This window comes from Canis aureus, chromosome 7 (assembly GCF_053574225.1).
Source record: "Canis aureus isolate CA01 chromosome 7, VMU_Caureus_v.1.0, whole genome shotgun sequence".
Taxonomy (NCBI): domain Eukaryota; kingdom Metazoa; phylum Chordata; class Mammalia; order Carnivora; family Canidae; genus Canis; species Canis aureus.
The window spans coordinates 8442912-8515000 of record NC_135617.1 but is presented as its reverse complement, the minus strand read 5'-3'; the positions used below and the strand labels follow the sequence as shown (position 1 = coordinate 8515000).

The window sequence follows — 72089 nt, the reverse complement described above, 5'->3', positions numbered from 1 at the left end:
GGTCAACACGAATAATTTCCTTCCTGGCAGGTTATGGAATTTAACGTACATGGTATTTTCCATCTTTGAAGTTAACATGTAATTATGTTTGCTTTATGCCAACTCTTCTGCCCTCAAATGTTTCAAGCTGAAAAAGAGAAAAACAAAGTCTGCCTCTGGCTGCCTCTGGCTGCCTCTTCATACACTTACCAGGGCAGAAGGCACAATTGCTGGGGCATAGGCCCCCACTGGACTCTTGAGTGTGTGTTTTGCAGAAAGCCCTTCCCCCAGTAAAATAAGGGCAAAGATTAACGTCTTTCTGTGCTTTCCAGTCATCTACATCAGTAAAAATATACAATCCTTCTGTGCAGTCATCACTTTGCTTTGTCCCATAACCAATAGCACCCTCCTGATCTTTCCTAAAGGGTTATTACTTATCTTCTGGGAAACACCCCTCATCACCCCAAACCATTTGTGTAGAATAATGCCTCAGCCACTCTAGTCAGGGGGTATTTTGGCCAGGAGGAACATTTTCTGTATGATGCTGTTGTTTGAAAATTCATCTCATTATCTCCCTTCTGCAGCCCCATCCTGGCCTCAGGTACCATCGGCCTCTATGCCAAAACTTCCATTTGAATATAATATTTTGATTCTTTGCCTTGGACTCCCCAGGCCTGACTTTCACTTACCTTTGAAAGAATCCTTCTTCATTCAGTAACAGTTATCACCTTGGAAAACTCAAGTAAGTCCTACCATTTTGTGCCCACCGTATTCCCAGATGAGGGAAATAAAAGGCACCAATAAGTCTGAAAGTCAGAATCCTTAAGTAGATCAATGGACAAGTCTGAGGAAACATCTTACCTCTTGTCATCCTCCATTAGCCACTAAGACCTTTTTATCTTCATCAAGAACAATTGTAAAATATAGCTGAAGATGTGGGCTGCAAATTGACCTCAGCCAATTTTAACTATTCAGTAATTATTCATTTCCTGTGGTAAATACTGGTAAATACCTGGGGTGAGAAGAGGGGTTGAGCCTCTACATCCTTTTCTTCCACCACCTTACCCCCAGGCAGTTTGTCATGATGAAAGCTAGTCTTAGGCCAATTTCTGCCGCACATGCAAACCTTCATTGGCAAGCAGACAAACCCATCATCGAACACTTCCTTTAATCTTGGTCGAGTCTACACACTCAGATACTGACAGGCATTTTACAAAAGAAGGAGGCAGACAGCTCAATATTCTGACAACAGCTAAGTTGGGCTTCCTACTGGATCAAGCACCAGAGCCTGACCACCCCACCCCCCTCCGCCACCCCATGCAGTGGAAGGAGGCAGCACAAGATGGATTTCTGGACCTGGAGCACTACTCCAATGTGTAAGCCTCATGGGCTTGCTGGAAAGGTACACTATTGCCGTGCAAGGATAAAGAGACCCAATATAGTTTTCTATCTAAGCTCATAGCTGGAAGACTATTCATTCATCACGAACAAAGTCTTTCTTACATCACCTATGCTCACTGGCACACCCTGTGGATTAGATTTCTCTAACAATATTTGTAATGCTTATACAACCACTTGTAGATGGTGGCTTCCTAGTTTCTTTCCTTCACGTGCTATCCATGACTCCCAGAGTAAATATTAAAGTTAATTTACACATATGTGCATTGTGTTTATAATAAATTACTTTAAATTAGCAAAGAGACAACTTTCTGACGTATCCTACCTACAAATTTGACATCTAAAACCCCTCCACCACTCCTATATTGCTGGAGAAATTATGGAAATATGCAAATGAAATAATACCATTCTTTTTGAGTTTGCATCCCAGCTCCATGTCCAGCCATTACAGAAAAGATATTTGAATAGAGCACTGAGAAAGGAAGGCATGTGGGAAAAGCCAAGAGAAGAAATGACCAGGGGACCTAGGAAGTTGTTTTAGCTGAATTTAGTTGTTTCAGCAACAATGTTTACTCCCAAAATGGAGACAGATGGGGACAGGGGGTGGGGTGAGAGAGAGATGAGGGAGGGGTGCTCTTCTCCACATGGATCTTCTCTGCAAAAAAATCCCGAAATATATCCTAGAAAAGGGATTCTTTTTCTGAACTTTGTAAGGTAGACACTGAGCTTGTTAATTATGGCTCGTGGAGCTGCCTCTCAGGTACAGGACGGAGTGAAAGGGGACGTTGTGTGGATTGTCCCGTTGCCTATTTATCAAAGGAGCAAACTGAGTTCTTTACTAGAGTCATTTATCTTTGCAGACAACTTAGACCATTGTTCCCTGGGCAGGACAATGACTCACTTGATCAGTAAGTAGAACTATAAGTACAAAGAAGTTATAATATGCCTCATCCCCTTCTACTCACCACTGACATTTGCTTTGGACTCTAAGTTAATAGATTAAAAGAACAGCATAGTTTTATTTGGAACATGTTAAGTACTACTCCCTATTATTTTACTTAATTATCAGTTATCAGTATTGAGCTTCCATCAATGTGGAGAAGTAGTGGAATGGGAAAACAACAAACCAGAAAAAAAGAGACCTGGATTCTTGCCCCAGCTCTACCCCTCACTAAATGTGTGGCAGCCTGGTTTCTTCTCTGAGTTGAGACCAGACCTCTATGGTCTCTTCTGGAATACAGCATTCATTCCTTTAACAGTTATTTATTGAGCGTCTCCCACATGTGAAGCATTGTTCTAAGCTATATCCAGAAGACACAATAGAGAATTAAAAAGACACAGTTCTTAACCCATGGGACCTACATTTTAGTGGGGTACAAGAAATAATAAATAAGAAAGCATGACACAATATGTCACTCTATGTGAAAACTGCTATGGAAGGAAATGAAATGGAGTGAGGACATGGTGTTGTTTTATGTCAAGTGGTAAGGAAAAGCCTCACTAATAAGAGGGCCATTTAAGTAGAGCTGAAGGAGTAAAGGAGCTGAAGGAGTAAGTTATGTTTTTGAGGGTGAGGTGTATTCTAGTAGAGAGAACGGTAAGTGCAAAGCTCCTGAGGAAGGAATGTGCTCAACACAATCAAAGAACAGCAAGACAGCCAGCGTTGCTGGAGCAGATTGAAGAGAACAGAATGGCTGGGGGATGGGCTGGGGGGTTTGGGTTAGGGGCCATATGGGGCTTATAAGCAAGCTGGGTCTTTGGCCTATACTCTGGGGAACTTGGTCAATCGCTGGGAGACCTTTGGCTTGAGAACTATCATGTTCTAACTTATATTAAAATAGGATCTCTCTAGCTGCTAAGGTGAATGTCTAGAAGGTGATGGTGGCTTGGACCAGGTTGATAGCTGTAGAAATGGTAACAAGTGGTCAGGTTCAGCATATAACTTAAGAACAGAACCAACAGAGTTATTAAGAGGAATAATAATAATAAAAAAAAGCAAAAACAGCTCCAGGATTTTTGCAGTTGGAAGAATGCAGGATTTTTCCTGCATTTGTTTACTCGTGGTGTAGAAGAGTAGAATTAAGTTTAACCTGGGACATGTTAAGGATAAGATGCTTATTAGCCATGCAAGAGGAAGTATTAAATAGCCCATTGTATACATAAGTCTGAAATTCAAGAGAGATTTAGGATAGGCTGTGGCAGTGTCTTGCCCATTATCTATTTGACACACTTTGGAGGTCACCTTCAGCTTGGTAGTTAGGTCTCGAACCTGCTGTGGCAGACAGACTCCTAAAGCAGTCCCCACGATTCCTACTTGGTGTTCTCACTCTTGTGGAATGCCTTTCCTATAAATGTGGGACCTGTGACTTGAATAGAATAGGGGAAAGGTGGCCTGATAAATATGATTATGTGTACACGATTATGCAGTTTCATAAAACTACAGTGCCCATCTTTCTAAAGCCTTTTTTCCCTATGAAAAAGTAGGTGGTCATGTTGGGCAACCCCAAGTAGTAAATAACTGTAGTCATTTTCTAGGAACTGAGGATGGCCTCTGACCAGCAGCCAACCCAAAACTGAAGCTCTCAGTTCCACAACCACAAGGAAGTATGTGAGTAGGGAAGTAGACTGTGAGACTTTTCCTAGTTGTAGAACTGTTCTTGGCTTATGCATGAAGCAGGGCAGAAGTACTAGGGAGTTAATGTCTCCAGGAACAACCTTGAACCAGTGAGTGATGGGAGTTGGTGAACAAATACCCCAGATTCCTCATCCCTTTGTGGGACAAATCTGGAATGTGTAGTCAAAGTCCAAGAACAAACAGACCAAAGGAACAAAAGGGAGAGAGTCCAGAAACAAATGCACACTCGAATGACACTTGATTGTGACAAGGATGGCAATGAAGATAGGGAAAGAATGGTCATTTCAATAATGCTGCTGGTCAGTAAGATATTCATATGGAGATGTGCCTGGGTCTGTTAGCATCTGCCTTCAGCTCAGGTCATGATTCCAGTGTCCTGCGATCAAGCCCCACAACGGGGTCCCTGCTTACCGGGGAGTCTGCTTCTCCCTCTCCCACTCCCCCTGCTTGTGCTCTCTATGGCTGTCAAATAAATAAATAAAATTCTTTTTTTTTAAATAAAGCTATTCATATAGAAAAATGCAAAACCTGACCCCTGTGTCACACCATACTCAAAAATCAATCCCAAGTGGATTGTACACCTAATTTTGAAAGGTAAAACAATAAAGCTTTTATATGCTAATATAAGAGAATAATTTTATATCCTTGGGGGTAGGCAAAGATGTCTGAAAGCACTACCTACAAAAACTTTTTAAAAAAAGATTGACAAATGGACAACCTAAAATAAGGAATGTCTGTTCATCCAGACACCATTAAGAAAATAACCACAGAAAATAACCACAGAGAGGGAAAAATTATTTGTAGTACATATAACAAAAAGCTTGTATCCAAGCTATATAAAGACCTACAAATCAGTAAGTAAAAACTGACAACACAATAGAAAAATGGGCAAAACACTTGAGCAAGCACTTCACAAAAGGGGAAATAACCTGAAAATACGTGGAAAGGAGGATGACCTCACCAGTCATCAGGGAAGCACAAATGAGATGTTACTATACCCACCAAAAGGCTAAAGTTTAAAAAGGTGCAAAACAGTGAATATTAGGGATAATATGGAGCAATGGTTACAACTACTTAGAGAATTATTTGACAAGATCTATGAAAGCCAAACAGACACATACCCCGTAAAACAGCAATTTCACTCCAAGGTATATATGCAAGAGACATTAGTGTACTTGGTCACCAAGAAGGTGCACAAGCATGTTCATAGTAGGATTATTTGCGATAGCCAAAAAGTGAAAATAACTCACATGGCCACCAATAGTAGAATGAATAGAGTTGTTCCATTCACACAATAGAACGTTGCTCAGCACTGAAAATGAACAAATAGCATGAGCCATCGGTGAACCCACAAAAGCAGTGCTCAACAAAAGAAGCCTTTAGGGGAGAGGATGAGAAGTTGAACAAAGAAAGTCAACTCTAAGGAATTTTCTTCATTTTATATAAAACTATGAAATAGGGACAACTGGGTGGCTCAGTCACTTAAACGTTTCACTCTTGGGTTCAGCTTAGGTGGTGCCCTCAGGGTCCTGTGATAGAGCCCTGTGTTGGGCTCTGCGTGGAGTCTGCTTAAAAAACGCACTGTCCCTCTGCCCTTTGCCCTTCATGCTCATGCTCTCTCTCTAATAAATAAATAAATCTTAAAAAAAAAAACTGTATCTGAAACAAAAGTGAGAAGTTCCAGCATTTTTTATTCTCTGAAATGGGAACACAGGTGCTTATTATTCTTTGTACTTTCCAGAATTTAAAAAATATTTGCCCTCCTCAAAAAACAAAAGTAACCAACCTGTGGTACATGAGTAGAGACGGTAAGGATGTCCATACTAAGGCCTATTTCTCCTCTCTGCTAAAGCCTTTATTTATTTTTTAGACCACATGGTTTAATAACTAATTATTTATTATTTTGCCTCCTTGGCTAGTTGCTTCACACATACTATTTTTGCAACCAAACTAGATCGCAAATTCAGATCAAAGACTCAGTTACATTTCTTTCATATTCCTCCACGGTTCTTTGAATCAAGAAAGGTACATCTTGAAATAATCAATAAACCCCTGAGTGACTTATGGGTTGATTGGCAGGAGTGAATTTGGTGATCTCAGGCAGGACATTTACTTAACTTTCCATTTAATTTCCATTTTCCCCATTCGTACAAATTCTTTCCTGCATACCTGTATATTCATCCCTATTTCCCTAAGGCTTTACTGTACTAGGCATCACTAAATATTTATTGAACAAATAAATTAATTTTAGGGAGACTCCACATGCAAACTTGCATATTTTCCCCATCCGGCAGATGCAAGAAAATCTGTTTTATTTTTGTTTCCTTTCCTAGAATCTGAGTATAGGCAAAAAATCACCTACAGTCATAAGTCCACATTATAAAATCACCACATCAAGTCCTCAGTGAATATCTTTATCTTCGACGGGAGATACAGCTGCTCAAAGAGCAAGATCACTTTTACCGAGAACACATGGGCAAAGTATCTTGTGATTCTGCGAAATTTGCTTAGAAGCTGGCTCAATACATTCATCCTCTAATAAGTCTTGGGCTCTCCAGCCTTTCAAGATGACCACTCCTCCTTCCGTCTCAGGCCTCCAAGACCTGTCCTGCACCGAATCTGACACCTTTCCACACTTTGGAAGCCACCACACCCTATCCCTACCAGATTTTCAGTCTCCTACAAGTTCTAGCAGAATTTTATTAAAAAATACATACGTACACACACATCCATGGGCTGACAAAACCAAGGCTTGGGGTTCTCCTCAACTGTCAGGACCTACTGCATCTTCATAAACCTCAGATTCCCAAGAACCTGCTTCTTTTGTTTGGAAGGTCTGGCTCCTGCGCTGACCCTTCAGCTTCTGTGACCCCAGCTGGCATGGGTTCCTGTGGTCCTTACTGGTCTCTGGCTTCAGGCTCATGGCAGCAGCTCACACTCAATGTATTTCCCCATCTGTAGATTCCTTGGAGGTTGGGAGAGGGCCTAGAAGACTCCCCAAGTGACTTTTGGTAAAATGGACTGGATCCAGCGTCCCCCTCAACTCTCACCTTTCATGGTGCATGCCCCAAGCTCATTGTCTTCATCTAGGCTCCACGACCATGTTGACCACCCTCAGAGCTGTGCACAGAGGCCCAGGCTCACCCAGGCCCTCCCAGCCACCCCCCCACGCCACCCCAGCTTGCAGGCTTTCCCTGCAGTTCTGCTTCTGCTCCTCTGACTCTTCTACCTTAACCAGCTTCACCTGCCCACGCTCAGGCCCTCCACAGCCCTGGCTCATAGGCTCATCAGACACAGGAAGCTTGAAGCTGCATCTCTTCCACTCGTCGTTCAGCCCAGCAAAATGCCAACGCCATCATAGAAATAACACTTTAGTGTGTTATTAGTCAATTACACTTTAGCATGAACAAAAAAATGAAGTTCTGATAGGAGTATCTGAGCCCTTGGAGTCTGAGAGAGGACAACTGTGAGGGACCAGAAAGAGGAGACTTGAAGACATCAAAAAATAAAAATAGCTCCTCTGCAATTTTGCCTAAAACTTCAGAATGTTGGTGAGCAAAATAATAGAGTTTGAACAACTGAATTTACTCCTGTTGTTTGTATTGGCTCACAGTAGTGATCTGAGAAACAGCTAATCAATCATCACTGAAGTTCTTTCCCATCCACAGGTTTTTGGTTGTTTCTACGTACTTCGTCTTGACTTTCTTGGAATGTTTGTTTGGCACCTACCAGACGGCTATAATGGTACCCAGCCCAATTCCCTTCCCTAGTCGGCCTTTTATGGCTGGAGCTGGGAACCACCAGGCAGAAAGAAGACAAAGGCAGAGAGCCCTTGAGGATGTAAGCCGAACCTCCGCCGAATCTCTGGAGAAACTTGCAAGGGAGGTGGTGGCAACAGTGGGGCATTTGTCAGCCCCTTGCTGCTTTCACCTGCTCTATCCTCTGGCAGCCAGTTTCAGGCATTGTCTGGATGAGGCAAGGATGGTCAAGGGCCTGGAGAAGGAAGGCTTGTCTTGACACAAGGAGCTTCATTAATTTGGAGGAGAAACTCAAAGATCACAATGTCTTTGAAACTGGTATGTAATTGGGAAACCCCCAGAGTGGCTCAGTGGTGGAGCATCTGCCTTTGGCTCAGGTCATGACCCCGGGGTCCTGGGATCGACTCCCGCATTGGTCTTCCCATAGGGAGCCTCCTTCTCCCTCTGCCTGTGTCTTTGCCTCTCTCCGCATGTCTCTCATGAATAAATAAATACATAAAATCTTTTTTAAAAATTTAAAAATAAACAAGATGCCTCCAAGAACATGGATTCTGTGGCTCCCCCACACTTTCAAGTATCCAAGGACAATAAATACCAGTTAGTCAAGATCATATTATCCATATTCCTGCCAAAAAATGTGTAATTTGAATCTAATCACAAGGAAACAGGCAAATCCAAATCGAAGGATGTTCCACAAAACTGGCTCGGAATCCTCAAAAAATGTCATTGTCATGAAAGACAACGATAATAACAATAATAAGTCTGGGTAACTGTTCTAGATTAAAAAAGAGAGATATGACAACTAAATGCCACGTATGATCATTGACTGGATCCTGGCTCAAGAAAAATAAAAGATGCGGGACGCCTGGGTGGCTCAGTGGTTGAGCATCTGCCTTCAGCCCAGGGTGTGATCCCAGAGTCCCGGGATCGAGTCCCACGTCAGGCTCCCTGCATGGAGCCTGCTTCTCCCTCTGCCTGTGTCTCTGCCTCTTTCTGTGTCTCTCGTGAATAAATTAATAAAATCTTAAAAAAAAAAAAAAAGAAAAGAAAAAGAAAAGATGCAAAGGGCATTATTAAGAATTGGGGAGATTAGAACTTGAACCAAATATTAAATAATAGCACTTCATCAATGCTAACCTTTCTGAGTTAACCTGAGTGTACCATCATTACGTAGAAGCGTATAGAGCACGGATCTCCTAGGAGACACACACTGAAGAAAACTGGAGTTTAGTTTTAGGAGGTCTGTAGCTTTCAACCTCTCTGGCCCATTTCCATCATCTGCAAAATAGGGACAATGATACGTGCTTCGCAGGGTGGTGGCGGGATTAAAGGTGAGGAGAGCGTGTGCAAGTCAGAGATGTGAGCCCTCTTCCTGGGACCCTCGCTGTTGATAAATGGAGGACGAGCAGAGAGAAATTCCTTTTCAGCCTCCTATTTTGTGCTTAGCCTCCTCTTTCAGGATTTCAAGAGTTCCCTGCTCTACTTTTCTAGCTGGAAGCTGGCCTTTAAAAGCATGTAGAGCTGGACTCTGGACTTGGCCTGGAGGCCCTAAATCCCCATCCACGCCTGTATGACAAGGGGATATTGGTTTAAGCTCTCAGGAGGACCTCTTTCTCCTTGCCTCCCTGAAATGAGATCTCTCCCTTTTTCTTCACACCCTCCTGTTTCTACATCTATAATACTAAACACTGGACTTTTGTTCAATTGTAACTCATTGTGCTCTGGGGACGTTTCTAAGGGCTTTGAGCCTGCAGCTCAGATTAAGGAAAACTAGCATGTTTGTGCACTTTGCTGATTGATATTATAAAAGACAACCATACCCTTCTGCACCACTTCTCTCAGGTGGCTCTTAGGGGCAACGGCAAGTCAGCGGGCATTGACTGAGCATCTGCTGGATAACTAGGGCTGTGCCAGTACTACCCAGTACAAAGAAATGGTGGCAAATTGTCTGCCCTCGAAGATCTTACAGGAGGAGGAGACCTAATTTACAGAAACAATGGAACAGGAAGCATCATTCACGGGGAGAGTAAATACTTTAAAATCCTGTATCGAATAGAATTATTTCCTAAAATGAGTGGCACTGCTATAGGAGTCTTGATGGAAAAAAGCCAAAGCCACCTTGAGACATGGGGAATGTTATCATAGTCACTCTTTACCCTTCAGCAGTCTGGTTGAGACTGTGGACCCCTTCCAGAATAGGTTTTTGTTTTTTTGTTTTTTTTTTTTTTGTTTGTTTTTTTTTGTTTTTTTTTTTTCAGAATAATACTTTAAAATACAGAATATAATCGTAAATATATAGGATTATGTATTATATATCAATTTGTTAAAACTATCAAAGTAGTTTCAAAAACTGGGGTGCCTACATGGCTCAGTTGGTTAAGTGTCTGCCCTCAGCTCAAGTCATGATCCCCAGATCCCAGGATCCCAGATCTCAATCCCAGGATTGAGCCCTAAAGTAGGCTCCCTGCTCAGCAGGGAGTCTGCTTGTCTCTCTCCCTCTGTCCCTCTCCACTGCTTGTGCACTCACTCTCTCTCTCTCTCTCAAGTAAATAAATAAATAAATAGTTAAAAAATAGGGTTTTTTAAAATTTTTATTTATTTATGATAGTCACAGAGAGAGAGAGGCAGAGACACAGGCAGAGGGAGAAGCAGGCTCCACGCACCAGGAGCCTGACGTGGGACTCGATCCTGGGCCTCCAGGATCGCACCCTGGGCCAAAGGCAGGCGCTAAACCGCTGCACCACCCAGGGATCCCTAAAAAATAGTTTTAAAAACAAATGTGTAACGTAATCAATATATGTTAATGAATTCAAGCTCTAGCAGTGGGTCTCACATCTACCAAAATTTTGAAGTAGTGATGAACATTAATGATGTTCAAGATCAGACCTAACTTGTTCATTAGTCACTGTAGGCACAGTGCCTAAGGGCCCACTGGGGCCTTAAAAAGTTTTCATTTTTTAAAGTCCAAAGAAAATATAAATTTTGGGTTGAAGAAAATGTTTTAATATATATTTATACATTTGTCCTTATAGTGATGCAGTAGCCAAGTCAATTTTCATGGAGCAAGGTACCCACAAAGGTAAAGGTACCTAGAGAAAGGTCTAAGAAAACCGTTAGGTAGCCTGGTTCAAGGTAATTCCAACAACCAAAATGTAATATGAAAGTATCCGTGCTCTCTGTTAGGACCAAGTCACGGTTTCTACTAACATTGCTGGGGCTGGTTGCCTACGTTCCTAATTGAAGGAAATACTAAATTGCAGTTAAATATGCAGTTTTCATGAACCCTGAATTCTATCCCAGGCCCCCTGGGGATCTGTGTCCCTCAGGTTAACAGTGCCTGAGTCACTTAGGAAGCTGTTGCCTGTCACTGCCTGAAAACTCTAACTCAGAGAGGCTTAAACAGTAAGGAAATGCATCACCTCACCCAGTGATAAGTGCAGAGATACGGCAGGGGTTAGAATCTCAACACAGGGGCACCTGGGTGATTCAGTGGTTGAGCATCTGCCTTTGGCTCAGGTCATGATCCCGGGGTCCTGGGATCGAGTCCCACATCAGGCTCCCCACTGGGAGCCTGCTTCTCCCTCTACCTGTTTCTCTGCCTCTTTCTGTGTGTCTCTCATGACCAAAAAAAAAATAAAATCTTCTAATTTTTTAAATATTTTTTAATAAAATCTTTTTTAAAAAAGAATCTCAACACAGGAGTTTTTCCACTCAGTCATCCTCAGTGTGATTGGTAGTTTCCCACCTGAGCGCATGATGGTGACCAGTTGAAGCATCCAAACATGGCAATGCCCATTAGTGAAAGAAAGGGAACAGCTTCTCAAGAGTGAGAAAAACTTTTCAGAGGTATCTGGGCAGACTTCTTCCCCTACAATTCATTGTCCACCCCAACTAGTTGTGTTCAAGGGGAAGAGACCATAATGACTGACTTAGCCAGGTAGGACTTACCTTAAGCTGGAGGCAGGTCACCATCCTCTGAGTGGGGGGACAGCTGAACCCCTGAACCGGTCTGAGGTCTTATTTGCCAGGGAGAAGGGAAACACGGATACGGGGAGGCCACAAGATTGGCCAGCTGTGGAAGGGCTGAATCTGAATCTTGACATATTTGGGCAGGTGGAGAAAGAGGGAGGTGGTTAGGGAAAGCTGTATAAACAAGAATGCAAAATAGAATGCAAAAACAAGCTTGGGGTCTGGTGTCCTGGGGGATCAGTAAGATTACAAACTGGCCTAGAATATACGACAGGAGTTCACAGCAGTGGGAGACAAAATTGAAGAGCCTGCTCCTTACGGAGAGTCTTGAAAACCAAAGAGAGTTCTAACCAAATCCAAAGGCTGAAGACAGCGACAGTAGGGTCCTCAGCAGGGAAACGGTGGGTAGAGAGCAATGTTTTAAGAAAAGCCCATCTGAGTTGAGTCAGGAGCTTTAATGTTTTTAAAAGTTCAAATTCTATTTTATTCTTTTTTTGCAAGCCTGGGACACGGAACCTGGAGACGAAGCCATTTCTCTTTAAATGCGGTGTTGCCAAGCGAAGCTGGCCTGCCAGAGAATGCAACCTGTAATACAGAAGAAACTAGTACATGCGTTCCAGATTGTTCCCGTGGAATGTAGAGGCCACTTGAAATTTGCTAAATCCATGCCAAGTTCTTTTTTTTTTTTTTTTGGCGCCCCCCTCCCCTTCAGGAAATTTGAGTTTCCCATTGGCTAGAAAAATTGTTGACTCCTAAGTCTAACAGCATCTCTGCAGGATGAGCTGGAAAGGAGCCTCTTTCTGTTCTTCCTCTCTCTTGCCTGCTTCCCCATTTGCCCCCAGCAGACGCCTTTGGCCTTTGGGCAGCCCAGAGAGAGTGGAGACCCAATTTGGAGCAGCACCGCCTGTACCACCTGCCAGAAGGCTCCGCCTCAGCCTTGGCTCTGTGGTCCACCTGGGACTTTGTCCATGGTCGAATTCAGCAGATCCTGAGACCCTCTGCGGGTGGGGACTGCCAGGGGACTGCAGGTATCTCTGCCCAAGCAATTGACTCCACAGAACAGATTCATTTCATACTGGAAAAATCCATATGCTTCGTAATTATCGAGACTGGGGGGAAAATACTAGTTAAATCGATTGCCACATAAAATAGAATTTAAGAGCCGAGCACAGAGAAAAGGAATCTTGGGAGTTTGACTTCAGCTATTCTAAACCAGTGTTTGCGTAAATCGATCTTCCAACCCGTGCCATCTGCCCGATCCTGGCTGGGCCGCTCCAGACCCGTGTTTCAACCTTGACCTTCAATGGCTCCTACTTGCCTTCCATAAGCCTACAATGTCAGGGTACAAGGTCTTTGCAAGCGAGCCTCACTGAAATTCCCTATTCATACCCCACATGCCAGCCACACACAGCAGATGCCTTGCTGTCCCCCAAAGGCCCCGTGGTCCTCTTGGGCCTCTGCCTTCACACATGCTGTTCCTCCTGCCTGGAACACCTTCAGCTCAGCTTTCCTGCCTGGTCCACTCTGGATCGTCCTCTAGAACACGGTGCACACTCCATCCCTTTATGATATTCCTGGCTACCCTGCACGGTGAGGCTTGTCTGTGCCTTGCCATAGTCCTCACAGGCTGTGTCTGATGTTGTACTGATCTGTTTTCTCATCTTTCCAACACCAGGATTAGTGGGGATCTGGGATCTTCAGATCCCCCTGTGCTCCTGGCTCAGGTCCTTGTAATCTCTTCCAGGGACATGGGCAGATACCTTCATAGCAGGTCTAGGTGCTTCAAAACTCCTCCCATCGCCCACCCCTCTCTTCCCTGCCTCCAAAGTTGTATCTCTAAGACATTTACTTCCCCCTCTCTTCTTTTTAAAAACCTTCTGTTGCTCCTCATTGTCTAAATTCTGTGGCCACAAATGCTCAAGGCTCTTGCCAGTCTGACCCCAAATTTCTCTTCCATGGTCTTCTTCCACCATTTCAAGCCATACAGTCCATGCCACAGTCAAGGGTTCCCCAAAAGGCTCACAAATGTTTCTTCTCTACCGAGGCTCATGGCGTTTCCTCCTCCATACCCGGTAGGTAAATGACCAGTTAATTCCCTCAACTCCTAGGCCAGAATTGATCCCTCCTCTAGGACCTGGTAACTCGATCCCATTCTGCTCAGTTGCTCTATCATGGCAGGCTGAGCTCCTGACTAGAAGCCTCAGCTGCACCAGCAGGTGGCAGCTGGAATTTGCTGAGTTGTCTTTGACCTTGTGCTCTGAGCCAGAGGTGAGTCTAGGGAGCTGAAGCAGCAATGGCTACCCCCCTACACATCTCCTTCTCCTTCTCTCTCTCTCTTTCACACACACGCACGCCCACGCACCCGTGCATGCACACACATCCCCACACCCCCACACTCACCATTGACTCACAACACACCATGATGGCCCTTTAGAAGGGGTGAGTAATCTATCCTAAGCATTGGCCAACCACTCTATTCCTCCATGTCACTGGGCCTCTGTCCTGAACCCCATCTAGTATGTCCAGCTGTGCCTCCTTGGTGCTCTATCACAAACCCTATCAGCCCCAGGGCATGGATCCACGGCAGCAGCCTTCCCAAATGCTCCTTTCTACACTGCTGTCTTAGTCCGTTGGCACTGCTATAACAAAGCATCATAGACTGAGTGGCTTATAAACAGCAGAAATTTTTTACTCCCAGTTCTAGAGGCTGGAAGTCCAAGATCATGGTGCCCACGTGATCAGATTCTGCTGAGAGCCCTCTTCTGGGTTGCAGATGGCTGTCTTCTCATTGTATCCTCACGTGACAGACAGAAGGGCCAGTGGAGCTTTCTCACGCTTCTTTTAAAGGCACTAATCCCATTCATGAGAGCCTCATCCTTATGACCTAATCACCTCCGAGAGGCCTCAAGTAGCGATCTCTAGATCTCGCTCCGCAGGGGAGAAGCTCATGTTCCTCTAGCTTCTTCCTTTTCTCTGGGTACCTTGCTTCACAGAAGAGCCCAGTGTTTCCAGCTTCCCCTGCCCTTTCAAAAATGCTGGCTGGAGCAGATGAACCCAGCACATTGCCCAGGGCCGTATCCTGGACCCTCAGCCTGCAGAGTGAAACAAGCCCCAGCCTACCCCAGGGACTCTCATGAAGCCTCTTCTAAGCACTCTCTTTAGTGGAAAGGCATTTCCCAAAATAAAATAAGCTGGGAAGTGTTGCAAAATATTATCTCTCTGTAAGTACAGCGGGCTGGTCCTACCATGCCAGAGGCATGGAGACTTCCTGACTCTATCCTCTGGGGTCATTTGCATATTTATACCCAGTGGCCCTCAACCATACAGATAGGAGATTATTGGAGCTAGTTTAGGGATCTGGATCTCCATCACTGGAAGATTACTTTTTTTTTTTCCAGTTTAGGTGAATGTCTCACTATGAGAAAGAATGCTGAGCTAGTATTACCCCTTATTTACCTCAAGGAGCCCAATAGGTGTGGTAACCAAATTGGCTTAGGAGCTGTCAACTTCCCGCTCTGCAACGTTGCAGTGAGCTTCCTCATATGCAGAGACAAGTTCACAGAGAGGCTGATGAAGCCTAAGCTTTGAGGGTCTCACTTGCCAAAGGCCTTTCCAAAGCCCTGTACCTAATTTTATATTCATAATTTCTACTCTTTTTTCCTATCTAGATTTCCCCGAATTATATAAACTTCGAGTCCCACAAATCTTAGTTTGACCCCTGCTCCCACACCACCCTTTACTGGGCATGTGTGAGGATTTCTGAAGACCCATGCCAGAGTGGAATTGCTGAGTCATTAGGTATCCATACTTAATTTGATTGGCTGGTGCCAGATAATTCTCGAACTTGTACTCCTACCAACAGCGAGACGAATCTCTATCCCTTGCCAGCACTTGGCATTACCCAGCTTTCTAACTTTGCCAAGCTAATAGCTGTAAACCTTACAACTTAATACACGCTAAAAATGTAAGGTGATCTCGACCATTACTTTAATGTGCGTTTCTCTGATTACTAATAAGCAGTTTCTTTCCTACCCTTTAAAAGCTTTGGGGTTTCGTCTTTTGTTAAGTTGTCTGTTTACATATTTAACCCATTTTTCTTTTGGCCTACTCTCTCTTCTTGTTGACTCACAGGAGTTCTTTGTATATTTTAGATGCCTTTCCTCTGTCACTTTTAGACATCGTACATCTCTTCTCCCTGTCTGTCATCCGTCTCTTAAATTCAGCTCAGCTGTGGTGTCACTTGTTGAGAGAAACCCTTAATTTTGATGTAATCAGAGCTATCGTTTTGCTTTGTGGTTTGCACTTTTAAAGTCGGGTTTGAGAAACTTTTACCCATTTCAGATTACAACACTTTTTTCCTGTTACCTTTATAGTTCTACATTTTGTATTCAGATCTCTAATCTATTGGAAATCTCCTTTGTATGTGGGGTTAGATGGGGATCCAACTTTATTTTTCTCCATTCTCCCTTTGCCTATTTACCCCCCACCATCTACTGAACAATCCTTCTTCCCCCTGTTAATCTGTGGCACCAGCTCTGTGGCAGGTGAAATTCACAGGTAAACATAGGGCCACCTGTGAGCTCTCTCCATTCCACCCCACTGGCACATTAAAAACAACTTCGTAAGCGTCTCAGAATCTGTTAGGCAATTTCCCCCCTTTTTATTCTTCTGTTTCAAGACTGATTCAGCTATCTGTGGAACTTATTTTTTTCCTATACATTTTAGAATAAGTAGATCAGGTTTCAGGGCTGCCAGGTGGCTCAGTTGGTCGACCATCCACCTTTGGCTCAGGTCATGATCCCAGGGTCCTGGAATGGAGCCAGCATGGGGCTCCCGGCTCAGCGGGGAGTCTGCTTCCCCCTCTGCTCTCTGCCCCTCCCCAACTCATTCTCTCTCTCTCTCAAATAAATAAAATCTTTAAAAAAGAGCATGTGTGATTTATTTAAAAAATATGTATCAAGTTTCAGGAAAAAAAGAATTTTGATTGGGATTCCATTGAATTTATAAGTTAATCTGAAGACATTTGACATCTTTACATTTTAAGTCATGTAGTCCCACACCTAATATGTTGGGGGTGAAAAAATTGTGCGGAGGGACACCTGGGTGGCTCATTGGTTGAGTGTTTGCCTTTGGCTCAGGGCGTGATCCCCAGGGTCCTGGAATCGAGTCCTCCCCCGCAGGGAGCCTGCCTCTCTGCCTCTGTCTCTGCCTCTCTCTCTGTGTTTCTCATTAATAAATAAATAAAATCTTTTTTAAAATTGTGAGGAGAAATTAAAATAGATATGAATAAACATCTTTGAGAGGGCCCCTAACTCTGTCCCCACCATGCCTCCTTACTTGCACCTGGGGGTTTTATTGCCCCACCTCCCCAGACTTTAAAATATTGGTCAAGGATGGAGCAGGAACAGAGGGAGCTCCTGCATGCGGGCCGGGAGCTCTGTGCGCATAGAAGAGCTGCCCCTGTCTGGCATGGCACCAGCAATGACTGAGCAAGGGGCCAAGGGAGTGTCTCCAAGACGCCTACTCTCTGGCGAGGGAAACAGAAAGCAGCCAGGTGTGCCCAACTGACCAAGCATTACAAGCATGCAGAGCCAAAGGAAATTGAGACTGGCATCAAGAGAATACAAATATGTGGGCCTGCTGGCTGGAGACCATGGTGGGACTTGGGGCACGAATGGTGGATGCCAGCCCATGACTGTGAGGACAAGATGTGACAGCTTCTGGCTAAGTAGATGCCAGTGGAGGGGGGAGGATAGCAGAGAGCCAGAAGCTGCTCTCTGTAATGACTAGGTGCTACAGCACCCTCTCCCCCTCTGCATGGGAACTGAGATGGCCTCCAGGGAGAAGGGGGACAGGGGACGGGGGAGTCCAGAAATGGACTACTTAGAGGAATCTGAATTTTTATTTTATTTTATTTATTTATTTGTGTGAGAGAGTATAAGCCAGGGAAGAGGCAGAGGGAGAGGGAGAAGCAGACTCCCCGCTGAGCAGGGAGCCAGACACGGGGCTCGATCCCAGGACCCCAGGATCAGGACCTGACCCGACGGCAGATGCTTACCTGACTGAGCCAGCCAGTGTCCCAAGGAACCTGAATTTTCAAGCAAAGTTATCTTGAATCTATAAGTTCAGTTCTATGGAAATAAATACTTTCTTTTAAAAAAAATTTTAACCCCTGAGATGTCGAACTATGGTGGTTCTATAAAGTCCACATCCACTCTATCACTTTTAGTTTCTGCAGACTGAATTTCAGCAGTAGAAAAAAAAATCTAGGAAGGATGGGCTGGGAGAACTAAACAAATAAATATGACATAACAACAGGAAGGCAGGTAAGAAAAATCGAGGCGTATAGAAATCCAAGCTTTGTCCCTCATCTGAGTGCATTAACAGCCAACAACCAGGGCACTTCCAGGGTTCACTCCAGCTCTGAATGTCAGTGAGTACCTCGAGGGGATTCCAGAACAACCCCCCTGAGACCACGGCCCTGCTCACAAGAGCTCTTCGGTCCAGGAGACTGAACTGCAGGGTGGGGAGCTGGGCTCTGAGGCCTCCTGTCTCCAGGGTGACGTCGCTGTCCCATCGGAAGCCAGCACACTAGGGCTGGCTGGGTTCCTGCTGCCCCCGATCTCAGAGAGAATGGGCAAGCCCTGGGGTGGTCAGGTAACCTGCAGCTAGTCGGGGAGCCCTCCTTGTCCTGGCAAGAAATGGCTGTGGCTTTTAAATACCCTTCCCCATTTCTGACTAGCAATGGTCTCTAAGGAAAGGCAGATGCTGGGAAACATCTGGGGAGATACTCCTTTTTTCAGCTGTCGTGCAGCTGCAATCCTCAGGGACCTGCACCCCAAGTGCTCCAAGAGCCCTTCTCTCCTTCCCCTCACTGGCTCTAGGAAACCTGGATGGGTGGTGAAGGCTGCGTCTCCCCTGGAGAGAGCCTCGTCACATGAGAGCCTCTGTCTCTGCTGTCCTTACTGAGGGGACCCTGTCCTGCCATGGCCCCTGGTTGTAGGCCCAGACAGCTATCTCTCTCAGCCGGGAGAACCTGCTGGACACCAATCAGCCTCCCTTATCCCCTTCAAATAGGGTGTCAGGAATTTTGACTACTTTTCCCCCATGACCCTGGGTGCCTGTGGCAGGGCCAGCTCCAGGCCTTTCTCTCCAGGTCTCTCCCTTAACCACTCTTGCTCTGAAGCTCCTGTATCATGAGAGGCATGAAATTTCTATAGGAAGCTCACGTCTTCCCAGGACTCACCCTAGGTGGGAGGCCCAACTCTTTCCACCCTGGCCCCCACCCCTGCCACATTTATCTGAGGCATCCGCTCTATACCCTGAACCCCCAGCACTCAAGTGGGGCAGGAAGCAGGGACCTCCGACCTGTATCCCTGTTCTTGTCCTGTTTGGGTACAACCCTCTAGGTAAAGATAGCTCTTACATTTCTCAAGGGCTGAAAAGAAATCAAAAGAAGATTAACATTTTGTGACACACAAAATTATATAAAATTCAAATTTCAGTGACCGTAAATAAAGTTTTATCGGAAGACAGCTGTACTCACTAGTTTACATATTGTCTGTGGCTGCTTTTGTGCTCTCACAGCAGATCCGAATAGTTGAGATAGAGACTGTAAGGCCTGTTTTACAAAATGTAAAATATTGACCTGGCCCTTTATAGTAAACGTTTGCTGACATTGGGCCTAGACCCTCTCTCTCCCTCCCTCTCTGGATGCCCAGCCAGGGCCAGCTGTGCGTGGGGAAAGCTACCACTGCTCTCAGAATGGCGGGGACAAGCAGATGGATCAACAGCCACCACTAGACAGACAGCCGCCAGAGAGGGCCGTGGCTGTGATCATTGTTAGGGGATCAATACATGTTCCTCCTATGGTTAATAGTTTTCAATAGCTCCAAGTTAAAAATTTCCCTTCATAACCAAACTGATGCCTTTGGAAGAAAAAGTTACTGCTTTCTTATAATAAATTAACTTTCCTTCAAAGTTACAGAAGAGTGAATTGATTAATAACTTCCAAACAGGAAGATGATCTCAAGCCAGTGCTGGTTAATTTTTAGATGAAGAGAACCACAAACTTGGGTACTAAAAATATTAAGGACTGTCCAAAATCAAAAGGATTAATTCCTGTGTGTCTGTTGATCTGTTCAAGGAACTGGGTTGAGAACAAGAGTAGGAGAATTTACCGTCTTCAGGGAGATTTTGAATCTGATTAAGAATTCATATTTTTTTTAAAATAAACATTTTTAAATAAATGTTTTTAAATTAGCATTTTAAAATGTCTAGACTCTCATGGAATAGGAGAGGCTGAAGGGGTGGGACGCTAGGAATTGTGGCCATCCTTTGTTCAACTTTGAGGGCCAGACTGAAGTCATTGCAACAGAAGACAGTAATTTCATGAACCTGACTGTTCATTTGGGCTTTCAAAAATCCTTTCATTCAGTCTTCACTCACTGAGAACCTATTGCTTGCCATGTGTCATGTTGGGGTGACAAGCTACAAAGGTGCATCCCACCATCTTTGCACACACTGAGAATACAAAGCTGGACAGTATTCTTGGCAGCAAGGAGCAGATTCAGGCGGGCTAGCTCAGGAGGGGGATTTTTTTTTTTTTTTTTTTGTAAAACTAAATGTGGAGCATTCATGGAGTCGGTGTTCCACAGCCAGCCAGAACCAGGCATTGAAGGGGGCAGGCTCACAGCTTCACAACACTGGGGAGCTACTCCAGCTTCTGGATACTCTGGGGCTCCATGGCAGGAGTTGGCAGGTCAGACCCACTGACCTAGCTCGATCCTCTGAGCTGCTTCTTTCCCTTGGCTTGAAACTCCTCTCTCCACCACCACCTTTGCTTGCCCATAGTTCCAATATTTTGTACTCTGGGCTCATTGTGATCCCATTGTGGCTTCACTCTTGTCGTTTCTAAGCATCCTACCGATTTTCTTCCTTGACATTTTTCTATGTGAATGCCCGAGGAAGAAACGGGGATGACCCCAGTTTTTCTGTGTGTGTGCCAGGTTATGAAATGAGTGGCTGACCAGCCTTTTGATTGGCCTACGGTTGGTGAGGTGTCCCCACCCCACCCCCTGGACCAATCAGCTCCAGGAGCGGGGTCATGTGGGGCAAAGCACAATGACTTAAAACCACTCCTTTGGGTTCCCTCCACCCCCAAGCAGGCTTACAGGGAATGACAGATAATGTGAATAACTTGTTTCCCGTGGAGAGAGACACATATAAAATTAACCCTATGCTGTGATCACACTAGGAGCCAAATACACTGGACAAGCTTGGGAAAACAAAAGAACCTATAACCAGGTTGAATTAGAGCTAGGGGAACCTCTTGCCAGCAGCGTTCATTCTCCCAGGGGGAGCCAGAAGGATAAAGTATCCAGCAGCTTCGCGCTGTGCATGGTATCCGAAGGGGTTCATGACGGCCAGGGAGGCGAGGTGGCCTGGTTCTGGGCCTTGGGTCTGCTGGGAGCCAGTGATCTCTTGTACCACGCCTGGGGTAGATTCTAATTCTACAGGGAGGGGGAACAAGAGCTGGGCAGGCTCTCCATGCTGTCCCAAGTTCAGAGCAGACACCCTAGACAGAGTTGCCCTTAATGTCATGTGTGTGCGCGTGTGTGCTTGTAGGGGAGAACACTGGTACACATTGGGGACACATTATTAGCCACAACAACACAAAGGGTCGGTGTGGCATGAATAATTTTGGACCTGCCCCTGTGACATGTCCCTGACCATTACGGAGGGGGTCAGCAGGGCTGAGAGGCTGGAGAAGGTGGGAGCCAGAGGTGTTTGTGGGGGATCAGGGCAGCCATGGTGACTTTTCAAGAACGGGAGGAAGGTGAGGAAACCTTCCTTGGTCAGTAGAACCAAAAGGTTCTGGGGCCTTCCCCTTGATCTGATAACTTCCCCTTGGACCCACAGTTACCTATAGAGCTAAGGAAGTTGTGAGAGAACCTGGATGGCAAAGTATCCCCTGTTATAACCCACAGGTGGAGGTCCACCTGGAGAGACCGGCTAGTAGACCAAATCCCCCTGAGGCTTAGTGAGAGCACGGAGGAGGGAAGGCCTGTGGGGCTAAGCTACCCTTCATTTTCCAAGAACATGGCCTCATGGGCCTTTTTAATTGCTTTTTAAATGTCTGAGTGGCTCCTATTGCTCCCATTAGTTCATCTTGACAAAACGATTCAGGTGGTTGCCCCAAGCGCTTTAGCCATCTTTACCTGCAGCCAACAGCAGAAGTTTGGCTAATTAGCACAATGAATGATAGCCGTGACTTCTGTTGGCAAAATTAGCAATCTGTTAATTAATATAAATGAGGTTAGGGCCAGGCTTTTCCTGGTGAGCCTAATGGTACTCAAGGCAGGTGGATTGGCTAAAATCTGAGGGGCACACTCTCCTCTCACGGACGCTGAGTGTCACATTCTAGCCAGCTCTTCACGGGTCACCTTTCTGAAGTCGGAGGCGTGATTCAGACCTTGTCCTCTGTTCAGCCATGAATCCAGGCAATTCTAGATGCTTAATGTTAACTGAATCTGGTCTTTAGGATATTATCCTGTCACTGTCAAGAGAATCTTTCATGTGAAGTGTGGACGGAGCACCTAAAAGAGGCCTGGGTCTTTGCTGAGCTTACAGAACTAGCTGCTGCTAGTTCTTGCTTTTGGATCTTCTAATAAATAATGTACATGTGACAGCATTTGGTCTCAGACCTTTCATTATCAGACCCCAGAGGGGCTGTGGAGAGATTGGGGATAATCTGATCCCACCATGTTCTTGGCCAGGAGGAGGTGGCCTCAGTGATACAGAAACGGGATGTTATTGAGGCCAGATGGCACCCATTCATTCATTCATCCATTTAGCAAATACTTTTGGTACAACTTCTGTTTGCCAGGCACATGCTCCACAGTGAGGGTACAGTGTTGCATGAGGGAGACATGATCCTCTCCCTCAAGAAGCTTCCAGTCAGGAGGCAAGTAGTCAGACGAGTAATAATAGTCAGTGGTGAGACTCATGGCAGGAGAAACACAATGGCATAGGGGTATGTTGTGGACAGAAAATACAAGTCCAGGTGGTTAATGCAGTACCTTCTTTTTTCTGGAAAAATTCAACTGCCAGAACTGACCCCACATGCAACTGGACAAATGCCCGAGGGGGTGTGGCCTGACACTGTTACAGAGTTTGCAGCTCAAGGACATTTTTGAGGTCCCGTGGTCCTCCTCCTCCCATCAGTTTGGGGCCACATGGACACCTGGCCCCCTCCTATTTTTATCCCGGAGGGCATGAAAGTTCAAATTCACACGATGCATTTGGCAGATTTCATCCCCAGGGACCACAGCACGAAAAGGCTCAATGACTTGCCCAAGGACATTTATTGAGTCAACAGTAGAAATGGGAACAAAACTCAGTCACCTGACGCTGGGGCCAGCTCCCCTTCCCTCGGCACATCACCTCACAGGGAAAATAATCTTCTGAAGTATCAAATAGCATTGGCCTTCTGATGAGCTAGCAAGCTGAGGAGAGAATCATGAGAAAAGTGGGTGTTGAATTTCCTTTGACATAACCCCTTCAGAAAATCCAGCAGCGGAGGCAAGAAGCATGGGACTTAGGTTATAAATGAAAGCAGAAATCTTTCTAAACAGCCTTGAACAGCTGATAAACAGCCATGAGGCCTGGCTGTGAGCGTCAGCCCAAAATGAAAGCAGAGGGAAAAAAAGAATCAAATGTAGAAGATGCCAGAGTTCTCAGGCAGGCAAGAGGAGTGCTCGTGATTCATAGTTTTATGCGGGCGATGGAGTGGTCCTTTTCATCCCCCGGTTATGGGGATGGCGTGAGGTCCTTGGAAAGCACAGCTCACTGAAGGGTAGTCCCACGTGAGGCTTTGATAAGCTGACTAATGACATCTGCCCGATGACATCAAGGTTGCCTTGTTGGGACGAGAGGAAACAGTATCTGCATTTGGGAGTAGTGGATCTAGGATTCATTTCCCTCTGTGGCGAGGAAAGGAAGGCAGGACGAGCCTGGCCTGTGCGCCGTGGATCCAGGGCTCACTCACACCAAACATCTAGGAGAACTGACAAAGAATGGGCTGTTACATTTTCTTTTCTTTTCTATCTCACATTTCATTTGTAAGTAATCTCTACAGCCAATGTGGGGCTCACACCCACAACCCCCAGATCAAGAGTCGCGGGCTCCACCAATGGGAGCCAACTGGGCACCCTCGGGGTCCTACATTGTAGACTGTGAATTCTGTAAAAGGCAGCAATTGCTTACAGAATTCCATTCTAATTTTCTCTCAGTTGGAATTTCTATGAGTTTCTTAAAAGATCGTGGCTTCCCTAGGCCTCAAACCACAACTAGATGGTTTTCCCTCCGTATGGCTCTGCCCCCATGACGGTATGTTGCCCTATTTCCAGCCGCCTGGTGGCACCCAGGATTGGGTTCCTCTGGTTGGTCTTCCTTTAACAAAGCAAACAACAAAGTTGAAACAAGTTTCCTTAATATCTCTCAGTTTGAAAAAGGAGAGGAGTTTGCAAAAGAAAAGGTTTTTCTTTAAAAAAAAAAAAAAGATTTTATTTATTTAGAGCATGAGAGGGGAGGTGGGGGGCAGAGGGAGAGGGAGAAGCGGACTCCCCGCTGAGCAGGGGCCCGGACCCGGGCTGGATCCCAGGACCCTGAGATCACGACCTGAGCCAAAGGCAAATGCTTAACCAACTGAGCCACCAGGTGCCCTAAAAGGATTTTCCTTTGACAGTTTAATCCACTTGTAGATTCTGTTTATTGAAACGTGTCTACAGGCTTCATTTTATTGATGCGACCAAATATAATCTATCAGCATCATGGCCTGGAACGTGTAACATCCAGACTCCCGGGAGATTTAGGATTAGAAAGCTTAGGTCTGCACAGTCCCAGTGTGCTCACGTCACTCCACATCTCTTTCTCCACCTACAAGATATACTCTGGTGCTGCCCGATGGGCTGTACTGGGAACGAGAAGAGGAGAAAGCTCACTGAAAGTTACTTTCCAGTTTTTCCCACTTTTGCCAAGGTTTGTAACGAGGGAACAAATCTCCCTTTACCTAACTATGCAAGAGGCAAATCCTACTCGTAAGAAAACAATATTCCTCTTGATAGGATAGATCCTTCAGTCCTCAGTAGGTCAGTTCTATGGAAGAATCCAGAAGCTAGTTTACAGAGAGTGGGGAAGAGTGGGCTCAGTGTGGATGGATCTCCAGGCTCGAGACTCACGGCCCTGACTGCTGACACCTTCCTGGATGCCCCCAAAGGAGATGCATCCAAAGCACAGCACCCTGTCTCCTCGCCCAGCCCCTCCACCCCTGGCCACCGAAGGTGTTCTCTGTCTCAGCAAATGCAACCCCCTTCCCTACAGTCACCCAAGCTCCAAACCGAGAAATCCTCCCTAATGTCCTTCTCGCTCACTCTCCCCACTTCCAATGACTCACTCAGTCCCTTTATTTCCGCCTCCCAGATCTCTCCGATATTTATCTACTTCTCTTCATTCCCAGCACCTGCCTTCCCTAGTCCTGCTTGCTAGCACCTCTCACCTGGATGCCGCACCAGCCTCTCATTCAGATCTCTGCCTCCGCCTTGCCCTCTACGCTTCCTATGTGCAGGGAGAGTGATCCTTCTAAACTGCAAATTGGATGCCCCCGCTTTCCTGCTAGCATCCTTCCATGGCTCCCTATTGCCTTGGAATAAGGGCAAACAAGGCTTATAAGGACCTTCTTTGTTTGAATGGGTTTATCTCTTCAGATTCTTGACTTGCCACTCTTAACCTCTCCATATTCCACCCCTGCCTACGGAAACATTTGGGACCCAGACAAACTTGCCTTGCAGTCTTCTCCTCCTTCCCACAGTTTGGAACACTCCTTACATACTCTCATTCCTGCTCGCCTGACACAGTGCTATGCATCCTTCAGACCTCAGCGTAGAAGTCCTATCACTTAGGTGTTCCAACAGCATGGTCTATGTGTCCCCTGTCAAAGCTCTTGCCTCATTCACTAAATGTCTATTTATTTTTTTAAGCTATATTGGCTACCAAAAGGTATGTCCCTGATTTGACTTAGAAACGGCACAAGTAAAATGAGAGAAAGCTTATCGTTGGTTGGTTGGGGTTGGAGAGGAGGAGAGGATTGACTGCAAAACAGCCAAACAAACTTTTTGGGACCATGGGAATGCTCTGCATCTTGATTGCGATTGTCAAAATGCATCAAGCTGTACGCATAAGATGAGTGAAAGTATTGTATAGAAATTATACCTCGATAAAGCAGGTTTTAAGAAAAATAAGTGTATACTCCTTGAGGGCAGGTTTATCTCATAAATCCACCATCCATAGTAAGTGCCTGCAATAAGTAATTGCTAAACGGATGGATGAATGAATGAGTTACTCTTGCCTTCCTCTACTGTTTTATACAATTGGTATAAAATTTTTTTAAATGTGTGTTTATGACAAGGATTAAGTTATGACCTATGTTGGCATCTCATAAGTGGGATTTGAATTTTCTTCAATGAAACGTGTAAACCTATGACCTGTGCATGTCCTTCAGGGAGAAAATGGTTTTAGGAAGAGCTCATGGAAAGGAGGAGGCATGACAGTGACATGAGGGGGCTGCTTTGCCTACCCTAGGTATGGAGCAGGTGAGGAATAAAAGCTTCCAGGGGATGGCTGGTGGCAGTTCTGAAGCCTGCCTACCCAGAAGCTGCCTTTCCAGAGCCCAGGCTGATCTGGGCTCTGGCTGTACCACGTTCTAAAGGCACTGATGATACCCACTTCTATGCTCAAGCTTCATGCTCCATCTTCGTCCCCAAACACTCAGGCAGCTCAGGAGAAATGGGATGAGAGCTCCTGCCCAGACCACCACGTATGTGCTTTCACACTGATGCCAAGAATCAGAAACAAGCACCTGCCTTGGCCTGAGCCAACTTTGACCAGAGCTCCAGATTGTACTTGGTTAACAGTGACCTAGACCCGGGGTTAACCCTGTTCAACTGTCCAGTGTCAGGAGCCCTTTGTGTTCATGGAGTCTGCACTTGAGTGTCTATACACTAAAAGACTAATTAGAATTGGAAAGAATCAGCTTACTTGTCGCTTCTCTTTCAGATGAGGAAACTGAGGGCAGAAAGGACGAGCGAGTTGGCTGCTCTGTGATGAGATGGAGGTGTTGGGGGGAATCAGCTCCCAGTCGTCTCTTGCCTGCCCCACAGGCCCCCTGCTTGGTCTGTTCCTTCTGGAACACTGCAGTGCCCACTGCCCTCCTCACAACCCAGCGGTGACTAACCCAGTTTGCACAGTCGGTTTCCGAGAGCACTTGGTGAATCAAAATCATGAATCTTGGGATTCAGATCTGTTCGTGGATTTTATCACTGAATGACTGAAAAGAGCCAAAAGAAAAAAGAAAGGGACTCATTTCCTGAAGATCACACAGCTCATTTGGCTGAAAGATGGGAGACCCCCCACCTCTCTGCTAATTTACGGCCTCCCTCGGAAGGTGCCTGCTTCTCCCACCTGCAGAAGCACACACACAAAATACATCAAGTCTGCTCTCTGTGTGGCTCAGCACCACCTCCTTCCCTCTTGCACACCTGGTGGAGACTGTTGAATGAATAAACAGACAACCTCATTTGTAAGTAGGTGGCTTGGAATCCAGAACACACTTTCCAAAGGAAACGACGTCATGAGAGGGTTTGGGTTTCCTGGGCCTGCCCACGAAGCTGAATTAATCTATCACACAACTGAAAGACTATATATTTTCAGTAGGAAATAAGGGAGAAAAGAAGTGCAGTTAGCATATTAGTCATAAAATAAACAACCAAAAAAAGGGGAAGAAAGAAAGAAAGAAAGAAAGAAAGAAAGAAAGAAAGAAAGAAAGAAAGAAAGAGCAAGAAACGCCTGCTGGGGCAGACCTTACCCACATACATAGCCTAGCTCCATGCAGAAGATGAAGGGGGGCCGTGTCTCTCTCTCTCTCTCTCTCTCTCTCTCTCTCTCTTAGATGAGTGATTATGCCTCGAAATTAGTGACTTCCTCTGCTAACAGCCGAGTCTCTGACAGCTGCTCAGATCAGCCAGGCATACATTACTTTCATCTTTAATAAACAGGCACTCTGAAGTCGGTGGCTGGTCTCCATGGCAACCAGATCAAGTGTTCCACTGATGTCGGGGATGGAAGGGAAGAAGGAACAGATCACTTTTGCTGAGGGCCAGAGGAAGGCAGAGTGTGGGAAACGATGGACTTATTAATACCCTCTGTTTCCTCCAAGTCCCAGCTACTCACCCGGGAGAAGGGAGAGTCCCTGCTTCTCCATTTCACCACGTACCGAGGAAGAGGGGTCCTGCTCAGTGGTATTAAAAAAAAAATCTGGAAAAGGCCAGCCTAGTGCACACCAAGGCCTCAACGGCCAAGGAGCTAAATGCAACTTGATCCAACTTATCCTTATTTACTGTGTGTGCCTGGCCCTCTGCTACCTGCTGCAGGGGTTATTTACAGGAGGAAAACACAAGGTGGGGAGAGGGGCCAGGGAACATCACGGTGACGGTGGGAAGAGGGCCGAGCAGCCCCTGCCTCCCTGGGCCCGGGACAGCTGCTGCTCGCAACACCTTTCACCCTCAAGCTCAGCCATTCTCGGGCTCTAGTGGGGGGGGTGGGGGACGGACTAGCAGCTGGTCAGGTGGGAATCAATAGTTTGTTGATAGTTCTCTGCTGTGGCATCCACTGGGATGTTAACCCCTGAGACCCACAGCATTTCCACCTTCTCTGAGCTCTCCCTGGTGGACCAACTCAGTCTGCAGGACTGGGATCTGACCCACTTGCCTGATCCAGGCTGAGGCCCTGACATCCTGCCTTGCCCAAGCTCACCCCTTCCCTCGGGCACCCAAATCACAGTTCCGTGTCCCCAGGATTGCCGGCTCCTATGGCCCAGCAGGAGTCTGGACCCTCTAGGCTACTGACTGATGCTTGTAGAACTAAGCCCGTTCACTGTGGGCCCCTGAAGACTGGACCTTGGACCACCAGCACCCCTTGCCCCTCCTGTTACCATCCCAAGGCCTATCAGCTTCTGGTCCCGAGGTCTGCCCTCTTCCTACAAGCCATAGCTACTGCCAAAATACCAGAAAGCTTTATTTCTGAGCCCAAGTGGATATAATAGATGTGGTGTTTGAGGTGAGTCTGGAAGGGTAGCCAGGATTTAGACAGCAGGAGAGAGAGCTTTCTCTGTCAGAACCAGGGTCCTTGATGGGAGTCATAGGTAATGGTGAACTCCCTTTATTCACATCTCAACTAATTAATGCCAACTTCCTGCCCCTGGTCAACAGGTAAGGGTGCAGGTAGTAGTGATTGGAGGAATCGAGTCCTGGCTGGGCTCCTGCGGCAAGGACAGGTACTCATTCACAGTGTTCTCCTGGAGCTGGGTTGTGTAAATACAATCAGTACCCTTTTAGAGTACTGATTAAAGTGCAACTGGACAGGCAGATTCCATGAATAGGGTTACAGCAGTCCCCCTTCCCCATGCGGCATACGTTCCAGGACCCCCAGTGGATGCCTGAAACTGCAGAGTACCAAACCCCATCTACACTGTTTTTCTCTATATATACCTGCCTATGATAAAGTTTAATTTATAAATTAGGCCCAGTAAGAGATTAACACTAACTGATAATGAAATAGGACAATGATGACAATATACCGTAATACAAGTTCTGTGAATGTGGTCTCTCTCAAAATATCTTATTGTTCTGTACTCACCCTTCTTCTTGTGATGGATGATAAAAATGCCTACATGATGAGATGAAGTGAGGTGAGAGGTGTAGACACCGGGATGTAGCATTGGGCTACTACTGAGCTAAGGACAAGATGTCAGAAGGAGGATCCTCTGCTCCCCAACCTTTGTTGGCCTCGTGGAACTGAACCAGTGGAAAGCAAACCCACAGGTAAGGGGACCTATGGTCTAAATAAAATTCACTGAACATATTCACCCATTAGTCACAAAATGGATGAGGCTGAGGAGCAGGCAAGGACAAGTCATGAAAGGCTCTTGTAGGCCACATTAAGGAACTTGGACTTTCACAGGAGCTACTATTGAGCTATTAAACCGGTTTATGCTGGGGAATCATGTGATCTCATGAAGTTTTAAGAAAACCACCATGCCATTCTAGGCACAGTGGAGAGGGTGGAAAGCTTGGGAAGTGCAAGAACGGAGTCGGGAGGCCACTCATCCCGCCCAGCTGTTCCAGGAGGGGCGAGGGGACTCAGGCTGCAGGGCTCAAGCAGAGAGGGGTCTCCTTCACTTGCACTGTCTCTGTTTTCATTTTACTTTCTGCTGGTTTCCCCCTTGTCTCCCCGGCTGTGTCTTCCCTCTGTTCTTCACGGGTGCTGCCCATACGCGCTCTCTCCTGTGCTTTTCCGTTTTCACCCTCACTTCGCATCCTCTATCCTGGCCTTTCTATTTCCTGCTTTCTGTTCTCTTCTCCATGTGGAGAGAAAGCTGCCCACAAAACCTCTCCTCCCTCAGCTTTGGAGGAAATGACCAGCAACAGGAGACAAACTCCTCTTATCTGCTGGAAACAAGTAGGCTGATTTTTCCATCCAAGGACTGGAACACCAAAGGCTATTGGCCACACCAGTGGATCAGCAGAAATGTCTATTAGTTTACTGCTCATTTCTACCCATTCAGTGTGGAATACTCTGGGAGATTCTCTTGACCCTCCCTTGACCTGAAATACCTCCTCTACTGATGCCTGAAAGCCCACCATTAAGCCAGTCATTCCTTTGTGTTAATTATTACTTTCTCCCAATGGTTTTCCTTTGAACATAAAAATACTCCTGGAAGGGGAAACACATTAGCTTCCTATTACCTTGATATAAACAAAGAGTGGAAGGGAAAAATACAAAAGTTTTTCAAACCATTCTCAACATCAACTATGGGATTGGGGTTTTTTTTTGGGGGGGGGAATTGGGGTTTAAATCTAATTCGATGGAGCACAGAATTAACAAAATGTATTTAAATTATAGAACTGTTGATGTCCATATAATCATATTATCTTTTCTTTTTATCATTTTTATTGAAGTATAACATGCACCCAATAAAGTTCACAAATTTAAGTGTACAGCTTAACGAATTTTTATGTACGTATACACCCACATACCTACCATGAGATTAAATAAATCCTGGTACTTCAGAAGGCTCTGTGTGCCTCTTCCTAGACAATATTCTCCAAAAGGTAACCACTGCTCTTATTACCATAGATTATTTCTTCCTGTTCTCAAGCTTCATATAAATGGAGTCATAGGGATTCTGGTTTCATTGGTTGAATATAAGTTTTTTGAGATTCATACATGTTGTTGCATGTATGAGTCATTCTTTTCTATTTGTGCTTGGTATTCTTTTTTTTAAATTTTTTTTGTGCTTGGTATTCTTGTATGAATATACTACAATTTCTTTATTCATTTTTCTGTTGATGGACACCTGCATTGTGTCCAGTTTCTGGCTTTTATGAATAAAGGTGCCATGAACATTCTTGTACAAGTTTTTGTGAACACTAATTTCTCTTGAATATATACCTAGAGGTAAAACTGCTAGGTCAAAGTGTAGGTATATATTTAATTTTATTAGAAACTCGAGCAGATTTCCTGAGTGATCGTACTATTTTACATGAGTTTCATTTGTATATTTGTTTTGATAACAAGAAACTGTAAGGGATAGAAAACTTAGGAGTATTTTCTATCAGTACCTGCTAAAAGAAAGCCAACCCTATGGGCTGTCACCAGTGGAGGAAAGAGCTAGTTTAGGCCAATTCAAGAGAATATTCTGGACAGACTAGACTTATAGATAACACCGCAGGCCCATGTGTGATGGTGCTTCAGGAAGGGATATTTTTTTTTTTTTTTTTTTTTTTTTTAGGAAGGGATCTTATACCAGGATTCTTGGTTACAAGCAACAGGAACCAGTTTGAGCTAATAGAATCAAGTGGGAATGTACAGAAAGATATCAGGGTACTCACAGAATCGACAGGAGAGTCAAGGGCCAGGCCTAGAGATGAGCAGGAACTGAAGAGAATCTAGAAGGTCAGGAACAGGCAATTCAGACCTCAGTGTCACTCGTTCAAGGTTCTAAGTTCCAGAAGAGTCTATCTGATTGTTTGAACTTAGACCAAAGGTCCACCCTCAAGGCTGGGAGAGGTGGAATCTGGTCTCTGCAAGAACTTCCATGGTGGGGAGTAGGCCCCTGGATTTATACCCCACTAAGACTACATACACATGGAGGAGGCAATTTCCTAAAAGAAATCATAGCCATCTGGAAGGTGGAATGGATATTAAGTAGCCGAAGAAACACCACATGTTCACTACAGTCCTGTCTTCAACAGTATTACATTCACACTAGCATGTTGATACTAGAGGAGATGAAAGAAAACTGGCCTGATCCTATTGGGTAAGCAAGGAAAGGGAATTTGACAGGACTATAAAACCTAGCTGAGTTGTTAATCTGCTTTCAAATGAATTTGGATTTTTGTGGGTTTTTTTTTAAGATTTTATTTATTTATTCATGAGAGAGAGAGAGGCAGAGACACAGGCAGAGGGAGAAGTAGGTCTCATGCAGGGAGCCCGATGTGGGACTTGATTCCAGGACCCCGGGATCATGACCTGAGCCAAAGGAAAATGCTCAACCACTGAGCCACCCAGGTGCCCTCAAATGGATTTGAAATAGAAGAGATCATGTGACTCCAAATTCCCTAATTTGTCATTTTTGGCCAGTCAGAGTCACTCTCCTTGCAGTGCCATCAAACCTGAGGGAGCCCTGGGTAGGGTCGGGAGGCAGAGGGGATACTGTGGAAATGAAAGAAAGAAGATTACAGCAGAGGGATGGCACTCCTTTCTGGGTCTTCTGTTCCTCAGGCCCCACAGCTTAGTGCCCAGGGCCTGTGAGCTTCTCGGGGGCTTAAGAAGCTGTGAGATTTGAGGGGGAAAAGTTACAGGCTCCAAATTACATAAAGAAAATTGCAGATTTTACATCTGTAAATGCTCAGTTTATATTTAGGCACATTTTACTCCTCTTTGGTGATGCTCCTACCTCCAGCTCAGAGTTCCCTGGGACTTCAGCTCATTGTGCATGGCTCCAAACTACAAAGCCACCAGCAAAAGAGAGTGAGGGGGAGCAGGGGCAGGTGACCTGGCTTCTTCACAATGGGTGGCCACATCTTGATTCTCATCTAGAATCAAAGTCAGTTCTGGAAAGAAAAAAACAAAAACAAAAACTAAAGCCCTCACCTCTGAAACTAAGTTCAGAGCCTAGTTTCTGGATTCCTTCTTTATTCCTCCAGTTGTTCAATGGAATTAATCCAATGTAACTTTATATCTAGGAAAGACTGTGAAAACATCCAAGTTACATGAAATTGGGCCAGAGGTCCTCTTGAGCCTGGACTTATGAAGCACGCCTTTTCCTACAGTGGAAAGAATACTAATTTACATATCAGAAGACCCAGTATAATCGAGTTGTGTCATGAACTCACTACATGACTTTAGGCAAGTCACACCCTTTATTCTTCTTTTTCTTTTTTCTGGAATATGAAGGGAGTTAACTAGATGAGCACTGATGCTTGTTCAAGTCCCATGATCATCTTAAGCGGATTCCTAAATAAAGAAAGGACTCATGTTAGCCTTGCTGACACATCTTCCCTCGTGTGCCACAGAAGACCAAATGATATAATAAAAGCATCTCTGTTCCCCAAACCATCCCCATCTCCAATTTATGCAGCCTGTGATTAGTAGAACCTATTTTGCTGTAATCAAGTGGGGTAGTTCTAGGAAAAAATTATACCGAATTTCACTAAATGTGCCTTCATTTGGTTAACCAGACCACTAGGACTGACATACTGTACCGATTACACAATGTGAGTACCTCCAACATCCTTCCATTTCAGTGAATTGGCTTTTTAGCCATCAGGGTAGAGCCCAATATAATTTATTTTCTTTGTGGTAGTGTCAAACATGTCTAAATTAGTTAAACTACTTTAATATGAGGTTGCTTTAAGGATCAAAAATTCTTAACCGCTCCTTCCAAGGAAACATCAGCCCGCAACATGTGGACTGAATCTCCATTTTCATTTACTTTGTTTCATTTTGGATTCTTCCGAATGGCTTCATTTTTCTTGTCCCTAAACCAACTTAAATTTTGGATCTGACTAAACACTCTCATATTTGTGCTAATCTTTTGACCAAATACTTCCCTTCATTTTGCACCCCACCACTAGGCAACCTAATTGTGATCAATTACAAATTGCTGGGTGGTGAGCTCTTCATTCTGTCCATAGCAAGATAAATTACTTCCTTGCCTACACAACCTCTCCTGGAATAATATTCTTGACCTCCTCCCATTCTCTGTCCTTCTCCGAGAAGGCCATGCTGCTGATAGTCGTACATGTAATTTGAGCAGTTTGAAAAATATACAAACACATTATTAGCAGCCTGTTTAAACAGCACCTTTCCCTTAGGTGTTCATAATCCTTTAAAGTTATGGTATAATTACTCCTTCCGGCATCACTTTAAAATATACACAGCATGGCAAGAATTATATTTGTCAAGAAACATGACAGTTATGAATAGATAAAAATAATCTCCTGTGTCTCACACAACATTTTTATTTATTTATGGGATCTGTGTATTCCTTGCCTCTTTCAAAAAGGACTTGAGGCTACTTACAAACTCATATGTATACCATTACTCTAATAAAATAGGAACGAAACCAGGAAGGAAGGTAGGAAACCTATTCCAAAACATGACAAGAAACCATAAAGGAAAATGTGGCAGATTTGATTACACAGAAAGTTCTATGTTGCAAAGGTCAGCTAAAGGGTTACTACCCACAATATCAACTGTATACAAATGCCTAAAAATCAATAAAAGAGCAACCCTCAAATGTGTATTTTGTACCAAAAAACCCATGATAATTAGACCTAGAATAAGAAATACAAATAATCAAAAAATCCTATGGAAAAAAATGCTTGCATTCTAATTCCTACAGAAGGATTTTCAAATTAAAATCTAGCAGTTTGTACACAACTCGACAGCAAGAAGATAAAAAGAGTTATAACATACGCTATTATACAGCTATTTTGGTTGTTCTAAATTTTCTCCCAATGCAAAAATGCTGCAGTGAGCATCCTGGTACCTATATCTTTTAGCAAACACACAAATATTTCTAGAAGACAGGTTCCTAGAAGCAAAATTGAGTTAAAATTAATATGCATTTAAAAATGATAAATACGGGCAGCCCGGGTGGCTCAGCGGTTTAGCACCACCTGCAGCCGAGGGCGTGATCCTGGAGGCCTGGGATCGAGTCCCACGTCAGGCTCCCTGCATGGAGCCTGCTTCTCCCTCTGCCTGTGTGTCTGCCTCTCTCTCTCTCTCTCTCTCTCTCATGAATAAATAAATAAAATTTAAAAAAAAAACTAAAAATGATAAATACTACCAAATGTTCTTCTAAAATATTCTTCCGTTTTACATTTAAATCCATAGAATATGAGTGTGCTCATTTTCCCTAAACATGCAATTACCATATGACCCAGTAATTATACTCTTGGGCATTCATCCCAGAGAAATAGAAGCCTATATTTCTATAAAAAAACTGTGCAGGAATGTTCATAACAACTTTATTCATAAATGGCTAAAAACTAGAAACAATCCAATCCAAATGTCCTTCGATGGTTGAGGGGTTAAACAAATTGTGGCACATCCCTACCATTGAATACTACTCGGCAATAAAAAGTTGATACACACAACAACTTGGATGACTCCCCAGAGTTATGCTGAATGAAAGAGCCAGTGCCAAAAGGTTGTAAACTATATGATTGCATAAATACATTTCTGAAATAACAAAAGTATAGAAATGGAGAACAGATGAGTGGTTGTTAAGAATTAGGGGTTAGGGAAGGGGCAAGAAGGAGGTGGGTGTGGGAAACCCAAGGGATCCGCATAATGATGGAGCTGCCCTGTATCTTGACTGTGATAGTACACACAGGAACCTATACAGGTGATAAAATTACTTAGAACCAACATACACTCACGCGCAGATGAGTTCAAGTGAAACCGGGCAAATCTGAATAAGCCTGATGGATTGTATCAATATTAATACCCTAGTTGTGATACCCACTGTACAATAATTTAGCAAGGTGTTACCAATGGGGAAACCCTGGAAAAAAGTACATGAGATCTCTATCATTTCTTACAACTGCATGTGAATCTACCATTATCTCCAAATAGAAAGTTTAATTTTAGAAGATATAAGGTAAATCTACATGGTATAATATAAGGTTTATGATACCTGTGGAGTGAGAAAAGTATGTGACAAAATAATAGGAACGGTATTCTGTTTGTGATAAACAAAGCCATATATCACCTTGTGTGTATATGCAAATAAATAGAAAATTTAATACTGGTTACCTCTGAAGAAGAGGATGGGAAAAGAGTTAAGTTTTGGTCTGTACACTCCTATGTTGTTGCAGTCCTTTACAACAAACATTCTGTGATTTAAGCATATCGGTGTTTGGGTTTTTTAAAAGATTTATTTATTTGAGAGAGAGGGAGAGCACATGCTCATGCGTGTGCGCAGGCTTGGGCAAGCATGGTAGGAAGGGACAGAGGGAGAGACTCTTCAAGCAGACTCCCCACTGAACACAGAGCCCGACAGGGGACTCCATCTCACAACCCTGAGATCACGTCCTGAGCTGAAACCAAGAGTTGGTAGCTTCACCAACTGAGCCACCCAGGCACCCCTAGTATTTGTTGTTTCATGGTAAGGAGAGATTAAATAAGCCAATAATGAGAGTTAGCCAACTGCCTTATAGTATGAGCAGTGTCTCCTCAAGCAAACTGGGGGCAAAGAAGTGTTCTAGGGAGATGCAGGTGTCTGAGAAGGCAGCAAAGCAAAGGACCCCCAGAGAGGAGCAGAAGGGTGTAGAAAGGGGAATAATCTGCAGTGGAATAGGACACAGAGGGGAGGATTGGGAGGGAGAGGAGTATCCTGGGAAGAGTGATGAGGAAGAAATGCAGAGACTCAAAAGTAGGAGGGAAGCTGGAAAGGGATACTTTGGGGATTTTCCAATGGAGACAGGAATAAAATATTGCTTTAGGTTTGCTATTTGGGATGGGGTATTTATCATTTGTCAGGGCGGTGGTGGCTCATGCCAGGGGCTTCTACTCAGTCCTTCTACCAACATGGGGATTCTACCAACAATTGAGGGTATCTCCTGGAACTGTACTTCTAGAATGGAGACATATTGGGCTGTAGTCTCATTGAATCCCTTGTCAGATGAATTCAAGTCAAGGCTCTGTTATCTGATCTCCATAGCCCTTAGTTAGAAAGTGGACCCAGATGGCATTCCTGGTCTAGGGATCAGCATAAGCTCAAAAAGCTGGATAATTTCCAGTACCAGTACCCAGTACCCAGTCGCCCCTAATAAATGGTCACTGGTCCCACTAGGTTTGAGAGAACCTGCAGGGTCCTTTCTAAAAGTGTTCTGGGTCTGTGAGCTGGCTTAGGTCTGGCAACTGGATAAGAGGCCATGTATTCCCACTATGGTAACCCAAGCTGGAAGGTCTCTCCCTGTATATGTGAAGAAGTGACTTAGTAAACTGCCCTTCCTGTTCATTTCTAGGAGTTTAGTGATCAGTTTGCCATTGCCACAGATCCCTGCATATGAAACACTCTATCTCTCCATCCCTGTGGTTTACTCAGGTAATTGCATCTTCCTTGTGTCTCACAGTCCCCCTGAGCCCGGGGAAGCCAATTCCATTATGATATCAGCACTGCTACCTCTGACCTTCAGAGAGACATGTCAGAGCTCTTCAATGCCTGATGCCTCCCATACCAATGATTTTTTTTTTTTTTTTTTTTTTTACTGCCTTGACGAAATGCTCTTCATATCTTCATAGAGCATTTGGGTAGGTGATAGTTGAACATGTTGGAGTAATTGACTCATTCTAACATTCCCATTTCCCTGAGCCTCTAGACTCCTTCCACTCTTAGAGCCTTGCTACTCAAAGTGTAATTTGCATCACCTGGGAGCACATTAGACTTTCATCCCTATCCTAGACCTGCCAAGTCAGAATCTGCATCTTAACAAGATCCCTAGGTGATTCATAAGCACATTAAATTTTGCTTTACAGCAGTGGTTCCCAAACTTTAATGTGTGTCAAATTCATTTTTGAAAGCTCAAATTCCCAGGGCTCAGCTCCCAGTCCTGATTCTATAAATTCGGGGTGAAATTCAAGATTTCCATTTCTAACATGTTCCCAGTTGACATTGATGGTCCCAGGTGACACGGCCACCACTCTGTATCAACCATGAGAGCTTATTATGAGAGCTTAAAGAATGTCAGCCTACATAACTGTAGGCCATCATAGACTTTAGGTAATTCCACAATCTTTAAAATCACTACCTTTGACAGAACAACTAAGTGCCACAGCATCTTGATCTTCCAGTGGCTTGTCCTCCACTTACTCTTCATCCCATGCTATGACCACTGATGATTTGAATGATTGAGATGCTACTGCAGAGAGTCTCAAGCAGGCTCCATGCTCAGCACAGAGCCTGACACGGAGCTTGATCTCAGGACCCCGAGATCATAATGTGAGCCGAAATCAAGAGTCACACGCTTAACCAACTGAGCCACCCAGGTGCCCCTGTCATTAGAAAGATTTCAAAATGAGTGTCTGTGTCCAGAAAGCATTATTCCTGCTCTTCAGAGACATACACCCATGCCAACTCTAATTGTCCTTCATTTTCAGTGGTGACCCTCTGTCGTGTGTGTTCTGGCTCTAAAGAACAATGCCTAACCAGCAGTATTTTCTCCATGCTCAGGACTGTCCTTGGGCTTCTTTGGGGCCAGCTGCTGTTTGCTTAGTCTGGCATGATTTTTTCCTTTGTGTCCTTAGTTCCTGGTTTGCCAAACACCATGGTCTAGAAAGAATCCTCCCGCCAGGGATTGCTTTAGGCCAGTGTTCTCCGGATGGTTTTCTGTGTCTGCCTCTCACCACATCTTTCGGCCTGGGCCTTAGGCTTGCCCTCCAGTGATTTCTCTGTGCTGTTCCTCCCCAGCTTCACTTCTGCTTGGGTATCCACCCTCTGCCTTTACCCATTCTCTGGACAACAGATGGGGGTATTGGGCAGCCAGGTGTCTCTAAGATCACCAGATGGGTGACAGTGTAACCAATGTCTGGTAGTAATACAAGAGAGGACATGGAACTAAACTTTCCCAATTTTTTAGTTGCACCTCGGGTGGCTAAGCAAATGCTTCAGGCATCGTTAAGTAAAACCAAGGTCAGTATATGAAGAGTAGACCTGAATTTGCCAATCTCCCCTCTCACCTTCCCAGTCTTCTCCCTTTCATTGTGGTTTTCTCACTAATACATAGAATGAGACATGTGACCTCATCTTGACAAACATCACAAGTGTTTGTTATTATTTTTCTCGGTCCCTGTGACTTATGGTCATGCACCATAGTGGCTAGGCCAGCTTATAAGGCAAATCCGTTACCTGTGAAAAATATACTTAGCAGACTCATTTCTCTACCCAGCAAGATGACTGAGAATAATCACATGAGAGCGTATTACCATTTGGATAGCTTCCATCAGAACTCTCCATGTGATTTTCAGTTCGGTGCTCTCTCTTCCATTTCATCTTGTTATTACTGTTTTGGATTTTGTTGTTGCTGTTGCGAGAGCCCTCAATAATTTCTGGATGTGTGCTGTGCGGGGATTGGCTTTATTATCGGCACTATGATTATCATCATCCATCACCTAAAAGGCTTAGAAACGGTCTCCAACAGCACGCCCTTGCTGCCTATCAGACTTCATCTTGAGGTGCTGGAGAAACGTCTGACGCTAGAGAAAGCCCCCTGGCGCAGGCCATCACACAGAGTTTCAATCAGTGGGCTCATCGGTTTGCTCTTCGGTAACACAGACAAAAATGTAATTTACTGTTGCTATGGACGATTTACTCCTAAATTCTCGAGATCTGTAACTCCAGAACCTCCCTGATATCAGAGGCCTCTCTTAGGGCCTGGCTGGAAACTTAGCCTTAATGGTACCCTCCACATATCTGTTCTAAAATCTTACTGCTGGAGTCGAAGATAAATACATATTTCCTTAAGGGTACAACCAAAGCTGGCCGAGTCGGACTAAAGTAAGGGAATTATATTCTTTGCTTGGGGGAAGAGTTTTCTTGCTTTTGCTTTCTTCCTCTGGATATGAACAGGTCTACGCACATAGCCCTATGCCCTAGCAGCCTTCTTAAGACCCAAAGGGAAGCAACCTTAAGAGAAAACCTTTGTGGAGGAGAGCAGAACAGGAAAGGAGAGAATGTGTGTCCTTGTTGACATCACTGAGCTGCTGAATCCACCAGCCCTGAAGTCCACCCCTCCTCCAGAATCTTGAGAGATAACAAATGTCTTTATATTTAACTCAAGTTGGTACAATATGCTATTATTATTACTATTATTATTATTAGCCACGGAAAACATCCCAGGTGCTACAAGTTCTCATAGGTTCCTGCCTCATGTAACCAAGGAGGGCCCAGCAGAAATATGTGAGCCACTGGGGGTAATTTCTGTCAATCTTTTCTCCATTCCACTCACTCAACCTGATTCCTAATATGGGACTATTTGGACTTTGGGCTATCCTTCTCGTGTTTCTTCCCCACCCTACCCCATTTTCTCTAGCTCTCAGAAAGCACTATTATTCTCCATTTAAATACAACATGTCCTTCAAGCTGAATTTAAGCTACGGTCAAGTCAACCTGAGTCTTTCAAACTATGTGGGGACCCCATCTCAGGGGGGACTGGAAGAGGAATGTCAGATCATTAGGTAGGAAAAGTGTACCCTGGAATTGTTTTCTGGAGTCAGCAAAAATGTGGGAAGAGACCTCTGGAATTTTGTCAGCATCAGTGCCTCCTCTGAATATTTGTATCCTTGCTCTAGGCCCTGTTGTATCTGTAGAAGTTCATCTGTATTTTATTTGGGGTCAAAGAAGTTCTCCTACTGGGTTGGGGTCAAAAATACTTAAATGGCTGAAACTTGAGGTTTGCTGAGATTACTGGTTTTTTATCCAATTGGAAACATTTCCAGCCAATTATTTCTTCAAATACATTTTCTACCTCACTCTGCTTCTCCTCTCTTTCTGGGACTCCACTTACATGTGTATGAGATTGCTTGATACTATCCCACAAGTTCCTGAGGCCCTGTTCTTTTTTCTTTTCATCTTTTTTCCCCTTCTCCATTTGGATAATATCCATTGACTTGTCTTCAAGGTCATTTTGTGTTTACTAATAATTTTATATTTTGTGTTCATTGTGCTATTAACTTCTAGCCAATGAGTTTTCAATTTCAGATATTGTATTTTTCAGTTCCAGGATTTCCATTTGGTTCTTTTTTAAAGTTTCTATGTCTCTTCGAAAATTTCCCCTCTCTTCACCTACCATGCTCATATTTTCTTGTTGGTTCTTTTGTTTTATAAGATTTTATTTATTGATTCATGAGAGGGAGGCAGAGACATAGGCAGAGGGATCTCACCACCCATGAGATCATGACCTGAGCTGAAACCAAGAGTCAGATGCTTAACGGACTGAACCACTCAGGCTCCCCATGGGGAGCTATATTTTAAATTTTATTTAAGTTTAATTAGATTCCAAAGGCCGCATGTACCCAGAGGATACCATATTGAACAATGTCACTGTGGAAAGTTGGTTTTAGGCATTATTAGGACTGGCCTATTTTGGCCTTGCCTTTATTCCTAGGGCATAGACTCTAGTGTTGGGAAGTAGCCCTCACTCCCACGGTGTGCCCCTCTGTGTTCCCAGTGGCATACCTCTCTGACTGAACCCTGACCTCCATCTCCCCACACAAGGCAACTGCTCTTTCAGCCTTCTGCCCTCCTTGGGGTCCTCCTGCCTCCCTCGCATGGGCACAGATCAGAAGTTAGCCAAGGATTTGTTGGAAGTCTCTATCACAGTTTGAAAGCTCTCCCTCTGAGGCTCCCTCCTTTCTGGGATTTCCCCCTCCCCAATTCCAAACTGCTGTAGAAGCCCCAAACTCCAACCTCTAAGTCTTCAGCTCAGTGGAATTGCCACTTTCTTCTTGGGCTCTGTCTCCTAGCACAATGGGAAGTGCCTAGTCCTGTCAGAGGAAACATTCCATCACCTTGAATCTCGCTCAGTGTCATTCCCTTTTTTCAGGGTTCCTATCTTCTTCAGAGATGGTTTCAGCTGCAGAACCAAACCATTGTGCTGGCTCTCCTGGACCTTAAAACAGATTTTGTTGTTATGATTTTGTCTGGGGTCCAGAATTTATCATTGTCTTTGGCAGAAAGTTTAGTCAGAGACAATTAACTCTGCCATTGTCAGAAGTCGGAACTGACCTGAAGGACCAAAATTAGACATTAAAATACTGAGTTTTGGTGGGAAAACTTGGCTATTCTTGCCTTGTACACACGCTCCCATGTCTCTTTGCATCAGAAGGGGATCGATTTTGCTGAACCAGTGCTGAAAACTGAAAATTCTCTTGAAGGAATCATACTTTGAAGCATTAGCCATCATTCATAATTTAGAACAGACAATCCTTTTCCGAAAGCAGGTTTTGACAGGGGTTAGTGAGAAAGAACAAGAAGTTCCTGGCCCATATCTGTCTTCTGACTGCAAGTGGCCAAAAACCTGCCACAATTTTGCCCGAAGCAGAAGAATTTATAGACAAGGATAGGTTAAAATTCCATAGTAGGGCTAATTCCAGGCAGAGCTGGGTTTAGGGCTCATATAGTGTCGACAGAACAGAGGTTTTCCTGCTTTTGTTTTTTTTTTTGCTTTTTGTTTTTATTCCCAGCTTTCAGACCTGCCTACCGCATTGTCAGAATTAATCCCAGCTTCCTGGGACTGCAAGAGGATGGTAGCCACGTCCAGCCTGCATCCTCTCGGGTATCCAGTACAGAGGAGAAAGGGAGAGCTTATTTCCCCAAAATTCCCAGAAATAGCCATGAAAATCGTGCTGTGTCTCCTAGGTGCTGCCTGGATCACAGTGCCCATGTCTGGAACAACCGCATGGCCATGAAATAGAAAGAAATGATTGGCCTAAGCGTGGCTCACCTGTTCCACCCCACAGGCAGAAGGATGTTTCACCAGCTCCTCATAGACTGAGAGTAAGAGAGGGGTAACCCCCCCCCCCAAATATCCGGGACTGAGAGTGGACGGTGGAGCAATCCCCCTGATAAATATCTGGGCTCTTATGCACTGGAAGGGCAGACACACACTGGTGCAGAAACAACAGAGGCCTACCGGGGTGGTTATTGGAAGATACAGGAACAAAGTACATGGAAGGAGTTAAAAAGTCACCAACTAGAGAGAAGTAGGGAGGCTGAAAAGGAAAAGCTTCCTCTTTTTCCCACTTAGCCCTGGGGCTCAGGGCTGCTGGAAGCAGGTGCTGTGCTGTATCATTGCTTCATGGTTGGCGCGCTTAGGGACCTGCAAAGACTGAAGTCCATGAAATTCAGATACCACAGCGGTATCTTAAAAAGGTATCAGGTGGAGAATGGCTTTTAATGTGGAATCCAGGCCTCCAATGAGAGGTTTGTTCCACTTGCTAAATCTGGTGTGGGTTAAATGCCCACTGACCTCTTGTCCCTATAGCATTTCATCACTGTGATGAATGCTTGGTAACAAACCTTCCTGTCCCCACCCTTTCTAATGGCACACAATCTCTATACCATTAGAGGTCTGAATTCTTTTTCCAGATAAATTGCCAGGCCCTCTTTCAATCTCTTCCTTTAGTGAGGGAGAAATCCAAGGAAAAAAGAAGACAATCCGTAGTGCAGCAATGCTTCCGAATGTTCGCGTGGCTTGGACAGCGCCTGACCGGCTTCCCCCACAGCTCCAAACCACCCAGCAGTCTCACCTCCCCCTACCCCGCCCCCCATCCAGAAAACCCAAGAAAACTTGGGGGAACCCCAGACACCACTGGGAAATACCTTGGGATCTCTCAATCCATTCAGTCCTCATTGGTTGCTCCTAAGCATCTTCTGACTTGCACCCCATCATTCTAAGATCGCGCCCTGAAAGCCTTCCCCCAGTAATTGAGAAAACTCCTTCCGATTTTCAAAAACGTGTGCACTTTTTAGGACCCTACAGTTTTCTACAGTAAGCACACCTCACTTTTACCACACATAGAAAAATTAAAATGAGTGTGGATATTCAAAGTTTAGAGTCCCACAAAGCTGCCCTCCCTTAGAAGTTCCCACGATAGGGACCCCTGGGTGGCTCAGCAGTTGAGTGTCTGCCTTCGGCCCAGAGTGTGACCCCAGGTCCGGGGATCGAGTCCCATGTTAGGCTCCCTGCATGGAGCCTGCTTCTCCTTCTGCCTGTGTCTCTGTCTCTCTGTCTCTAATGAATAAATAAATAAATCTTTAAAAAAGAAAAATAGAAGTTCCCACAATAACCCGTGACTGACTCTGGAGGGGTCGCTCACAGCATTTCGGCTTCTTGAGTCACTCCAGTTACATGGAATAGTAAAAAGAAAGCAAGCCTGGGACTTAATTTTAAGATGCAACCTGGCAGGTGCTTCTGGAAAGAACTCCTATCGGCTCTTTTCATACCTGTGTTCCCTTCCTGATACCTTCCTAGTCTTTCCAGGTAATCAGAGCATCCCTTGCCCCCTTTGTGAAAACGACTCAGGTCACTTCCCTCACTTCCACCTTCCTGGTGAGCTGGTCTTTGGAAGGGTAGAGATATTCTGGTTGGTTCTTCCTCGAGTCTTCCTCCTTCCTGCTCTCCCACCACCCGCTTGTGTCACTTTCTCTGTGTCCCACTGCGCCCAGGACACACCTGTCACTGACCTCATTCTCAGCTTTGTTTGTTTCCCTGCTAAGATTACTGGCCAGGTGCTGTCATCTTCGGTTTGCTGAGCCATTGCCTTGGTGCAGTGCCTGTGACCTACACTCGGGACGGGGCCGACTTCATTATTCACGACGGGCTGCAGGTCCAGTTACCAGCAAGTGGCCACCTCCCAGGCCAGACCGAAACTCGTTTAGCCAGTTCCCTTCTTTCACTGAGCTGGTCCGAGACTGACACACACGGATTGACAAAAACACTGAGGTTGTCTGTGTTCCCAGGAACAAATCCCCCCTCCACGCTCCAGAACAAGACCCGGTCTGTTGCTGGACTGTGATTCCCATTTCCTCTCCCCACTCGGCCTCCCCCCACCCCTCTCCATCCACCCCCTCAGCCCCCCACCTCCCTTGGCCACAAAGCTATGGGCCATCAAGCTTTAACGCACTGTTGAGTTGTTGATTGAAACAGGGTGTTATTTTCTGAACGTCAAACAACACATGACGCTAAAGCAGGCAGAACATAGCAGGAAAACAAATGCGTGCTGCTTGGGCACCGGATCCAAACGCACAAATGGGCTGAACTTTGAGAGCCTCTACGTTCCCCAAGAAGTCTGCGAGCATTAAAATTGATGACGGTGATTAGGTTGCCTTTCAGGGCAGCGAAATCTGTATAACCGAATCCTCCTGGGCCTAGCCATTTTCAGCCCAGGCATATTAACTTGGCTTGCTGTGAGTCTGCTTTTGTGTACACACGCACAGTATTTAACCACGAGCGCAGTGGGCCCCAAATTAAAACCATATTTTGTTAGCACCACATGTTCCAGCCTTGACAGTATTTATCAAAGGGGAAGCTGCTGGATTTATTGAAAGAAATGAACTTCACCAGCGTCTGGCAAGGCCCAACCCTGACGGGGAGCTGTGATTTTTTTTTTTTTTTTTTTTTTTTTTTTTTACCCCGCCCATGGAGTTGGCTCAAGGCTGGTTCCTTTGCTTTGGGCGTCTCCCGTGCCTGCTTCCCAGCACCCCCGGGGGCCCGCATGGGATGGCATCAGCTCCAAAACCATTTATTCTTCAAGGCCCCCTTTGTGTTCCCTTCTTTTCTGTGAAGTCTCTGCTACCTAAACCCAAAGTGCACTGATCTCTCTAGGCTGACCCGGGGCATCTCTTGGGACCGTGGTGGAAATGTAGGCTCCCAGGCCCTACCCCAGACATCCCGAATCTGCAGTTTAGCAGGATCCCCAGGGGATTCCAGGGCACGCTGAAGTTTGACAAGCACTGCTCTACCCCCAAGTCATGTTTCTACCAGTGGCTCTCACTGAGAGTCCTGTAGGTGTTTGGGGAATGTACACAGGAGTTTGGGGTTGTCACAGTGATCACAGTGATGGGCGCTGGGGGAGCACTAGCAGGCACAGTGGCAGAGATGGTCCTGGACGGCCTGCAGCGTAGGGGACAGGCCCACGTAAGGAGGGTTTGCTTCCTATGTCACCTGGCTTTCTAAAGTGCTGCCAAGCAGCCAGGTAGGTGAAAAACCTATTTTTTCATTATCTGAGACTAGACCCTAACTCTTTTTTACATAGAGACATCAAGTATTGTTTGCACAGTTTTAATATATCACTGAGTTGTCTAGGAAGCCAACTTCTGTGAAAAGTCAGGGAAGACTGCCTTTGTTTTGTTAAGAACTTTATCTTCTTCACCATTTTGGAAACACACATTATCCACGGCAATGCCGCTCACGGAATTTCAGTCTCCAGGACATTATCTCTGCATCAGTCTGCATTTGGAGCTATCCCAATAGCTGCGATTTTATATCTGACTACTTCATTATGGTTTTGTGGTTTTTTTGGTGTAAATGTGCCCAAGCATTTATTTATATATTAAAATCCATATGATCTTATTACAATTTTCTCTTATTTTATTTCTTTTTCATATCAGAGTTAAGGAATTCATTATACGGTTGTTAAGAAATTTATATTATTCATGGATTCTATTTCATGGAAATAAAGGAACCATTTAAAACTGTTTGTTATAAAAAGAGAATGTTGGGTCTGATAGGGTTAGGAACCTTGTTTGTACATTGTTCAATTCTTCAATTGGTCCTTATTACATATTGTCTTGTAATCTCGGTTATATTTTTAAGAGATCATGCATAGTCTCCCCTACTAGATTAATATGCTTAGGGTAGGACTATGTTTTATAATCTTGGTCTTCTAATCACCACTTAATGCACCCATTGAGCATCAGGTAATTGGTCCCATGGCTATTTGAAGGACTGGTGCTCCCTGCATTCCTTTCCTCAAATGCTACTGTGTTCCTACTGGGTGCAAAGCACTGACAGCCTGGCTACAATGGCCATTAAGAAGGGGTTTGGGGCTAACTGCCTGCCTCAGGTGCTGGAGCATGTGACTCTTGATCTCAAGGTTGTAAGTTTGAGCCCCACATTAGGTGTAGCAATTACTTAAAAATAAAATCTGGGGGAAAAAATAAAAAAATAAAAATAAAATAAAATAAACACAAACATAAAATAAATAAAATAAAATAAAATAAAATAAAATAAAATAAAATAAAATAAAATCAGTTGGGAGGGTACCTGGGTGGCTCAGTGGTTGAGCCTTTGGCTCAGGTCATGATCCTGGGGTCCTGGGATTGAGTCTCACATCGGGCTCCTCACAGGAAGTCTGCTTCTCCCTCTGCCTATGTCTCTACCTCTCTCTATGTGTCTGTTATGAATGAATAAATAAATGAAATCTCAAAAATAAATAAATAAATAAATAAATAAATAAATAAATAAATAAATAAATAAATAAATAAAATCTGGGGCACCTGAGTGGCTCAGTCAGTTAAGTGTCAGACTCATGGTTTCAGCTCAGGTCATGATCTCATGGGTGGTGAGACCAAGCCCCATGTCAGGCTTCACACCCAGCGAGGAGTCTGCTCTATGGTTCCCTCCCTCTGCTCCTCCTCCCACTCATATGTGCACTCTCTCTCTTTATAAAATAAATAAGTCTTTTAAAACATAAGTAAAATCTGAAAGAAAGGAAGGAAGGAAGAAGGGAAAGAAGGAAAGAAAAAGGGATGAGATGACAAACGAGATTTTCATGGAAAGAGGTTTTCATAGGGAACAGTTGGGTTTGGGGGAAGACTAGAGCAGTCAGTGAAAAAGATATTTCAGAAAGGGAAGCCAGGGGCTGAGATACACTTGATCTTCTACATAACTTTGTCAAAAAGACACTGCCACCATTAACTAAAACGCAAGCCCATCCAGCTGTCTTCTTGAAAAACAGACAATCCCCCAGTTCCTTTGACTGTGTACTTTGTACCATCAGGTAAGAGGCCCTCAGGTGTCTTTACCCCCTTGTCCCACAAACAGTGCTTTAACATGCTCACAAGGGAGTGTAGGCCTGGGACTCTGGGGAAGGAGACCTGTTGTGATGAAAAATGCTGGTGGGGCCTGAGCTGACCTAGAGGCAGAAGGAGGGAGGGTGGGTCAGCAGGAGAACTGATGAGGACACTAGAAAAAGAGGAAGGTGAGATGTGGCCCAGAAGAGGAGGGACCCCATGACACTAGACTTGTCTCTGCCATTGGACAAGCAGCTCAGTCTCAACCTGTGGGTGACTCAGCTTCTTCCTAATCTCCTGTCACTCACCTCAAGGTCACAAGTGCCAGTCTGAGACACATAAACAAGGCTGTGGAAATTTGTCTTTCTTCCAGCAATTAAGACACTCAGTCTTGGGGCACCTGAGTGGCTCAATAGTTGAGTGTCTGCCTTTGGTTCAGGTCATGATCTCGAGGTCATGGGGTCGAGTCCTGCATCAGGGTCCCCACAGGGAGTCTGTTTCTCCCTCTGCCTGTGTCTCTGCCCCTCTCTGTATGTCTCTCATGAATAAATAAATAAAATATTAAAAAAAAAAAAAAAAGACAGTCTCCCCCATGAACTTGTGAGCCTCGTGAGGCACTCAAGGAGAGCAGCAAGGCAGCTGGATGATCCTTCTGTCTGGCTGCTGTGCAGGCTGTATCTGCCTCTGGGCTTAGCACCTGAGTAGGTAAGATCTGGAATGATCTCTAAGAGCAGGGGACGAACTGGGCACCAGACAGAACATCAAAGCTGGGAAGACTTTGCTCCAGCAACTTCCCTCCCAAGGTGTTTTCTTGGACCTCCTAATCACTTTTCCTGAAAAAGGAGGAGCTGAAGAGAAGCACCCTGGTCACCCGGGTTATTGAGGCTACTGAGGTTATTGAAAGGAGTTCAGAATCAAATTCTATCTATACATCTATAAACTGCATGATTCACTGAGTACCAACAGATGTGCAGACGCAGAAAGAAAAGCTCCATTAAACTAATATGAGGAAAAAAAAAAAAAAAAAACTAATATGAGGGGGAAGGAAATTGTTCACTGAAGTCTGTAGAAGTCTTGCCTGGCCGAGCCCGGCAGGCCAGGCCTGTCATGAAGAGGTGGGCGGAAGGGCTCCTCCCCTGTTGACCCCGAGCGAATGGATGTGGCTCCCTTCCTCGGGCCCCCCCGGGACACCCCCTGCCCATCACGCCTTCAGGAAGAACTCCATTTGTGCTGAAGGAGAAAAGGGGAATGTTGCTTTTGCCTAGAAGTCACCTTAACCGAAAAGAACAGGGTCATCTAAGAATTCTGGCACTAGAAGGGACTTTTTTTTCTTTTCTTTAAAAGATTTTGATTTATTTTTTTATGAGAGACACAGAGAAAGAGAGGCAGAGACACAGGCAGAGGGAGAAGCTGGCTCCATGCAGGGAGCCTGATATGGTACTCGATCTCAGGACCCCGGGATCACGACCTGAGCCAGAGGCAGACGCTCAACTGCAGAGCCACCCAGGTGCCCCTAGAAGGGACTTTAGATCATCTAATTCACACTCATCATTTACAGGTAGGGAAACAGAGGCCTAGAAAGGAAAAGAGATTTGGACAATTACTGGCAAATTCTCAGCAGAGTCGAGTCTAAAATATAGCTGACTCCTAGGCCCACCTTTCTACCTTCCCTCTGTTTCAAGACCATTCTTTGAAACCCAGGTTCCTAGAATTCCCTGCTCAAGGGTCCTGAACCCATCTCCAGATCCTGGGGGTCTGAGTACTGAGGATGGAATAGCCCATGGCTCCACTCACCCCTCGGCCTAAGGGGACAGCCCTTCATAGAGAATTGGACAAATGGGCTGAGGTGTCTTTAATGTGTGAGATGGAGCTGGAGGTGAGCAGAGAAAGGGAACTTCAGGGAGCAGACAACTCTGGGGGGTTCAAGAATTCTGTATTTACACTCAGTATTCTGGGTCCTCTCTGAAGTTATATATTTTCAAGGCAAGAGGATAGAACACAATCTATGTTACAGTTTTTTAGCTGGATTTATAGCTTTTGAATATTTAGACAGATAGTATGTGGGTCTCTATTTGCACTCTTGCCCCAGCCTCAAATGTTGGAGGCAGGCTTTTGGAAGCACACACAGAGACTGAGTTCCTAGGGTTAGATGGCGGGGAGAGAGAGAGCGGTCTTACCCTTTGAGACATCACACCAGTGGGCTCTAACCCTCAGCCCTACACTGACAGTATAATTATCAGGCTTGCTGATTTTTATCCTTTATTCATACAAGAGAGTGTGTCCTGTTATATTACTCTTAAACAGACACATACCAAGAAATCTGCAGGTTCTTTTAAATCAAGAACTCTTTCTCATACTTTTTATGCAAATAAAGCAACCCAAAGCATTGACAGAGACGAAAAGGAGTTTACTTGTTTCATCCATGAATTAAACCACCCCAAAGAGTTAGAGTAGATTAGGATTTAACTTCTTCACACACATATTACATTACACATGTGTTAAAAAATAAATGACGGCAAATACAGCACACCAGCCAGCCTCCCAGGGTTCCCGGATGTTCCTTAACTGGATGGTACTGTGGGAGCAGCTCCTGGGATGAGGAATTAGCCCAAACCCAGGAACCCTGAACAAAGGGCCTCCCTGGCTTTTATCCTTCCCCATCAAGAAGCACCATGTCAGTCCCCAGAGACAATTTATATCTCTGTTTCAGGCAATAATACGGCAAGTACATCTCCCAGACCTATATCCAGATTTGGGATTCTAAAATACTGACTGCACAATATTTGGGCAATCTCCCTTTTTTCTTTGCCAATGCTACATGTTAAGCAACTTCCCTCTGTCTGCTCTTATATTATTGGACCTGAGAATTTTCTTTTTGCATCCATTTAGGGGCTTTCCATGGACCAGCCTGGCTATGATCCACCACATTCTTATTTTCCAACTCTTTGCTTATGCTTTACATAAACGTGGGATACCCTAATAATTGTTTTTCAACATTCTTGAGAATTCATAGGAATGTAACATTAAGCCCAAAAGGGAAGATCAGAACTTAAAGTTATGACATTAAAAATCCCAGGATTCTGGGGCACCTGGGTGTCTCATTCAGTTAAGTGTCCCACTCTTGATCTCAGCTCAGGTCTTGATGCCAATGTCATGAGTTCAGACCCCACAGTGGGCTCCACACTGGACATGGAGCCTCACTTAGAAAAAAAAAAAATCCCAGGGTTTTATTCAAAATCCTCTAGGAAGCCAATCATAATTCCAGGTAAATTAACCGGAAGAAAATCTTTATCATGTAGCAATAGACAATAGCAGGTACAAATCTTAGTCTACAGATATGTACATTTTTATTTTTCTATAACACAATTTCTATTTTAGCCTTCATTTCAGCAGGAAAGTCAAAACTTTATCTCAATCAATTCAGGGCTGTATCTTTGTTCTGGTGCACTAAGGGGTGCGTGCATGTGTGTGTGTGTGTGTGTGCGCGCTTTTGAGGGCCTCTAGTCTTTTTTGGGTTTTTTTGAGGTATAATTGACATACAACATTACATTAGTTTCACGTGTACAATGTATTGATTGTATGTTTTGCAAAATGATACCACAATTAGTCTAGTTAACCTCCATCAACACACATAGTTACAGAATTATTTTCTTGTGATAAGAACTTCTTAAAAAGATTTTATTTATTTATTTATTTATTTATTTATTTATTTATTTGAGAGAGCGAGCACAAGCAGTGGAAGGGCAGAGGGAGAGGGAGAGAACCTCTAACAGACTCCATGCTGAGCACAGAGGCAGACACAGGGCTCTATTCAACATCCCTGAGATCATGACCTGAGCTGAAACCAAGAGTCGGATGCTTAACCGACTGAGCCTCCCAGGTGCCCCATGATGAGAACTTTTAAGATCTACTCTTACAGTAACTTTCAAATATACAATACAGTAATATTAACTATAATTGTCAAACTGTACATTACATCCCTATGACTTATTTATTTTATAAATGGAAGTTTGTACCACCTATTTCAACACCCCCCCCCCCAACTCTGGCAACCACCAGTGTAGTCTCTTGTATCAATGAACGTAGCCTTTATTTTATTTTATTTTTTTAGTTCCACCTATAGATGAGCTCATGCAGTATGTGTTTTTCTGTGTCTGCTATTCATTTAGCATAATATGAGGGCCTCTAGTCATCAATCATCTGTCCACATTGGCATCTGCTGAGGCACTGTTGTCTCATCTGGCATTGGTCATTGTCCATGCACAGGGCAGCTGGGCTGGCCCTCATTTCCACCCACTAAGCCCATTAAAAGAAAAGGCTGTCTTTTCTTTCTGCCTTGGCAACATGAGAGTTGTTCTGTTGCTCCCAATCCATGCTGGGGCCTGGAGAACTTTGTGTGGCTTTATCTATAGCCCTGCCTGCCCAGGCATACCCCAGATCCATTTCTTTACAATCTTGCCACCTTCCTGGGGCTCTGCCCTAGAAGTAAGAAACAGGTCTCCCCTTCTCCATTTCAAACTCATTGATGGATTCCATCAATGGGTTCCATTCCCATGCACGTGGGGCGTAAAATCCCACTTGCAAGAATCCCTTAATGACTGTACAGTTTTACTTACCCCTAAGCCACCACCTCTACCAGAATCCCTAGGGTCTGGGGACATGGACCTTCAAAAGGAGCATCATGTACTCCCAAATCTCTGGTTTATATTGGGGTCCTTCCTTCACTGTCAGGGCTTAGACTTGAGAAACTCAAAAGCCAGCAAAATGGGTCTTTGTATGTCTGTTCTCTTTTGAGCATCCTTCACTGAGACGATGAGTATACACTAACTTTGCCCACAGCAGCAAGGAGAGGAGAGACAGGTGACACTAACTTTGCCCACAGCAGCAAGGAGAGGAGAGACAGGTGAGAGGGTCAGGAAAGACTATTAGGAAGAGAAAGACTATATAGTAGTTCAAAATTAATAGCCAACCATAATAATAGCAGAGTTCTAAGTGTTTGGCAGAATTCTTCTAAAATACAGACATGATTATCTGACCACTCTTTTCCCAGTCCCCCTACTGGCTCCTCATGGCCCACAGGGACGAGACAAGGTCCTCTCCATCTAAGAAAGGAGGTGCCAGAGTCATTAAACTATTTGTCTGGGAAATCTATCGTTTGCATGAGCAGAGAAAGCAAATTTTCATGTGGAACATCCAACCACTGAAGCATCAGGGCCTGGGAATAAAACTAACAAGTTTCCAGACATCCCCAAACTCTGGTTCTGACCTCTACTTGACCAAAACTTCTGACCTCATTTTGGGAAGACCTTGTTTCATTTTTAAATCAAATATCCTTGTCCCTCTTGCACTATGGTTGCTCTGGATCAACCAACAAGAACAAGAGCAACACTAAAAATACCATGAGGGCAGTTTCAAAGTCAGTCTGCCTCCTCCCTTCTCCTTGCCAGAACTTGGGTTCTGTTCTCCAAGCCATGGCTTAAACACCCCCTTCAAGAAGTCTTCCTCTGCCTCTATCTCCTAATCAGACCATGGCTGGTGTGAAGAGCATAGGCCCTGTTACAGCTAAATGTGTGCATGTCGTTTTTCCTGTCTTCTATCCGTAACCTATAAACTCTCATGGAGAAAGTCTGGACCCTCCTCTCCATTCTTGGCCACACTCTGACCACTTAGCACGAAGGTCTGCACAGGAAAATTAACTATTTTTTACAGTTCGATTTCTGGGTCTCCACCCCAGTTCCTGGATAATCATTTATCAGCAAACAAATTAGTTATCAGTAAAACAGCCAAGGTTTCCAGAGTGGATCATTTGTATCTCCACTGCTGGAAAAAGCAATACAGACCTCTCTACTTGCAAAGAGGAATTTCAATTGAGGCTCATGGTCACGAACATCCCTGGTAGATCTTGCCTGAGAGTTTTGACACTTGTAACTCCTTGACCCGGAAAGATGAACCAATTTTTCTATCGATTCATCTGTTCCCCTAGGTTCCTTTAGCCTAAAGACATAAAAGGCAGACACTGAGACCCCCATAATACTGGCAACGACAACAACAAAATGCCTACAGTCTCTGGCTGAGCCTCCGCAAACATAATTCCTGATAGCCAAGTACCACCTCACACCCTGCAGCATCCAGGATGGGCTCAGAGGTGGCCCAGAAGCTGTGCCTGCCTTGCTGTCCCAGGCATGGTCCTACCCAGTGCCAAAGCTGCTTCTCTGCCAGTGGCTGATGTTTCTGCTGATGTCCAGAGCCTGCCTCTTCTGAGGGAACTGCCCTGCCCCTGACTTGCAGGTCTAGGCCTCTGGGGGAGCAAAGTATGGAGGAAGGATCTTGCCCTTGGCTTCCTTTGGCTGCCTCCTCCTAGGTGGGCCACTTCACAAGGCAGCCCAGACTGGTGAGGTTTGTGAGGGAGGGGACATTTTGTCACAGAGGGGCCACACCTGGTACCCCACCCCTTCAGGGGATAAGATGTCCCTAGTTAGAGATAAAGCCAGCTCTGTGTCCTTCTGGACCACAGAAGCAGCCCCTAAGAGCCCTTTCGTCCCGCTCCAGCACTGGCAGGCCTTCTATGCCAGGCTACGACACACTCGCTGGACACAGAAAGCCAGTGCTCCAGGGGTATCGTCTCCAGTGGGGCAGAAGGATAGGAACTGCCGGCCTGACCACTATCCTGACCTGGAGGAGGCAGCCAAGAGGAAGGGGCCCATAGGAAATGGCACCACGCCCCAGTGTCAGGGTGGGGGTGACTGGGAGGCCAGGAGTCAAAGGGCTGTACCACCATAGAGGCTAAAGAACTCAGAGGAACATTCTGCAAGTCCCTCTTACACCAGCCTCTGGTGCATGTGCCTCATGCCCTCTCAGCCAGGCTGCTGAGCTTCTCCTCTTCCTCTGTTCATTCTTGCTCGTGTAAAAGTCCTGACCAGTATCTCTGTGTGTCTTTCAATAAGCACCAAATCTTATCTATAGCACTCTTCAGTTCTACATTCGCTTTCAATTTGACTGTCAAAATTCTTTTCCCTGCCCTCATGGCCCTCGCCTTCCCTCCCACCCACTCCCAGGCTCTCCCCAAGGAAACCAGGAGTTGCACATCTGAGCTGCCCTTAGCAGCCACTTCTCCAAGTTTCCAGGGCCACGTGACTGTGATCTCCAATGGGGTCATTATCCAGTTCAAACACTTGACCAACCATCTGCCATAGCTGTGGCTTCCAGTCTCTCCCCATTCCTCCTGGGCAAGGGAGGCCCGGCTGGTGCAGGGCTCTGCGGTTCCTCCTTGCCATCCACAGTGAGAGAGGCTCAGCCACAGCAGAGGTAAAAGTTCCACTGGATGGTCCCCATCTCCCTCTAGCCAAGAGGGGGTGCCCAGCAGGTACCCATTACCTAGCAGGAGGGAAAACAAGGCTAAATTGTCCCCAGAAGTTAGGAAGTCAAAGGAATAATACTAATAAGCAGGCATTGAGCTCCAAGCCCTGTGCTAACTGAATATGTTCACTGAATCACCACAATAATCTTGGATGTGAAATGCAATTACTATCCTCACAGGCTCAGAATGGCTCCATAATTCGTCCGTGATCACACAGACCACAGTGGAGAGGGGAATGGCTGCATGCATCTCCCCTCTTGTAATTTGGTAGGATGGGGCCCCAGGAACTAGACAAAAAAAAAAAAAAAAAGGAAAAGAAAAGAAAAGAAAAGCAGGACCTGTTTGGCATAATAAAATAATGAGATCTGCTAACCTGGCCCTAAAACTCCAAGGAAGAGAACGGTTGTTGAAAAGAGAGAGGCGGCCTCCTAGGGAAGAGAGAAGAGGATTTGATACTTAGGATGACCTGTTAGAAACTTGTTTGGTGTGGGCTCTGGGGCATGTTCTTATGCCGTGTTAGAACCATACTTCCCTTCTTGTACCCGCAGATCTTCAGTGAAAGTCAGCTAGATGTGCTGACACCACTTACCGTAACATTAATTAACAGATGTAGGTGTTGCTTGGAGAACAAGAAAAGGAAGTAATGCCTGGCCTGATGGGAAGCAAGGGATGAGAGGGCAGTAGCTAAGACTGGCAGACTGGCAGGACAACATGGGATCACTCAAGAATTTGACCTGAGCAGGAGCTGGAGGGATGTAGAGAAGCCATGTGAATGTAAATGCCCCAGGAATCTTCCAACAGCCTGGAAGTTTAATTCTCTCCCTGTAATTTGGGATGGAGGCTTGAGTCATTTGATTAGGATGATAAAGAAAAGTGTGATTCCCAGAAAACTAAAGGATTTGGAAAGCCTCTGTTTTGCCTCATGCAATTCTCCCAAAGCTGTAAATAGCTCATTTTTCTCCAAGTCATTTAAGATGTCTGGAAGCAAAAGCCAGGGCCCTGACACATGCTGTGACTGGCCCTCTCTGCTCCCACAGCGTCTCTTGAACAGAGAAATCCTACCTGCCTTCCAACTCCATCCATTTCTGCACAGATGCTTGGTCAAAAGCATTCCCTGATGTGGAATTTCCAGTTCTATCTTACTCCCCATACCAGGGCAATCTAAACCTCTTTCCTTGAGAACTGCAGTGTTACAAACCCTAACTCTGAAGTCAGGCAGCCTAATTGTATGACCTCAACTTCACTGGGATTCAGTTTCGTTATTTGTAAAATGGCTGATAACAACGCCCACTTCATAGGATGGGTATGAGGATTAAGTGGGGGGAAAAAAGGTGAAGTATCATATAGATAGCTTGCAAGAAAAACTCATTTTATTACTTTTATGGTTTTGCCTCACTTAAAATGGACAGAGATTGTTTTTCTTTAAATTTAGAAACTGAAGACAAATTTCAAATTAAGTTGCACTGTGCAACACATAAATATTATTAAAGTCATCACAAGAAAAGTATGTGCATTTAAAGGACTCGTAAATCCTGACAGGTTATTCTCTGTTATATCATTTCAATGTAGATTTACACTGTTAAGTAGTGTTACCCCAAACTTTGAGAACCTATTAAGTACTTTGATAGACTCAAGACATAAGAAAATAACCAACTATCATCTAGCTGTCTTCATATCTTGGCACACTATCATTACTTGGCATATTTTTAAATTAACAATGCCTATGTTATTTCTAATGATAAAAGTCAGCATGTTTGTTGTAGAACATTTTAAAATAAAAAATATAAAAGAGAGAATAAAACTTGCCTATACTTTCACCATCCCGCGATGGTCACTGTTAACACTTCGAAGTATCCCGTCTTTTAAAAAATTACTCAACTAAGTAAACCCGTTTTCACTGAATATTATATAATGAAAATTTTCCATTTCATTATAGCTTTAAAACACAATGCCCATACTTGTATAATATTCCACAATACACCTATAACATAATTTACATAACCATTTTCATATCTATCTCTATATCTGTAAACACTTATAATCGAAGTATTTTTATTTTATGTGCAAAGAGTTGGCATCGTTTCTGCAGTAAGGTAATATCTTGGATCACCCATTCAAGGACGTTTAGTTTGTCCAACTTAAGGACAGGGACACTGACAGCACATGTTGACACTGTATTTCCGGGTCAGACTGTGCCAGTTTGAGCAGACGTGGCAAAAAGGAGAATCTTGGTTCTCTTTTTGCGTGCTCCTGGTGACCCATCTTGCTTTCTCCAGGGTAAGGAAGCAAAAGGCCATATAGTTGTATATTTAGATTACTTCTAATTGTTTCCCATTGTAATGCTTTTCATGCGGACAAACATCCCTCTCTGTATAATCTGTACATGCTTCTCTGATTAGTTCCCATATTTCTGCAGATCTCATAGCAACCTATGGAGCAAATAAGATCAATGAACGATTTTGCCCAAATGATAGTAGTACAGCTTCTCCACCCCTCCCCACCATAAAGAAAGAACTGGACATTCCACTAGTTTCTCTTGTTGTTCTTACTTGAGGTTAATATTTATACATTTTACTGAAAAAAATAATGTCAACATGTTTGAATACAGGGTCCTGCCCCAGAACCATCTGGAGCTATTACATTGTATGTCATACATGCACCATATATTCTTACTAAAATTCCAAAATCTGACCCTCACGGTTTCAGATAAAGTGATTATTCTCAATCCTGGATCAACTGTGATGATCTGGTGAATCCTAATAAACAAACAAACAAAAACAGTGATGTTCAGGCCCAGACCTAAAGATTCTGATTCAGCAATTTCCCTGAGTTTCTTTTTTTTTTTTTTATGTGCTTTTTATTTTGAAATAACTATAGATTCATAGGAAGTTCCAAAAAGAGTTCAGAAAGCTCTTGTGCTCCCTTAGTTTCGCTCACTGAGAATCTTGTACAGAGCCAGGACACTGACATTGGTACAATGTCACAGATTTCCCCGGTTTTACGTTTACTCAGTGTGGATATATGAGTTTTTATGCAATTCAATCTCATGTAGATTCATGTAACCACAGAACTGTTCCATCAACACAAAGATCCTGTGCTACCCCATTTTTCCCATTGCCCCATCCTTAACCCCAGTCCCCACTTATTTCTGAGTCTCACAGAGAAATCTCAGACATGTTTTCCCACTCCAGCCTGCTTGATGCTGTCACTTCCTGCAGCCCTGAGGAACGTCTGGTGCTTCCCCTTCTGCTATATCTGTCCCCAAGGCCTATGTGCCACTGTCCAAAACGCAGCCTCCAGAAGCCCCCAAAACCCACAGACCTTAGACATGCCAAATAGGACTGTGATCTGTCTCATTTACTCAGGATGCTCTCTAAGAAATAGACTGCCCAGTCTCCAGCCCTCTGCCACACTTTGCTACCTGGGTCCCAAAGCAGAACCGTATCTGCCGGAAACACACTTCTCTTACCAGTTCTGACTGCTGCTCCCTTATCTTTGGAGGTCAGATCTAAGCCCTGGGGCTGGGCTGGGCAGACACTGCCCTTCCTCTTTTTCTCTCAACCTCTGTCCCCTGGGGGGGGCCTCTGTTCAAAGCTTCTTCCCCAGAGTTTTCAGTTCCCCTAGGTAAGTAGATGTCTATGGGGTTTGGTGCATACAGGTTCATCAAGTGCCACCAGGCCAAACAGCAGAATAACAGTTCAGGCTTGGCTGGGAGCCCCACTCCTCTCAGGATAAATTTGACAGCAGCAAAAGAAACTAAAATTGCCAACTTGACTTCGGGGACTGTCATCAGTTGAGTACATCCACAGTCTCATTCAAAAGAAAGCTGTTACTGAGTCTAGCTCTGGTCAACGTGCTTGATTGTTTACAGAGGAGAATTACGCGCTCAGTCCCCTCCCATCTAACATGAGATGTGTTCATGGTGATTAATTTGTTGACCTCAGCATTTAAGTTAGACTAGCACAGGGGAGTGGGACTTAGATAGGAGAGGACCTGACATCATCCAAAGCAGACACACGGACTCTAGAGCCTTTGTGCAGGATAGGGTAGTATGTTTTGGGTAGTACAGGAATAATTGTAAAAGCACAATGATGCTATTGTGTGTGTTTGGATGTTAGATGGAAGTAAAAGAAGGGTGTGTGCAGGGCGCCCGGGTGGCTCAGTGGGTTAAGCCCCGGACTCTTGATTTCAGCTCAGGTCGTGAGGGTTGTGAGGTTGGGCCCCACATGGGGCTCTGCCCAGAGCTGAGCATGGAGTCTGCTTAAGATTCTCTTCCCCTCTCCCTCTGCCCTTTCCGCTACCCTCCCATTCACTGGCTCGCACTCTCTCTCTCTCTCTCTCTCTTTAAAAAAAAAAAAAAAGAAGAAGAAGGAGGGTAGACCTCCTACAGCAGTGGCTTTTACACCTTGTGACCTCAGCTAAACTGGAACTAGGTTTCTAAGAATTCCCTTCCCTGTGTAGTTCCAGGTTAGCGTTGACAACAAGAAATGCTTTGCATCCAATTTGGAAGGAGGAAGTGAAAGAACAGCCATATTTTTACTTCCTGAAGGAGCCTGCGGTGCAGCAGGCCCTGTGGCAGCCGGTGATCACGGTTGCTGACCTCTGGTTTGGGTTGTTAGGGTGAAGCAACACCCAGGCTGCAGCCTTCCAGCTCCCACCGGGGCTCATTTATTAGCTTCCCCGAGTCCTGGGCCAGGTGCAAGTGTAGCTCCATGGCCAAGAGCGCCAGCTTGGTCACCTGAAGTGACCTGCGGGTTGGAGCAGATGAGAGAGAGAGATGCAGGTTCCAGTTTGTCTGCAGGGCCTGATTGTCCTTGTTCTTACCCACTCCCAGCCGCTTTCCTCGCTGCCCCACACCAACCTCACGCTCAACCCTAGACATGGGGCCAGCAGTACAAAGAAACAGCCTCCCCCAGCTCACACAAGTGCAAAGGGAGGACCCGTGGCCACTTTATTCTCTGTCATTCGCAACGGTCTTGCATCTCTGATCAAACTCTGATGGGTAGCGAATGATGTATTGATTACCTCTCAGAGACGCTATAACTGACTGTACTTGGAATTTGTTGATTGATCAGAAGATCACGTTTTAACTGTATATTGATTGGAGTTGGAGTGGTGGAAAACGAGCAAGAAATAAAAATGCCCCATGGAGGTGCATGGAAATATATATGTTATCCTGGGTACTGTGGAGGCCCTTGTACCCTGACATTCAAATATCTTGCGTGTTCTTCAATCAGGAAACACTTTTACAGATGCTGAGTTATTCATTTATTTGACAAATTCTGTATTGTCTACCTCTCAGAGATGTCTGCCCACACACTATGCCCCAAATGGCCTCAAACACATAGTAGTTATGATATAAAAAAAAAATTGCTTAGGTACTTTTCTTTCTCTCATCCTAGTCTTGCCTCCAATCTTCTTTCATTTTAATTTCATCCCCAAACTCCAAACTCTGGGTTCTGAGGCTCTGACTCAGATCCCTGCCAGGGACCTCCTAAATGTCATGTTCATCCAATGTGCAGCCTGATATTTGGACCTTGGTCTTCCTATGGACTCTTGCCTGACTTGGACTTTTAGGCCCTGGCACCTCCCATGATCTTGGCAGGAGCTTGTAGCTCCAGGTCCTCCCAAAGTCAGCTTCCACCTTTAACTACCTGGGTGGTGCTTCCCAGTGAGGGGGAGGTTGTTGACATCCCAACATTGTAGTTAGAAGCCAGCAACTCAGGGGGACATAAGCCATATACAGAAATACAAAGTAAGCATCCAAGAAACTTTGAGGATAGCACAATCTCCTCCATCCAACCCAAGGTAATCAGGTGAGTCCTCTTAGATTAGGTGACATTTGTAGGACAGGTACACATTTCACATAACCCCAGCTATATTTCAAGGTCCAGGAGATGAGCTAGGAAGGTAGGAAGGGAAAAATGCTTCAGACAATGGAGAAAGCCAGAGAACTGGAGTACGAGGTTTTGCACTGTTAAAAATCAGTTACATGATTAAAATAGAGCAGAGAAAAAATTAGGAAATGCAGCCAAATTTCTATTTTCTATTTTAAAGTGAACGAGGGAAACCATAATCACCAATCATAAGCCTCCAGTTGGGTAGTCACTTAGAACTTGTCTTTCACAAACTTCTTGCCGGGTGACAAACACCTGAATAGTGAAAAAACAAAAAAACACAAACGAACACAACATATTAGTCAGTTGCCCCCAAATTGCAAACACACCATTTCTACGAGAATGAGAGAAAGGTCCCAGCTCTGCAGTTTTTCTCAGTTGCAGGAGGCACAGTGCATCTTCTGGACTCTATGAGCACTTTTGACAGGCTGAGTCGGTAAATGGTGCCCAAGAACACATTTTTTAGCCTGATAAGTAACATAAACAACTTCTCTAGTAAAACGTACAACAGGGAAAATGGGTGACTACATTTCTGTTATACATAAACACAGCACCACATCTTGCTGACAGCATATGGCAGTGGAGATTTCTCTAATTATAAGAAAAAAATCATTTTTTGAAAGAACACCAGCAAATCACCATTCCCTCTAAAAAATTATTCTGATTACATTTCTACAGGACAGGTGTGGTCCTCATAGGATTCTCCAGATAAAAGGATGAAACAGATCTGAAATATTTTGAAGCTTATCTAACAGATATTATTCTAGTCGATACGTTTGGAGTAAGTCCCCCATGTGCTCACTATTTAAATCAGCTCCAGTTAGGAAGCTTCTTATTCATGGTAATGAAACAGTTCCTCTCAGGTTCATCAGATTAATTAGAGATGAATTATGTCTAGACTTATTAGAGACCCATCCAAAAGACTGTGATCCACTGCAGGGGAGCCAAATCATGATGTTTGTGATCATAATATCATGCCTCTGAACCGACTGCAGCAAAGTAATGGAAAGCCCTGCGGTGTCTGGGTGGCTCAGTCAGTTAAGCATCCGACTCTTGATCTCAGCTCAGGTCTTGATGTCAGGGGTTGTGAGTTCAAGCCCCAAGTTAGGTATGGAGCCTAGTTGGGGGTGGGGAAGTAATGGAAAGTCCTAAAAATGGAGGAGACATAGGAGTATTTTTCATATATAACCGGTATAAAGCCAGGATCCACATGGTTCAGTCTAACAGCGGTGTGGTGGTGAAAAGAGTACAGCCCAGCACAAAAAAGGAATTTCAAAGACCCAAATGCTCTCTTTGGAAACCATGAAGGGGAGGCACATACATGGCACCCAGCAATATTCATGAATGTTCCTTCCTTCTCTGCCCATTTTACTCAGATCTGCTGTTCTCAAGCATCTCCCTCCAAGCCAGCCCCCCACACTGTGTCTTTTCTCGCTTTACTTCCCGCCTTCTATTTCCTGATTATGTACATTGATACAACCCCTCACCCAGTGATTTAAAAAAAGAATAATTTAAAAAAAAGGAATAAAATCACTTCCTTTTTAGGAGGGGAAAGAAGGGAGGAAATTGAGCAGACCATGATAGCATTATTTTCGGCTATCCGGGAAAGAGAGGAAAGCTGCAGACATTCCCACATGATAATCTTTATTCTATTGAGCACCCTCCCTGCCAGATAGAGATAAGAGAACTTAATTTATACGGAGACCAGGGGTAAGGATCCCAATTCTGAGACAGAAATGAATCCAGGACCACGTATTGATAAAAACATATCTTTCAACCATCTTTTTTGGCTGATATATTTATTATAAGATATGATAGATTTCTTTATTATAAGATTGGCTGATATATTTCTTTATTATAAGATATAAGATAGTTAATAGAAGACATTAAATAGCTTTGAAAAGTCAGGCAACATAAAGCCAGATTTAACAGGTGCACCAAATAAAAATAATGAAACAATAATTATAAATCCCGATGTGTGCCCAATTATATTTCTCAATTTTAACAGCGTGAGTAATAGGGACGTTAGGTCTCTAACGTCGGACCCAACTGATGTTAGGTCAACTGCATGTGGGTCAACTGAAACACTGTTCTCCTTCATATAAAGGCCACACCCTAACTCGAGCATGGGAAAACATCATCCAGTTCATCCCTCATAAACCCCAGGTACTATAACTCTTAGCGCCACACCGATGTTCCAATGTCTGTGAGGACAGCTTTATCATTTTTAAAGCAAAATTGTAAGGAAAATGTTGTTCTTATTCATGCCTCTGGGGTCCCAGGTAGGGACTGGAGTGGGGTGGGGACGAGTGAGCATGCTGGGCTTGTCTACCTGGACAGAAGCATCAGCATGGGCTGAGGAGAGAGGCCTAGTCACAAACCAGGGGTTGGATCCCAGGGCAAATTGCTGGAAGCCAAAAAAAAAAGTGTGGAGGGAGAGAACAGCAAGACCCTCGCAGCCTGAAGTGGCATTTCTGGTGTGCACTCAGGCAGCTTTCTTCATCTGTGCCACGTTGATGTGATCCTAAGAGCGGGCATAGCACCCGGGCCTTGTGATATGAACCGTGTCCGGCGTTTTCCCGTGTGGAGTGAGGGTGGAGCCTTCGTAAGAGGGAGAATGTTGTTTGATATGACCCGCCTGCAAATTATCTACCATTGTCCTTATTACTCACACTGTTAAAATGAAGAAACATAATTGGATCCTCTCCTCCATAAAGGCCTCCCTTACGTTCAAAGAGGGCCAGAGGCGTAGACTCTGGGAGCAAACAACACGTCCCCCGCCACCTACCCCTCCAAACAATTCAGCAAGGCCCTGTGCTTCCAGGGCCTGCAGCTCTGCCCAGCGAATACAGCGACAACGCACCCAGCCCACAGTGACAGACTTCATCCTTAACCCAACAGGGACTTTATCCCCAAGGGGGAAAGTGCTGCTGCTGCGATATAGCATCTCTAGCTCCGAGATGCTAGAACATAGTACCATAGATGAGGTGGCTTAAACAATAGAAACATTTCTTTCTCACAGTTCTGGAACCTGGAAGTTCAAGATCAAGGTGCCAGCATGGTCTAGTTCTGATGAGAACCCTCCTCCTGATGTCTGGCCACCTTGTCCCTGTGTCCTCACGTGGCAGAGAAAGAGAAAGAAGAAAGCTCTCATATCTATCCTTATAAGGGCACTAATTGCATTCATGAGGATTCCCAAAGGTCGCACCTCCTTAATACCATCATATCAGAGGTTAGGGTTTCGACATCTGGACTTGGGGAAGGGGGTACCTGCATTCGGTCCATTATAAACACACACACCATATAGGCGGAGGACACTAAAATCACACAGTGCAAATTCTCCTGATACTCAGCAACCTTCTCCGGTCACCCGCTTATCTAGGCAGGGTTCTATATGAAGGACAGGAGTTTTGGTTTTGTTTTTAATCACAGGATATCGTGCTTTGATAAAGGGGCACCGTGGACCGAAGGGAGCCTCAGCAGATCCCACTGATGACGTGAATCTGAGAAAACCACTTATCTGCCCAGGTTTTCAGTTCCCTCACCTGAAAACCCACCTTGTAGGGTTTCCATGAATGCTACATGAGTGAGTGACCATAGGAAAAGCAATTGGCCAGAAGTGGTGCCAAGTGAGAGTCGAATTGAGGAAAATGATTTGCATGGCCCTGGCAGAGGTTCTCCAAAGGTGAAAACTCAGCTTAGTGAGACAGGTGGTGGCCGGTGGAGACGAAGCAGCCCTCGGTCTTTGCAAGACCTCAGGCTCGTAGAAGCTTCTATAAGGGGACAGGCGGTCACAGGGCATCTCTCTAGGGCAGCCTGCGAGGCCAGACACTCAACGCTCGTGGAAAAGTCCCCCTGCAGAGCTCTTCTCCCGGGTTTCCCCACCTGCACCCATGAGCCCCTACATTCCCAGGGAGACAAAGAGGCAATTCTTTTTTTTTTTTTTTTTAAGATTTTATTTATTTACTCATGAGACACACACACACAGAGAGAGAGAGAGAGAGAGAGAGAGAGAGAGGCAGAAGCAGGCTCCATGCAGGGAGCCCGACGTGGGACTCGATTCTGGGACTCCAGGATCACGCCCTGGGCTGAAGGCAGGCACTAAACCGCTGAGCCACCCAGGGATCCCCAAAGAGGCAATTCTAAAGCACAAAGGAGCTGCCCAACCATTCCAGAGGTTTTTTTTGGGGGGGGGGGGGTGGCAGGGAGGTGGGGAGGGGCTGTGCTTCACGCAAACTTGGCTGGAACTGACTGGGAGCCAGACTGTGTGCCCTGAACAAGTTGAGAACCATTTGTCTCCAGTTTGGGTAGAGAGTGACATCATCTTCTGGCATTTTAACTATTCTATTGTTTACTTTACAAAGGCTCTTGCCATTCATTTTCTTTTCTAGCTTTGATAAAACAGGCCGATTTCCAGCCTGTATTAATTGAAACTCTTGAGTAAAGAAGGCTTATATAACCCATTGGAGAAAAACAATTCACGGCCTGCTGGAGAGAAAGCCCCAGCCTGGAAGAGCGCAGGACCAGGCCCCAGGTGGCTCCCGCCCCAGTGGTGACCAGAGGCAACCCCTGAACACGCTCCAGCCTGCACTTCCTCACCCTTGAGACGACCGGAGGCATCCTTGAGGTTCCTTTGGGCTCTGACAACTCCAGGACTTGGGGACACAGGAACCACACAGCTGATTTGTCACCTGCGGTTTCTGCTCCTTCAAAGGAGAGGGGATTAGCTGCCATTTAGACACAGGAATGCAGCACTTTGATTATTTGGGTGTCTGTTTTCACAGCCATTGAAGCTGAACCTCGGAGCCAGCCGGTGAGACCTGACTGGACCTCTCCTCTCACTGGAAAAGAAGCAGGCCTGGCTGACACCCGACACCACAGAGGTGCCAGGCCCCCCACCAGACACCACTACAATTAAACCCCATCTTGTTGCTTACTGGGTGTGTGGCCTTGGTTAACCACAAACCCGCCTGAATGCCTCACTGGCAGGCCAGCTGAAAGCCGTTGCTTCTTATCCAGCCCCTAACAGACATGATTAGAAAGAGTTACTCAAAACATTAAGATGTTACATTCCTAAAGCCCTGGCTGTGACCCAGAGGGACTCTAGGCACGATGGCTGGGCCCAGCTACTTCACTGCTAGCTGATGCTGAAGTTACCTGGTGTCCTTGGAGTGGGATGGCGTGGACAAGAGTGAGTGAAACTAAAGCTTTTTTGGCAGTTGACTTCGGTTCTCTGAGCAGGTGGCAAAGGAAGAAAGCATTTGCTTTATTTAAAAGAGCAGTAGAAGTTCAGGGAGAGAAGGAAGTGTTGTTATTCTTAATTTTTCACACTCTCCCTGACCCCAACCTCCATTCTACAAATAGCCCAGGGTACCATTTGCTGCCAGCAGAAGTATATGGATACCTCTGGAAAGCTATGAATGATTTACAAGCTGGGTCAATAATTAAGTTGCTGGGGAATGAATTCAACATACAACCGGCCTTAACTCTTTGAATTTCAGAAGACACGCTCCCAGGACTGGCAAGAGAATAATGTAATGCTTGGAAAGGAAACGCAATTATTCACCCAGATTTTAAATGCCTTGAGACAATAAAATGTGTCAATCGGTTAGTTGAGAAAAGCTGACACAAGTAGATGGTGTTTGCCATCTTGGTCTGTGATGATCTTCAGGACGGAGACACGGTTAATTGGTTGGAGTACCCAAAGCCACAGCTTCTGTGTCAGCTTGCTCTGGGGGCCAGATGAGTTTCGGTGGGCCCCTTTCCTTGGGGACCTCCTCAACGGACCTTTGACACACGGTGGCTCCAGATCATTCTTAGGGGAAAATCAACCACACATGTGCTTGGCGGAAGGGAGTTTGTTTTAGAGCAGCCTCTTCGTGCCTGGTCTATGGGGGCACAGCCCCAGCTAGGGGGTGAAGGCTAAAACCCCTGAAAGAGCCAGCGTGTGCATGTGCATATGTGTAGGCGAGAGAAGTTCAAAGAAGGGAGTCAGCCAGGCTTGGGAAGTCTTCCCGGACAGGGCAGGGCTGGATCGGGCCTCGAATGATTGGAGGGATGAGGGACAGGACACTTCCGACACAGACAATAGCTTCTTTCACACAATCATTGAAGCCACAAACCTATCCTGAGCCCAGCCTTCCGTGAGCCAGACACGGCTCCACGCTGGCGATACACCAGTGAGAGGGAGGGAGGGTGCCTGTTACGGCTGAGTCGTTTCTCCCCAGGTTCATACACTGAAGCCCAACCCCCAGCACCTCACAAAATGTGACTCTGTTTGGAGATAGACCCTTTAAAGAAGTGCTTACGTTAAAATGAGGCCATTCAGATGGGTCCTCAGGCAATCTAATCTTCTTCTAGGACGAGGAAATTTGGACAGGGAGACATCAGGGATGTGCGTGCACAGAGGCACAACCGTGAGAGGACGTGGCCAGGAGGCGGCCAAGGAGATAGGCCTCTGAAGAAGCCAGGCCTACCAACGACCTTGATCTTGGACTTCTAGTCTCCAGAACTGTAGGAAAATGCCTGTTGTTTAAGCCCTCCAGTCTCTGGTATGGCAGGCCTAGCAGACTAACATGGTGCACCCGCCCTCCTGGGGCCTGTGGGTGTTGAGGAAGTCAGACAACACACAGTTGTGCAATCAAGACATTAGTGACAAGCGTGCCAGGTACCAGAAAGGAGAAGGACAAGGTGCTTTGTTTGGGAAGACGGAGAGAAGGAAGCCGGGCAGAGAGCACACCCCTGGGTCCTGACGCCCAGCCTCAGGGGGCAGAGAGCCACCTGCAGAGTGGCAGGGAGTGCCACGATGCCATAGTCCTTGACATGTGCAGAGATATTCATGCTCCGTCTCCAAGGCAGTGTGGAGCCATTTTTGGTTTCTAGGTGAAGGAACAGCTCCAGGAGGACAGTACTTTAGGGAGATTTTCTCTGCAAGCATGTGCTGAAGGGGGAGCAGGCCTCCGGCCCGGTGAGAGGGGGTGCAGGGAGGAGGGCTGAACCCAGGTGGGAGCAGGCCGAGAGAATGGCCGAGAGAGAGAGAGAGAGAGAGAGAGAGAGAGAGGCTGGTGTGGAAAGCATTTTGAGAAGTGGCAGGTTTTAGTGATTGACTCTTTTTGAACGATCCTGTTCCCCGTAGTGGTCCATGAGCGATACTGCTGACCTACAGAAAGGCCCTTCATAGACCCATCTCTGGGGTCAAATGGTTGCCATGACACCAGATTTTGTGTGAGGGGCATAAAGACCAAATGGGGAGTTCATCTCACGCCTTCTCCATCCCTGCGTCGTGGGTGGCTGAGCCCCACGCAGCTTCTCGAATCTGCGCAATGGGTGTCATCAGGACAGTGATTCGGGAAGGCGTGATTGCAGCTGGGAGACTCAGGGAGAAAGCCATACCTGGATATGATGGATGATCAAGCCATTATCCGTAAAGCCAGGTTTCAGATTTCTCTCTGAGGGTCTCCCAGCATCGTGCTGCGTTGTCACCTGTTCACAGCTGGGGTGGGCGGAGAGGGGCTGCGGGTCAAGAAATTAGGAAGTAACCAAACTTCTCATACGTAGCCCCTGGGAATGGCCACGGCTGACAGACAGAAGCAGGCCAGCAGTCGCTTAGATCTGCCGGGAAGGAAATGAAAATATGAAAAACACCAAGGTTAAAATTCCAGACCTGCTGGCAGCGAGAGCCCGTTGGCTTGCAGGAACCACCAGATAGAGATCCGGGACCGTCAAGCGCTGGATGAAGCTTATCACTGGTGTTAAGAAGAGGGGCATCGAGCCCACAGTCAGGAAATCACGGTTCCGTGGGCCAAACCTCGCAACTACAGACAGTGGCCAAGGCCAGGGCTCACTGTGAGGCAGACAGGAGATTGTCGGCCCCCTCTTGCCATCCATCAGCAGCCCCACAGTTAATTCGAAGATCAAATTAGAGGCACTGCACTCTGAGAGACCCACACTTGCATAGTAGGTAAAAGCTGATGTAAGTACATGCAGAAATGAAACACAGCGTAAGAGAGTCCGGCAAAAAATTGTGGCGTGGCGGCTGACTCTAAATGCATTCTTGGGATACTAGAGGTGGGGGAGGGGGAGAGTATTTTTAAAGGAGAGACCATTCTAGCAAACTATTTTGTGCGTGGTTGGCAGAGCTTATTATTTTATTAGTAGTAGTACTAAAATCTCGTTTAGAACCATATGGCTTCAAGATGCTACATTTTGCCCTGGCCAGAAAAGCTGGTATTTCTTGTTTGTGATCAACATGGTCAGCTGCCTGGGCACCTCCCAGGAGCCTGGCAAGATTGGAGAATCTTAGACCCCAACCCACACCTGAACCAGCATACACACGTGAACAGGATTCCTGGAAGCTTGCACGCACATTAGTTGTTTAAAACGCACAGCTTTAGAGCAAGTTAGGCAAAAAAAAAAAAAAAAAAGCTGGGAAGGTTTGGATAGCTAAGCGCTGGCTTGCTTTAAACAAGGAGTAAGAGTATAGCCAGCTCAGGGCCCACTCCCACCCATGCTACGAGAGAAGTAGCGATAGCCCCTGGGCCGCAGCAAGGGCTTGGCTTGGCTTCACCCCTGAAAGGACAATTCAGGTGCCTCTTCTCCTAGGTGTGGTCATGCCTTCTTGTGTTTTATCCGTAGAAGGCCAAGGCCCATATGAATATAGATGGTGCAAAGGAAGCCTAAGCCATGTAAAGGAAAACAAATGATTTTTCCAACTACCATAAGGTAACGTCATCTCCTAAAAATTGCTCTTGGTAGTATATGCCACCTAAGTCACTATCCTTTTGCTTAACTTTTCCAAAGAGGCTGTGCCAAGGCCATCCAAGGTCACCACTCTGCTTTCTGTATGGTTGAACAGCAACTGTTCATAGTACCCATGACTTCCACCTAGACGTGACTTGCACCAAACCAAGAAAGAGATTTTGTTCATTCAAAGATCCACTTAACCCCTGTCTCTTCTGGTCACCGTGTGACCCTGAGCAAGTCTCTTATCTCCTGAAGTGGAGACACTAACCTATAAAATGTCGAGTATTAACTATGATTAGAAGCACAGCAGCATAGCTTAGCGTGACCTAATAACAGCAGCCCTCTGACCTCTGAGTCACAGACAAGGAGTCCACAGACTCTGAGCTGTATGGCCCCATGTCCTTCAGCTAGAAAGTGACAGAGTCCAGACTAGAAGATGCCAAGTCTGTCTCTCAAGAGCTCAAAAAATGCTTGCACCTGATACCAGCACCTTGGTGCCTGGAAGGCTGCTCTCCCTCCCAGTTCTGGAAACACTGCCCTGTAACTGACACCCCGCCCTTGAAGATGGAGCTTACCTGTGAGGCACATTTATAAAGGGCACTCTTCGACCATCTATGTTAGGAGAGTAATCAGTGTTCACATAATTTATCTTACTCCCCTTTGACAGCAGAAGTCATTATTGATATTTTATATTGAGACCTGGTCAATCTTTTCTCCTTTGCATCCGAATAATTTGGTCTTTCACCCCTGAAAAACCTAACCCTTCATGTCAACAAGGAAAATCTTGATATGAGTTGGTAAAGCAAACAACCCATTGACTCTCTGAACATAAAATAATGAACTTTCTCCCTCTCTCATCCCAGCCCGGATTTCCTCATCTCCCTGCTCTTTTTTCTTTTCTTTTCTTTTTTCGAGTGCAAATGAAACTGACCTTTGGGCTCCCTCCCAGGCTAGAGAATAAGGATGTCCTTAGCTTGAGTGAAACAGAGAAGGTTGAAACTGAAAGACTGAATAGATTTGAATTAAAACAACTTTCTCTCAAACAAAAGCATTTAAGAGAGTTCAGCAAAGGTGAGGCATGCTGAGAATGCTGTATTTCTTGGTATCTTCTGATTAGCTTTTAAGATCTTTAGTGGAGATGGGAGTATTGCTTGAGCAGCAACCACATTCCTGGAGAGAAGCAGGAGATTGCTGAGAGTCCCAGGCAGTAACCCCATTGGCTTACCGGCTTCTTTTGTTTCTGTAAGCCGGCTCTGTGGCTTCAGTGACATCTGGGTGACCCTACAGGCAAGATTTTGATGCATGGTTTCGGTGGCACTCAGACTCTGAGCACTTTGCATGCACTACCCTTAACTATTCATCACACATGTTTCCTGGGACAGAAACTTGTTATCCCCATTTCAGGAAGCATGAAGTTGCCGCATGCAAACATGTAGTCCTCATATCAATCCAGCATGGCACCTACTAGTATTAGCCCCATTTTGCAGATGAGGAAATTGGGGTCTAGAAAGATTTAGTAACTTTCCTAATAAGGCTCAATAAATGTTGGAACTGGAATCAAACTCAAATCTGTCTCCCTCCAGAGCCCACGTTACAACAAGAGGTAACATTTCTGTTTAATCTCAATGCTTTATTTTACATCTACATTTCCACAATTGCAAGATAGCAGAGAGAAGCAAAAATCATCCCAACAAAAATGTTGTGTGGGTTCTTAATAACCACTAGACTTCTTTATTACCATCTGGCTGGCCAAGCAGCTACCAAAACAAGTACCACAGCAGGTATCTGGCTGTTCTCAGAAGTGAGCTGCTTCAGAATAATGGTCATAATTTTTCTTTGATTTTTTTTTAATCTCTCCCCAACAATGCCACAGACTGCCACTCAATCCCTCCCATACCTCATCAAGCATTGTTAATCAATTGTACTACCCTTCCCTAGAAAAACTGGAAAGCATCTCAGGATCCTTCTCCACCATGCTTCAGACAAGTACTAGCAACCCACCAGGTAATACCTATTTGCTCCTTCCTGCCCAAGTGTGTGGCTGTGGCTGAGTACCTTCCTGTGGAGCCTATTATGGGAACGTTTACTACCCCAGTTCCAGGTAGAAGTTATAAAAGGAAAGCAAAAAGTCATCATAACACAAAAAATATTC

At 45.1% G+C, this 72089-nt stretch overlaps 3 long non-coding RNA genes across 6 annotated transcripts; 1 reads left to right on the top strand and 2 right to left on the bottom strand.

Annotated features, from left to right (window-relative positions):
• Positions 1-23086: 23086 nt before the first annotated feature.
• LOC144317048 (uncharacterized) lies at positions 23087-31857 on the bottom strand. 4 transcript variants are annotated; one of them, XR_013382919.1, is made up of 4 exons: positions 31746-31837; positions 27662-27902; positions 26836-27124; positions 23087-23806 (listed from the first exon to the last, which is right to left on the bottom strand). It is a non-coding gene; the product is annotated as an uncharacterized LOC144317048 (long non-coding RNA). The 4 variants fall into 4 exon arrangements; XR_013382922.1 differs by having other exon boundaries at positions 27666-27902; XR_013382921.1 differs by having other exon boundaries at positions 27670-27902.
• Positions 31854-33471, top strand: LOC144317047 (uncharacterized). The gene is made up of 2 exons (XR_013382918.1): positions 31854-32173; positions 33102-33471. It is a non-coding gene; the product is annotated as an uncharacterized LOC144317047 (long non-coding RNA).
• On the bottom strand, positions 32296-44915 carry LOC144317049 (uncharacterized). The gene is made up of 3 exons (XR_013382923.1): positions 44612-44915; positions 32813-32969; positions 32296-32568 (listed from the first exon to the last, which is right to left on the bottom strand). It is a non-coding gene; the product is annotated as an uncharacterized LOC144317049 (long non-coding RNA).
• Positions 44916-72089: the final 27174 nt, after the last annotated feature.